The sequence below is a fragment of the Nyctibius grandis genome, chromosome 34, assembly GCF_013368605.1.
Source record: "Nyctibius grandis isolate bNycGra1 chromosome 34, bNycGra1.pri, whole genome shotgun sequence".
NCBI classification, from domain to species: domain Eukaryota; kingdom Metazoa; phylum Chordata; class Aves; order Nyctibiiformes; family Nyctibiidae; genus Nyctibius; species Nyctibius grandis.
The window spans coordinates 636565-701951 of NC_090691.1; the positions used below are offsets into that span (position 1 = coordinate 636565).

The 65387-nt window shown below is 49.6% G+C and overlaps 5 protein-coding genes and 1 pseudogene across 5 annotated transcripts; 2 read left to right on the forward strand and 4 right to left on the reverse strand.

The window, feature by feature from the left end:
* The first annotated feature begins 1184 nt into the window (after positions 1-1184).
* Positions 1185-2144, forward strand: LOC137675507 (olfactory receptor 14C36-like). The gene has a single exon (XM_068421636.1). The coding sequence runs from the start codon at positions 1185-1187 to the stop codon at positions 2142-2144; it is 960 nt and encodes a 319-aa protein (XP_068277737.1).
* Positions 2145-3283: 1139 nt separating this feature from the next.
* LOC137675508 (protein YIPF1 pseudogene) lies at positions 3284-4050 on the reverse strand (annotated as a pseudogene).
* Positions 4051-8415: 4365 nt separating this feature from the next.
* Positions 8416-9363, reverse strand: LOC137675509 (olfactory receptor 6E1-like). Its single transcript, XM_068421637.1, has one exon. The coding sequence runs from the start codon at positions 9361-9363 to the stop codon at positions 8416-8418; it is 948 nt and encodes a 315-aa protein (XP_068277738.1).
* Positions 9364-22049: 12686 nt separating this feature from the next.
* Positions 22050-22991, forward strand: LOC137675510 (olfactory receptor 14J1-like). Its single transcript, XM_068421639.1, has one exon. It carries the CDS (start codon positions 22050-22052, stop codon positions 22989-22991), a length of 942 nt encoding a protein of 313 aa, XP_068277740.1.
* Positions 22992-41092: 18101 nt separating this feature from the next.
* Positions 41093-42052, reverse strand: LOC137675532 (olfactory receptor 14C36-like). The gene has a single exon (XM_068421659.1). The coding sequence runs from the start codon at positions 42050-42052 to the stop codon at positions 41093-41095; it is 960 nt and encodes a 319-aa protein (XP_068277760.1).
* Positions 42053-57718: 15666 nt separating this feature from the next.
* On the reverse strand, positions 57719-58678 carry LOC137675511 (olfactory receptor 14A16-like). Its single transcript, XM_068421640.1, has one exon. The coding sequence runs from the start codon at positions 58676-58678 to the stop codon at positions 57719-57721; it is 960 nt and encodes a 319-aa protein (XP_068277741.1).
* Positions 58679-65387: the final 6709 nt, after the last annotated feature.

Consider the following 65387-nt stretch of genomic DNA (forward strand, 5'->3'; position numbering starts at 1 on the left):
GCAGCTTCATCCCTTCAAAGGAGTCATTACCAAATACCTGACTGTCTGCCTTCCTCCTGGTTCCATCTACAGCAGCACTGTGGCATTTCTGCCTTTTTCCTCTCCTGTCTTTGCTCACCTTGTTCTTCTCACTGGACCTTCTGGGATGAGGTTGGGGTTAAGCTGCAATTCAGAGAACAGTGGGTCATGTGGTTCCTGCCATGCAGATGTATCCATGGGAGTGAAGTGTCCAAGTCTTCACCTAATCTGTGGGTTCAGGGCAATGCAAATGAGCAGATTGTCCTTTCAGGACACCCCAAATTTAGGATATTTGACTCCTTCCGTGGGGGTTCCTGCTGGGGTGCAGGCTGCCCTCCACAAGCAAACACCTCTCCCGTGACACCTCTGTGTTATCTAGCAGTCCCATGAAGACACTTAGGTGCTAAGGCCATGGAAATGCTGCTCATCGTCTGTATGCAGGCAGCTGTGCTGAGCCCTGTGTGTCCCTGTCTGGGAGGGGAGAGGTGAGATCCTCCTCAGGTACGATGAGATGGGGTGAGAGGTTTGGAGACCAGTACTTGGTAACTGGATTCCTCTGCTCTCAGCAGTGTGCAGTTTCTGCTCAGGGGAACATCTGGGGGGAACGTCCTACAGCTCGAAGAGATGACACCACAGAGAAGCTGACACCAGAGCTGATGGACAGACTGACTGTCCTCAGTCTGCACTAACGGACAGTGCCTTTGCATCTCTGGATCCTCCAGATTTCTCTTGCAGTGCAGCAGAAATGCCAAGGATTTCTGCCTTAAAAACACTCCTCAGGTTTGGTGGGGCAAGTAAAGCAGAAGACAAAACAAAATCCCCTCAGCTCTGTTCTGCAGCTGGGTGAACTGGGAGCAGAAATGCTGAAAAGGTCTTTGATATCATGAGTGGATTTCATGTGAGATCACACTGTGCTTCTATTTACCTCTTGCTGTAGGGCAGGACAGAGTCCCGCAGAGCCCACAGCAGAACCTCCTGCTCCCAGAGACACCATCAGCCTGCACCAATCACAGCTCGTGAAAGGCACCTGCCAAAAGTCTTCCTGAAAGGGGAGAGGCATTTTGGGGATTTCTATGAGAAACAGAATGTATTTTGCTTAGAGAAATCTGACTAAAATTTTTATTCCTTTTACTCCTTGGGCAGGTCCCCATGCCCAGAGGCAGCAAATGTCCAACAGCAGCTCCATCACCCACTTCCTCCTCCTGGCATTTGCAGACACGCGGGAGCTGCAGCTCTTGCACTTCTGGCTCTTCCTGGGCATCTACCTGGTTGTCTTCCTGGGCAACGGCCTCATCATCACCGCTATAGCCTGCGACTACTGCCTCCACACACTCATGTACTTCTTCCTCTTTAATCTCTCAATTCTTGACCCTGGCTCCATCTCCACGACTGTCCCCATATCCATAGCCAATTCCCTCTGGGACACCAGGACCATTTCCTACTCAGGATGTTCTGCCCAGGTTTTTTTCTTTTTGTTTTTTTTGTCAGCAGAATTATATCTTCTCACCGTCATGGCCTACGACCGCTACGTTGCCATCTGCAAACCCCTGCACTATGGGACCCTCCTGGGAACCAGAGCTTGTGTCCACATGGCAGCGGCTGCCTGGGGCAGTGGGTTTCTCAATGCTCTACTGCACACGGCCAATACATTTTCACTACCCCTCTGTCGAGGCAATGCTGTGGAGCAGTTCTTCTGTGAAATCCCCCACATCCTCAAGCTCTCCTGCCCACAGTCCGACCTCAGGGAAGTTGGACTTGTCATGTTTAGTGCTTTTGTATTTTGCTGTTGTTTTGTTTTCATTGTGCTGTCCTATGTGCAGATCTTCAGGGCCGTGCTGAGGATCCCCTCTGAGCAGGGACGCCACAAAGCCTTTTCCACGTGCCTCCCACACCTCGCCGTGGTCTCCCTGTTTATCAGCACTGGTATGTTTACCTACTTGAAGCCTCCATCCATCTCATCCCCATCCCTGGATCTGGTGGTGGCAGTTCTGTATTCTGTGGTGCCTCCAGCAGTGAACCCCCTCATCTACAGCATGAGGAACCAGGAGCTCAAGGAGTCCATCAGGAAAGTTATTTCAAGGATAGTTCTCAATATTGGTAAATTTTTCATTGCTCTTCAGGAATGACTCCCATGGTGCCCCATTACAGGCCTGTTCTCTGTTTGCTGTTTTATCATTTGTTATCATTATCTATATTGTTATTAGTTTTTATTATTTTCCCACATAAATGACTGAATCCATCTTACTTCTCTTGGGGAATGAACCTGCTCTGTCTATCCTGGAGCTGATATAAAAGTGTGTCTTTCACAGGGACTGAGCTGTCACTCTCATCACATCTCTGAAATAAAATGGGATTTCTCCAGTGACTGACATTTGTGCTCTTCTTCCAAAGCTGATGTCAACAAAAGGCTCAAGGAATTTCACCCCAAAAGGGCTTAATTCTCCGTCCAGTTGGAAGAGAAAAGCTCAAGGTCCCATTGGTAGCACTTAGAGACTGAAGACTGGATTTTGGACTCACCCATTGGTGTGTGGTGACTGTGGAGATGGTGAATGGTCAGTGAGGTACATACCCAGGGCTTTTTAAGACATGCCAGCACAGAAGAAATTCTCCAGGAAGGTAATCTAGAGCTTCATGGAGATTCTTGGTGTTCTACGGGGACAGTGTGTGCCTGCGGTAAGCAGTGATTGGAGCCTCACTAAGTGAGGGATCACCCAAGGTGGAAACATCCAAATGGAAAGTGCTAAATAACGATGTTTGCAACGAAAAAAAGATGGAGAAACCCAACCATACATAAACCAACTCCAACAGGGAAAAGCACCTTTGCAGCCACCGCACCAACAACAGAACACACACAACCATGGACAACACAACTGTCCCCATCCTGTTGCTTTCTCAGGTTGATCTGGTGTGAAGGCCATGAGTGGTCTGGTCATCCTCTGCAGCACTTACTCATGGGCACACACACCCACGGTCACTCCAGTAAGAGCCTGAGTTTTGGGTCTGCCCAGGTGTCCTATGCATTCTTGGAGCCATTACTCACTTGGCAACTTCAGCGCTGGGTCTCTCCACATCCTGCTCTCCTCCTCTTCCAGCCAGCCCCACGTGGAAGAGGCCAGCAAAGCATGTACGTACATTCACACACACACAAACGCGCTCGCGCGAGCACACACTAATGAGCACACTCACCCAGCAAATAGCCAGGAGCAGAGGTTAAGAATAAGGCAGGACACACCATGGTGATTGGGCACAGGTTTTATACATTAAATTACTGTACAGATGGAGAAACAGGAATCATAATCTTATTGACTGACTCTTTGTTATTGTTCTTCCACTGTGAGCAATGATAATAGGTACAGGAAAATCCACTTCAGGGGCATCAAAAAAGTATGCCAGACAGCCAACAGCCAGCAGGGCATGAAGCAGAGCAATGGTCCCCATGGTCGCCAGAGTGATCCTCTGGTTGTAATCTCAGACAGCGGGCCTACATGTCATCATCAAATCAGACCCTGAAAGGCACAGGGAGAACATCACCAGCACCCAGCGCACCACTTTCTGCAGAACGTTACATAAAACTGCTGTGGGCATGTAAGTGAAGAGGGAGTAGCCATATACACACACTATCTCCAGGAATGAGTAGGAGACAATATTCATAACTCTACTGTTCCTCCACATCAGGAATCCCCAGAGAGCAAGCGGAACAAGCCAAGCGTAGACATAAATCATCATTGCTGCTATGGACACTTTTCTGAACTCTGGCACATAGTGGTACGTTGTCTTGCCCAGATGGATGAGGAGATTAGAGAGATTGCCCCTAACAGCAATGGTAAAGATGAGTGTGGCACATATCCAAAAGGGACCGTAAAGGTCAGGATTGCTGCAGATATACAGCCTTACAAAGTTCTTCACTGGTACTGGGAAAACAGAACCTTTGATTCTGTCCAGGACCTGGTATGTGTCCAAATCAAAGAATGTCTGGTAGTACTCAAATGTCCAGAAAGGGGAACTTTTCTTCTGTCCTGCAAGCAGCTCTGTTTGGACAGATCAGCACTGAGATCAGCTGCAACTGGTCCCTTGCATCCCTCCCCATGCACAGGTTTCATCCTCCCACTCCACCCGGATCCCTCCCTTTCTGTCCCCCAGGACCCTCCCCAATTAACAACTGCCACCCATTACTTTTTTCCACAAAGGTATCAGCTTTCTTCCATTCGTACCATCATTTGGTAGTTGGGATAACATTGCCTAAGTCATCTGGGCCTTAAACAGCATCACTGATGGGTTCCCCTGGCACCGATGGCCTTACAAGACTTGACTAACCAGAAGCTCCCTAATGCTCCCCTCCAGTTCCCTGTGCAGTTTGACCTCTGTTCATGTATCTGCTCTTCAGCCACTTGTGGGATCCAGCTGGGACATATGGTGCCGCCTGGACTTCTAGTCCCTTCTCACACGGATCTCTGTCACATGCCACAGTTCCTCATGCCATGTCCCATATGTTCCCATCTGATGTGCAAGAGTCTTCACCTCAGGGCAGGGCCTGACCAGGGGCTCACTCATCTGCCTGCAGCCTTCACATCTGGTGCTTCTGAGGACCTCATGATGCCATTGCTGTCATGAGGTGACCTCCAAGCAGCCACCCAACCACGTTGGTGTTACCCACGTCTACTCTCTCTGAGCAGTCATCTGTGTCATGTTGGGGTTTGTGATGTGCTTGATGATGTCATAGTACCTGCCTGCCTGCTGCAATTCAATCAGGTTGCAAAAGAGGTGACCTCAAAATCAACCTCCCAGCTATGTTGTCTCTCCTGGCATCTCTCTCTTCCTGCAGCAGAAGTCGCCTCCCAGCCAACCTCCCACGCACTTACACACCTCTCCTCTCCCCTCCTCTCCCCAGCAGTGTAATTTCTGCTGGGCAGGCAGAAGCACGCTCGCTCACAGGGACTGCAGAGCCCTGGTGGGACAGCTGGAGTGATGGGAGGGCAGCCATTGTTGGCCAGGGCTCCTGTCAGGAAATCAGGCAGGCAGATGAGGAAGTAGATGTCAGCTCTGTGAAAAGGGGAGGCTGGTGTGCACAGAGACTTCCCTTGGAGGAAGGACCCCACAATCTGCTGGAAGGGCAGCAGGGCTGGGCACAAGCAAACCAGGAGATTCCTGCAGGGCGTGGAAGACAGCATTTTGACAGAGACAGTCCATGAGCTGACTAGAGCTGGTCTCTTATTGACAAAGTGGATCTGGCTGGGGATGGGAAGGATGAGGGCAGCTGTGGCTGCAATGACCAATGAGTTGGTGGAGAAGTAGGACAACTAGCAGAATGACTGCAGGACTGCAGGAGAGCTGATTTCAGTTTGCTGAGGATCTGCTTGGACTGTCCTGGAGGACAAAGGGGCTGTGAGATCCTCTTGGATCTTCAGCGACAATGTCCTCAAAGCCCAGGAAGAAGCCAATCTGATGTGCAGTGAGTTGAGCAGGGCCTGGCAAGAGGTCAGCATGGATGAACAGGAACCCCCCTGACTAGAAGGTCAAACATCAGAAAAAACTTCAGGTAGGCTGGAGGGAGAACAGACTGCCCAGGAGACAGAGAGACACCTGGCCTGTGGGTGCAGGGATGGAGCCAGCAAAGCCAAAGCTCAGCGGTAGCTGGAAATGGCCATACTTGGGGAGGGCACTCAGAAGGGCTTCTCTGAATGTGTTGTCAGCATAAGGAAGGCAGCTGAGGGAATCCTTGTCCATTGGCCAGTGGGGCAGAGGATGGGGTGACAAAGATAGTATAAATACAGTAATTCCTCAGAACAGAGATTCTCACTTGAGATTCCTGGTAGGAAATGCATTTTGTTGAGTAACTGGACACACCTATACATTTACATCCACATATATCTACAGTTTTAGCTAAAACTATGGAAATAGATATATGAACATCATCTAGAAAGATGTGAATATACCCACAGAGAAAAACAGATCATAGGGATACGATGAAATCAGCACAAATCTATGGTAACTATGATCAGCACAAACCTTATTCCATGTACTAATGTGCACATTGGTCAGGTTTAAATGTACCTTCATTGTCATTAAGGCTGTCATCCACCTTGCAATTGCATTAAGTGAGGAGTACTGTTGCTAAGAGGTGGTTTGGGATGTGTTATAATTATGATACACAAACAGGAGCACGGGCTACCTTAGTTTTTGCCATGTACATACACTTACCCATTGTCTATTACTGGTGTTTACAGAGAAGTTACAGTCCATTATGATGTTCTCATTGGGTACCATTAGAGTTTAATTCTTGTGGGCCACTAATATGTGATTAGTTTCTTTGTATGTCTGTAGTAGTCATTTCACCTGGTTGTCGAAATCATGCGTGGCTTCTGATCCAGTGTTACTACAAATATTTACGTTTAGATAAATCTTAGACCTTAGGGTTAGTGTAACATTATTGCTTACTATCAGTTCTATTTTTTTTTTTTTTATTTTTATGTTTAAGCACAAATGTTTATTTAATTCACCTTAATGAGTACAATAAATACTCCCCAACAATTCTTTAATGGTAGCGGCCCCATCCGCAGCCCATCTTATCACTACCCTTCCCACTCAGACCAAGTCACTTCTATTAGGCTCCTATTTTTGAGCATAACCTTAAATCAGAAATCCTGGTGTTGCCAAATTGTTATCAATAAAATAGATAATATTCAACCTCAGGAATATCTGTCTGTGACACCAGTCAATGTCAGAGGCCAATATTTTCTGACAAGGTTCTCTTAGATGTTCATCACATGGAGAGTGCAATGTTCAATATCAAATTTACTTATTTGAGGATGGTTGATGTTACACGGGATTTCTGACTGAGCAGAGTGATACAAAATATACTGCATCACACCATACAAATGTAAGTTACACTTAGCAAAATATAGCAATTGCAATACACACTTCAATCCCAATACCAATTTGATTCCTATTACCGGTCTCTATAATGTCCTCACCATCACGATGCTACGCATCCCCAGTCACCAGGAAGGAATACATTGACTGAAGCCAGTTCAAGCCCCTTGCTGTCTTTGAAATCCTTTTGTGAGCTGTTTAGTTTTTACACTCTGTGTTGGGCTGAGCTATGAATTCACTCCCCTCATGCTGGTCTGGCTATGTCATGGGGAAACCTTTACACCACCAGTTGATCCACTCAACTGTAATCTAGTCAGTCGATCCACAGCAAAGGCCACCCTCCGGTCTGTTTCATGCTGAGATAACTCCACTTTAACAGTGGTGGTCCGTTGCACCCTATGTTATTCTCTGAGCTTCACAGGCACATTGCCCTTGCCCATCTCCTCTGAGCCTTAGGCTGGTGTAGGGGCTCATTGGTCAACCACAACAGGGGTTAGAGAAGAGGGGTTTTGGGGTCTGGCATTTTTTTGGAGAGAGCTTAAGGTCTACTCATAATCCTTGGGGCTTCAAAGGGTGGACCTCAAGGGTGTGTCCCTCACCTGTGCAAAGTATTACATGTTGCTTGGCATATAGTTCAGTGCACCTGGCCTTGCCTATTGAAAAGTTGAGCTTCCAAGTCTATGGGGAGTACAGTTTCTCTGAAGTGCTATAGAGCACTATAGTAGGAGACAGTATCATCCTCTAGAGTCCTGATTCCTCCCCATTGATTATTGAAGGAGGCTGGACAATAAACTCTGTTTTTTAGATTTTAAGTTACAAAAGTCTATGCTTGAAAGTGCTAATTCCACTGTGTGAATTTGTTCTATGAGCTGACAATATTGCCTCATAAGGACTAGACTTATTTCGGCAAGCTTGATGTAGACACAGTTGCGTTGTTACTCAAGAACTAAATTACTGCCATATATTCTGGATTTTGTAGCAGTTTAAAAGAGAGGTAATGTTAAATGGATAAAATAGACTTTATTTCAGTGATGTTCTTGTACTAACCAGGAGGTTAATGAGGAGGTGTTAGTGCCATTTGGTAGACAAATAAAGCAATTACAGTTCTCTCTGTTCTGCTAATAAAAAAAGAAGTTCAGCAAGGCTCTACTACCAATATAATCAGGAAACCAGATTTAGGAGCCAGCAAAAGCAGCACCGGAACTGGAGGAAGGTGCAGCTTGTTGAGAACTTGGTGTGCCATGAAAGGAGGAACTCCTTAGCTTGCTGCTTCTTGCTTTAGTTTTGGTACTTAGAGAATGCCATTAGTGGTAATTACCAAGTTTTTGTAAAGCACTTCCAGGCCACCTGAAAGGCATCCCGATGTAAGAATTAGGTCCTCTTATGATGTTATGTTGCAGCAGAGATCCTGTTGTTATATTAATTTCAGGAAACTGTTCTCAGAAAGAAGGCTGACATTTCATCAAAGCACCGTAATCGTGTGTCTGCCCTCCCTAAAACTTTCTCTATCACTTATAAAATCTCTTCTCAGAAAGGCAGCTGTCTACTGGAGGTTATCATGCTTCTCTTTAAGCTGGCCTTGAGGGCATCTTTCATCTGCTGGTTCCTCAGGCTGAAGATAAAGGGGCTCATCAGAGGAGTTACCACTGTGTTGAGAAGGGCCACTGCCTTGTTATAGGAAATGTGGTGATTTGAAGTCTGGACATACATGAAGATGCAACTACCATAGCCCAAGATGACAATGGTGAAATGAGAGGAGCAAGTAGAGAATGCCTTGTGCCGTGAGGAAGCTGAGGGCAACCTAAGTATGGTGTTAATGATGTATAGGTAGGACAGTGCTGTCATGCCCAGTGAGACGAGGAGGATGATGGACGAGGCCATGAAGGTGATCAGCTCCACAATCTGTGTTTCTGCACAGGACAACTTGATCAAAAGCACGCTGTCACAGAAGAAGTGGTCAATATGATTGGCATTGCAGAAGGGCAACCGGGCAACCAGGATGGTGGGGATAATGGTGACCAGGAAGCCTGCAGTCCATGAGCCCAACAGCAGCTGAAGGCAAAGTTGACTGTTCATGAGCATGGGGTACTGAAGAGGGTAACATATGGCCACGTAACGGTCATAGGAAATGACAGCCAGAAGGAGAAACTCGATGGAGCCCAAGAGGTAGTAGAAGTAGCACTGAGTTAAGCAAGCTGAGTAGGAGATGGCCTTGCTGCCTGTCAGCAAGCTCCCTACTGCTTTGGGTATGATGAATGTTGCAATGAAGATTTCCAACAAGGAGAAGTTACAGAGGAAAAAGTACATGGGTGTGTAGAGGTCTCTTTCAGAAAGAATGAGGAAAATTATCATCAGGTTTCCAGCTAAGATCACCAGGTATGAAGCCAGGAAAGCGATTGCTATTAGGCACTCCTGATAGTGGAGGGAGGGGAAGCCCAAGAGGAGGAACAGTGTAACCGTTGTACAGTTCAACATATCTGCACCCAAGTTTCAGTGAGCAAGGGAAGTTGGTCAATGGAGGAAACAATGTTAAAAGGAGACCCAGAGAAAGAACACAGAAGGATAAGAAAAGAGATGAATGGGGGCACTCCCCAAAATTCTGGAAGGCAAACAGAAAAGAGAAGAGAGTTAACCTGTAGCAAGAAGACACCCTTTTATAGAGCAATACCAAGCTTGGTGTGTGGGGGTTAGAGTAGGAATACATTATAACCTACATGAAAGGTATTGCAAATGAGCGACCTACCCAAGAATCCCTTTACAGTCAATGGAGAAAAAACAAGTGTTTCTCAACTGTTCTAACCTATTTTAAGCATACATTTCAGGAGGAGAAAAAACACACCCTAGAGAATGCTGAAACACCTCTGCAAAGTGGCTTTAACCTTCTGATGAGGACGGGGCGGGGAGAAGGCAGCATGAAGATGGTGATAAAGGAGGAGGCATACAGGAAATAAAGGTCAGCGGAAGAGTTAGATTAGAGGGGAGTTTTATACCCTGGGAATGGTTTTATTTTCAGGAAAAAATAAAGAGAAACAGAAACGAAAAGCTGCTGAGCGTTCAGCATTGTCTCTCCACCCAAATTTGAACTTTGCCATGTAGAGCAGTAAACTTTATTAAAAAGTTCTTCCTCAGTCACCACAAGCTTCTTGCTGAAAAACAGTTTTGATAAAACTGTTGGCAAGAATAATGGTGAACATGATTGCCAAAATGGCCATCAGAAGGAAAAATAAAACAAGAGTAAAAAACAGTACAGAAGAAAGGGGGAAAAAGAAAACAAGAAAAAAAACCCAAAGGGATAAAAAGAGAGGAAATGCATTCAATTGCAGGGGAAAAAAAAGTATTGTAAAATTAACAAATAAGTAAACTAATAGAAAATCAAGAGGGTTTTTTGTTTGTTTGTTTTTTTCCTGTGAACAGTGGAAAAATGAAGCTTGTTTTGGTATGGAGTTGGTCCTGAATTCAGTATCTGATAGCTTGAAAATATTGAATTCTCAGTGCATTCTGCCTTTCAAGATGGTCTACCCCTATGTGGACCATCTCCTTTCTGTCCTCCTGGGTTTTATTCACAATACCCATACAGTCCTAGTAAAACTGAGAACCATACTGCTCTCTGTGGCTTAGGTGAAACTGGCCAACTAGTTAAAACCAAAGGAAGTGGCAGAGTTCCCAGCACGTACACAGAATCTGATCATCAAGGTCTCGATTCCTTAGAAATACCACAGGCAAGGGAGGAAAAGCAAAAGAAGGAAGGAGGTAGGTAGGAAGGCTAGAAACTCAAAAATAACATCAAAATCCATGAAAATCGAGGTGAAATGCCACACAATAGTTACTTACGTTAATCTGTTATGTGCAGGGAATACCATGAAGGGGAAAGAGAAGGCCAGCAGACTTTCTGTGGACTATCATCTCCTTCCATCTCCTCCCTCAGCCCCTAACGAACAATCTATCGTGTCTCACCCCATGGCTATAGTAAAGCCTTTTCGAGTCAGCTGGCAATGCCATTTGCTCTGATGCAATATGTGCTCCATGCAAAAGTAACCTCCCATTTCTCCTCCCCTTTCATGTAAACCGTTCAAAGTCCTTCCATGTGCCCTGAGGAATCACGGCCTTGAGGGCTTAATCTAAGAGATTCCTTAGCACAGCATATCTTAGAGGGTGATGGGAGATCAATTAAAATGATAACTGGTGTCTAGGTGATCTAAACCCTGCAGAAATCTAAATCCGTTTTGTGAAGCATTCCAAGAGAGGGAAACCTAGATTTTTTTAAAAGGGCATCTCTAGAAATGTAAACAACACAATCAGTTTTTGTGGAATTACTTCCATTTCCCTGCCTTGTCTTTACAACATTGGACATCTACAGGGTAGATTTTTTAATGTTGAAGTAGTCTCCTTAGGTTGCCTTAAGTTGGTCAAAAGAGTTTAGGACATAATTCAACTTATTGCAAAAGGCAGATGAGAGGAACTGACTCCTCCTCTGTGCTTGCAGAGGGAGCCTTGAGTGACAAAGTGACATCTGGGCCTCTTCATTGCACACCTCTGGAGCCAGGTCAGACACTGGTGTCTCAGGGCCACCCAACTATCTCTTAGCACTGCAAAAGAAAGTGGATGTGCTGAGAGTTCAGTGTTAAAACTGTCAACATTGTACAGGCTTCTCTGACGAGCTGGCACACAGAGACATTTAGGCAGCCAGCCACACCTTGAGATCCTTTTTGTCCACAGCGCTTTGTTGGCAAAGGGTTTGCATTAGGGAGAAGTGAAGAACGTGGCGAGCGTGATGTGAGTAATTGTTCATATGGAGACACTCACCAGTACCAAAGGAGTGTGACCATGTACATCGGCGAGGGTGGCATTTTGCTCATGTGCAGCATCCTTCTCTGGCCATAAGGTCACACAGAGAGCAGACATTCCTGGTGGGGTCTCAGTGGGGATCAGTCTCTGACTACACCTGGAGCCTGGAGTGCACTTGGCACAACCACATTCCTCACCTGGGGTCTGGTGTAGGGCTGCAGGGCTGTGGGAAACAAATGCCCGCCTCAGCCTGGAGCTTGCAGCTCACAGCTCACAGCTCTGGATGCGCAGGGGTGCATATAGGCGACGATGGGACCCATCCTCCTGTGTGGGGCCAGACCGAGGAGACAAGGGGCCCAGCAGCAGCCATGTCTCAGCAGAGCCTACTACCCTGCAGGCACATTAGCTGAAGTGGGGGTTGGCAGTGAGTGGGACTAGATGATCTCCAGAGGTCCCTCCCAACCCCAACTATTCTGCCATTCCGCAAGTGATCTGTTTTCAGCCAGTCCACTTTAAACCATTTCTGCTCTTTGATTATATTCACAGTCACTCTTGTTGATAGTTAGAATCTGACCTATCTTTCCACTCCAGATGACCTTGCCTTTTATTTTTCCACCTATCAAAAATGAGAACATTTTTTCTTCCCCAGTTTGGGATCCCAGTACTGACTTCCTCCCAGACACCTTGGCCACTTTTTTTCCGCCACAATATGGCTTGCCTCCAGAGAGTGCTCCCTGGATGGAAGTGGGATCTGAAGGATCTTGCTGGTGCCCACTAAATGCTGGTGGCAGCTGCATCATTCATTTTCATGATCAAGAGCATCTGCACCTGAGCAGGTACAGTCTGGAGAGCCAGGCCCAGTGAGGAATTAGAGCCCATGTTGCCAAGTTGCACTGCACTGTTCCTCCACAGCTTCCTCAGCTCTCACATTGTGGTGGTGCTCTGGGCAGGCAGGAGGGAAGCCAGTGAGCCTCCTCCAGCCTGGCAGCCTCTCTAGAGGACACCCAGCTCCTGCATAGACATGCAGTCTGTCCAGTACGAGGAGCCAGAGCCCCATGGTGTCCCCATTACTAGCACCCAGATGCTGATGTCCTGGATGGTTGCAGCCTTGCTACAGTTGCTGGTACGCAGACCTCGTCTCCTACTCACCAGCTTGAAGTTCACTACTGTCCACATGTGCCCATTCAGCTCTGGGGCCCCCAACGTAAGAAGGACATGGAGCTGTTGGAGCGAGTCCAGAGGAGGGCCACGAAGATGATCAGAGGGCTGGAGCACCTCTGCTATGGAGACAGGCTGAGAAGGTTGGGGCTTTTCAGCCTGGAGAAGAGAAGGCTCCGGGGAGACCTCATAACAGTCTTCCAGTACCTGAAGGGGGCCTATAGGAAAGCTGGAGAGGGGCTTTTTACAAGGGCATGTAGTGACAGGACGAGGGGAATGTTTTTAAACTGAAAGAGGGGAGATTTAGCTGAGATATGAGGAAGAAATTCTTTACTGTGAGGGTGGTGAGACACTGGCCCAGGTTGCCCAGAGAAGTTGTGGCTGCCCCCTCCCTGGCAGTGTTCAAGGCCAGGTTGGATGAGGCTTTGAGCAACCTGATCTAGAGGAAAGGTGTCCCTGCCTATGGCAGGGGGGTTGGAACTAGATGATCTTTAAGGTCCCTTCCAACCCAAACCATTCTATGATTGTATGATTATGAAGGGACGAGTCAATACAGAGAAGCGTACTCAATTAGAGAAGTGTACTTAATAGAAACCTGTTTACACTCAAGCAGCCCCTTTGATACCCTTTTCCCTTTGTTTTCCCATTTTAATCTCCAACAACAGCTTAGTTGTCAATTGCATTTTCCTTTAGAATCAAAAGGAGTTTTCATAAGCACAATCACCAAGAGCTCGTCTGAGTGTCTTAATTTCCTTATTATGAAATTAATAAGTAATATGCAGATTGCATGCTGTAGGCATCCTAGTCAAGGGAAGGTTTAAAGGAAAGTTGAGAGAGGAGACCATTGCAGTGGCACTGTGGATCTATAGAAGAAGTGCTTCCAAACGGATGTGGAGAAGCTCCTGAGGAGGCATGTGGATGGAGATGTGCTCTAGAAGGAGGTACTCCATGGCCAGCGGCTGAACCTGTAAGGAGCTGTGGCCTGTGGGAGACCCAGACCAGGGCAGGGCCATCCCTGAAGGACTGCAGGCCCTGGACTGGGGCATGGGAGGGATTTCACGGTGGGGGCTGGAGTGGATCAGTGGCCTTGTCATGCCTGGGCTCAGCCACATCAGCTGATGCCAGTGCAGTCTAGTACCCTCTTCTGCACAGGCAGTGGTAGATCACAGAATCACAGAATCACAGAATGTTAGGGATTGGAAGGGACCTTGAAAGATCATCTAGTCCAATCCCCCTGCCGGGGCAGGATTGCCTAGACCATATCACACAGGAACGCGTCCAGGCGGGTTTTGAATGTCTTCAGAGAAGGAGACTCCACAACCTCTCTGGGCAGCCTGTTCCAGTGTTCTTGTAACATCCTTAAAGAGCAGCTGGTGAAATACAGGCTGGATGAGCAGACAGCGAGATGAATTGAAAATGGGCTGAATGGCCGGGCCCAACACATGGTGACAACTGGCACAAAGTCTACGGCGTGTACCCCAGGGATCAATACTGGGTCCAGTCCTGCTCATTAATGATCTGGATGAGGAAACAGAGTGTCCCCTCAGCCAGTTTGCAGATGACATCAAACTGGGAGGAGTGGCTTCTATGCCAGAGGGTTGTGCTGCCATTCAGAGTGATCTTGACAGGCTGGAGAACTGGGCTGACAGAAACCTCATGAAATTCAACAAGGGGAAGTACAAGGCCTGGAGAGGAATAACCCCAGGCACCACCACATGCTGGGGGTCAACAGGCTGAAAAGCAACTATTCAGAGAAGGAAGGGTTGGGTTCATGGTGGACATCAAGCTGACCATGAGCCAGCGAGGCATCCTCCATGACAAAGAAGACCAATAGCATCCTGGGGTGCATTAGGAAGAGCTTTTCCATCAGACAGGTGAGGTAAGCCTTCCTCTCTGCTCAGCACTGATGAAGTCATGTCCAGAGTGTTGTATCCAGTTCTGGACTCCCCAGTACAAGAGAAATATGGACTTTCTGAAACAAGTCCAGCACAGGGCCAAAAAGATGATGCAGGGACTGGAGCATGTCTCCTAGGAGAAAAGGCTGAGGGAGCTGGGACTCTTCAGTCTGGAGAAGAGAAGGCTCAGGGGGAAGGGAATGAAGAAGAGAGAGCCAGGGTCTTCTCAGCAGTGCCCAGTGACAGGACAAAAGGCAATAGTCATGAATTAAACCACAGGAAATTCCTCCTGAACACAAGAAAACCCTTCAGTCCAGAGGAGGCGGTCAAGCACTGGAGTAGGTTTGCCACAGAGGTCGTGGAGTCTCCATCTTTGGAGGTATTCGAAGCCGCACTGGACACAGTCCTAGGCAGCTGGCTCTAGCTGACCCTGCTTTGAGCTTGTGGGTTGGACTGGACGAGCTCCAGATATTTCTTCATACCTATATGATTCTGTGATTCTGAAAATCCCATCTCCATTAAAGATCATGCATAAACTGAAGGGACTCTTCCCACAGCTGCCCACCTTTAGCCATGGCATACTAAGCACCAGAAAGTCTGGGCCTCTGTAGAAGCCCTGCTGATTACTGCTGTGCCCTGGTGTGTGTCAGCTGGGGTCTGACACTTGGAAGAACAAGGCGTTGCGCTCATTACATAAAGATTTGGCCTGCTCTATCACCAGGGTACTTTGTGGGAAGTAGTAACAGCTGGAGGTGTTGGTCTATTGCAAAGAATTAATGACGACAGAGAAAGCAGTCTGCTAAACTCCATGCAAGAGGATAGCTATGGAGAAGTTGAAGCTTTTTACAACTAGATGTCAGATCAGAGCCTTTTCTGCAGACATGGTACCCAGCCAGGCAGTCTGCAGCCCCTGTCATTGCAGGGGCTTTGTCTACCCCAGGGTGTGACTTTGGATTTGTCCTTCTAAGCTCCTCAGCATGGCAGTGCTGCCCTCCAGCATAGCATCTGATTCCCTTAGTTCACAGAATCACAGAATCACAGAATGTTAGGGATTGAAAGGGACCTCGAAAGATCATCTAGTCCAATCCCCCTGCCGGGGCAGGATTGCCTAGATCATATCACACAGGAACGCGTCCAGGCGGGTTTTGAATGTCTCCAGAGAAGGAGACTCCACAACCTCTCTGGGCAGCCTGTTCCAGTGTTTGGTCACCCTCACCGTAAAGAAGTTTTTCCTCATATTTACGTGGAACCTCCTGTGTTCCAGCTTGCACCCATTGCCCCTTGTCCTGTCAAGGGATGTCACTGACAAGAGCCTGGCTCCATCCTCATGACACTTGCCCTTTACATATTTAGAAACATTAATGAGGTCACCCCTCAGTCTCCTCTTCTCTAAGCTAAAGAGACCCAGCTCCCTCAGCCTCTCCTCAGAAGGGAGATGTTCCACCCCCTTAATCATCTTCGTGGCTCTGCGCTGGACTCTCTCTAGCAGTTCCCTGTCCTTCTTGAACTGAGGGGCCCAGAACTGGACACAATATTCCAGATGCGGCCTCAGCAGGGCAGAGTAGAGGGGAGGAGAACCTCTCTCGACCTCCTAACCACACCCCTTCTAATACACCCCAGGATGCCATTAGCCTTCTTGGCCACAAGGGCACATTGCTGGCTCATGGTCATCCTGCTGTCCACTAGGACCCCCAGGTCCCTTTCCCCTACGTTGCTCTCCAACAGGTCTGTCCCCAGCTTGTACTGGTACATGGGGTTGTTCTTGCCCAGATGCAGGACTCTACACTTGCCCTTCTTATATTTCATTAAATTTCTCCCCGCCCAACTCTCCAGACTGTCCAGGTCTCTCTGAATGGCTGCGCAGCCTTCCGGTGTGTCAGCCACTCCTCCCAGTTTGGTGTCATCAGCGAACTTGCTGACAGTGCACTCTATTCCCTCATCCAAGTCATTAATGAATATATTGAATAGAACTGGTCCCAGTATCGACCCTTGAGGGACTCCGCTAGACACAGACCTCCAACTGGACTCAGTCCCATTGACCACCACTCTCTGGCTTCTTTCCTTCAGCCAGTTCACAATCCACCTCACTACCCGATCATCCAGAACACACTTCCTCAGTTTAGCTGCAAGGATGCTGTGGGAGACTGTGTCAAATGCTTTACTGAAATCGAGATAGACACATCCACAGCTTTACCATCATCTATCCACTGGGTTACGTCCTCATAAAAGGCTATCAAGTTGGTTGAGCATGACTTCCCGTTGGTGAAGCCATGCTGAGTGCCCCTAATGATCCCCCTATCCTTGATGTGCCTAGAGACAGCACCAAGAACAAGTTGTTCCATCACCTTTCCGGGGATGGAGGTGAGGCTGACCGGTCTAGAGTTACCCGGGTCCTCCTTCTTGCCCTTTTTGAAGACTGGAGTGACATTCGCTTTCCTCCAGTCCTCAGGCACCTGTCCCGTTGCCCACGACTTAGCAAAGATGATGGAGAGTGGCCTAGCAATGACTTCCGCCAGCTCCCTCAGCACCCGCGGGTGCATCCCATCAGGGCCCATGGATTTATGGACGTCCAGGTTGCTTAATTGGTCCCTGACCCAGCCCTCATCTACCAAGACAGATTCCTCCTCTATCCTGACTTCTTCTGGGGCCTCAGGGGTCTGGGGCTCCTCAGGACAGCCTCCAGCAGTATAGACAGAGGCAAAGAAGGCATTCAGTAACTCCGCCTTCTTTTTATCCTCTGTCTCCAGGGCCCCCACCTCATTCATCAGTGGGCCTACATTGCCTCTACTGTTGGCTTTACCTGCAATGTATTTGAAGAAGCCCTTTCTGTTGTCCTTGACCTCTCTTGCAAGGTTTAATTCCAAGGAGGCCTTAGCTTTCCTAGTTGCCTCCCTACATCCTCTGACAACAGACTTATATTCCTCCCAAGTGGCCAGCCCCTCCTTCCATGATCTGTACACCCTCTTCTTCCACTTGAGTTTGCCCACCAGTTCCCTGTTTAACCATGCAGGTCTCTCATGGTCGCTACAACCAAGGCTGCCCTCAACCTTCACCTCTTCAACCAGACCCTCCTTGTTAGTAAGGATAAGATCCAGCAGCGCTCCTCTCCTAGTTGGCTCATCCACCATTTGTATCAGAATGTTATCATCAATGCACTGGAGGAACCTCCTGGACTGAGGATGGCTGGCTGAGTAGGCCTCCCAGCAAATATCAGGGTAGTTGAAATCCCCCATGACAACCAGGCCCTGTAATTGCGAGACTGCTCTCAGCTGCCTGTAGAAGGCCTCATCACCGTCCTCATCCTGATCCGGTGGCCAGTAATAGACACCCACAACAGTATCACCCCTGCGAGCCTGCCCCTTAATTCGCACCCACAAACTCTCAACTCGCTCCTGATCCGCCCCTGGACAGAACTCAATACATTCTAGCTGCTCACTCACATAAAGAGCAACTCCACCACCTCTCCTTAGTGGCCTGTCTTTCCTGAACAGGACATAGCCATCCATGACCACATTCCAGTCATGCGAGGAATTTGATGCACATTATTGGTGAATGTCAGTCACGAGTAAGACCTGGGGTCATTGATCCATAGACATGCTTGGGGTTCTTAAGTAAGGCTCTGTCCACTTCCTCACCCTGGCTGCAGGTTCTTTATCTCCCACCATGATGTTTCCCTCACTGGCCTCTCCTCTGACCCTCACCCACAAGAGAACATCCAACATGTTGCCCATCCCATTGAGGAGCTCCATGCACTCGAGCAGCTCCTTCACACAGAGGGCTTACCCCTCGTGTTCTTCCTGAAAAGGTCCTTGGGTATAGACATCCTGAGATCCAAGAACAATGATAATCATTGGCCCGTTCCTTGATTGTACCATCAATGGGATGAGTACAGGACAGGGGAGAGAAGAGCCAGCAGAGTTTGGGAGCAGGGGCACACGAGTGCAGACCTCGGTGGGACAGGCTCCATATTCATGCTCTGCCTGTATCTATCGGGTGCAGATGGGAGAGGCCTTGCCTCAATGCAGTGGTGGCAACCAGTCACAGGCCCACAGAAACTGGGACTGTCTGAGATGCCCTGGGTGGTCTGTCACACACCTGCTCTGAGTGGTGATGGCTTTCCTGTGCTGTCCCTGCCAGCTAAATGCAGCTGTGCTGGAGAGCCCTGTCATCTCAGGTAGCGCTACAGGCCTGGATTTGGCCATGATGTTGAGCAGCTGCCCTGAATTAGATGAGGTAATGGAAGGCTGTACCAGAGCCAAATGCCGTTATTCTCACTGGAAGCCTAGAAAATACAGCTGATGGAGAAAAGGAGGAGAAAGACTGAGGTCTCCTGTGGCAATGACCACGTTTCGTCAGCTGACTATCTCTATAGGTTCTGGACAAGAACATAATGAGGAGGTACAGGTTTCGTTGTCCTAAAGGTGATCATCTGCTGTCATTTCATTTGGCCAGGCTCAAGAATGCTGCTGCCAGAAACTGCCTTATTTCAACATGGTTCCATTAGACCTTGTATCTACCCGCACGTATCTTGGACTGCCTCTGACACCTCAGAGGTCACCATGTGTTTGAGTCTGAAGAAGTCACTCCTGGCCTCCCTCTCCAGTAATTACTATGGGAGCTGAACAAAGCTGCTCCCAGGCAGCAGGTGCCTATTCTGTGCCCACCTGAACTGAGGCAAGAGGAATCCTACCTCCTGTGGGTTTGTGACAGTCATAGGTGAGAGATGAGTCCCCTTCCAGCCCCAGGACTACAAACCCAGGATGAGATGCCTCAGTTGACTCTGCTGCATCCCTTCCCTCATCAAGGATAAAGGAGACAACTCCCTGTCCCTGCCTGGGTGTCCTGTCTAATGATGGGACAAGGAAAAGTGATTCTTATGCCCAAGTCTTTTATTTTTTTTTTTTTTATTATAAATGGCTCTGCTGGAAAGAAGTATTTCCCCCTAGGTGAAGGAGGAAATATCAGTGATGACTTCACTCTGTTTCAGAGCAGGCTCCCCAGGAGCCCCAGGGACACCTAAAGGGAGCCTGAGAGGGGACAGAGAAACAACTGCCTTGGGCTGGTCCCTCTGCTGCTGAGCTGGGCTGGGCTCCTGGGACAGAGGGAGCTGATGGTAACAGAGCAGCACTGCAGAGAGAAGAGGCGGGGAGGTGTGTGAGGCTGAGAGAGCTTAAGGATGGTGAGAGCGCAATGGGGGAGACATCTTCACAGCCCTCTATGTGGTAAGTTTCCGGGTGCAGGGCAAAGAAGCTTCAGTTCCTGGAGGAATCTCCTAAAACTGGTACCTCTGACAGTTTATGGGATCTGTCAGGAGGACTCTCATCATTTCTCTAATATAGAGAAGGAGGACGTGCTTCAGAGCAGAGCTTCCCTGCTGCGCCATCAGAGGGACAGGACATGATGGCTTTCTTCTCTCGGGTACAGTTACAGGGGTGTGAAGGTGAGTGTGCAGTGAGGGGTGCCCAGGGCTATCCTTCAGAGCAGGGTCCCTGAACCCCAGGAAGCTGTGTGCTGGAGCAGAGACTCTGCCACCTGCCCAGGTCAGCACTCAGCCTGCCTGGGGAACTCCCCACGGTGCTGCAGAAAGAAGCTGTGGGTGGAAGAAATTATCCCTGGTAGGGCAAGTTAGGATCCTTCTGCTGTCAAAAGGGTGCTGCATGGGTCAGGTTTGATCAGAGCTCCAGCTTACCCCTGGGCATTACGAAGGGGACTTTCAAGAAGAATATCAAGGAAGTATTTTCCTGAAAGGTAAGGAGTCTTCACTTTGAGTTTTCCACTCCTGGTGGGCTGGATGGGCAGTGGGAGGTGGGAATTTATTTCTCTGCTTTGGAGAAGGCCCTGAAAACTCATTTCTCTTCAGGACTTGTCTGAGCTTCTCCTGACCCCTGCCCACACAGAGATGCCCCTGGGCAGTGACCTGCTGCCAGGAGGGGTCTGTAGAGCACAGCTGAGCACAGAGTGGGTGGGATGAGGTCTGTGAGCACTGACAGGGAGGTGACATGGGCACAGAGAAGCAACTTCAGGGACAGCTCCAGGCAGCAGAGGCATTTTCAGGGAGGTAGAAGGAGCTGCTCCCAGAAATGCCATGGGAGTGTGGATTTGGGTGCCTCCATGACATCCCTTGCAGTGCAGACACTTTCCCAGAGCAACCTTCTGGGTTCTCCCACCCAGCACAGCCTCTACCCGCAGGGTCGTGGGGTTTCAGGCTGAGTCTTCTTGGCAGCCTGATCCCCAGTGAGGAGAAACCCCTGAAAACCTTCTGTCTGTCCCTGTCCTTCCTCCTTTGTCTGGAGTATTGGGGCATTTCTCTGTATTTCCCTTCCTGCTCTTGCTGTTTTTGTCACAACCCCACCTGGGGCTCTGGGCATGTCAGTGTGTGGGGCTGGCAATGAGCTGACCCTCACTTCAGGACACCCCATCTTCAGGACTTTTGACTCTTTCCGTGGGAATCCTGCTGGGCTGCAGGCTGCCTCCCACAAGGGCCCAGCTCTCCTGTGGAGTCTCTGTGCCCCAGAGAGGAGCCCCATGGAGAAGACATCTTGGCATTAATGCCATGTAAATGCGGATCATCATGTCTATGTGGGCAGCTGCAATGAGCCCTGTTTGTCCCTGGCTGGGAGCAGGGAGCTGAGATCCTCCTTGGGTAGGATGAGACGGTGGGGAGGGGTTTGGAGATCTGCACTTGGAAACTGGATTCCTCTGCTCTCAGCAGTGTCCAGTTTCTTCAACAGGAAACATCGGGGTGTGATCATTCTCCAGCTCAAAGAGGTGCCAGCACAGGGCAGCTGAGACTAGGGCTGATGCACAGAGCAGCTCTCCCCACTCTGCACCAAGGGACAGTCCCTTTGCCTGTCAGCACCCACAAGGTTTCACTTGGAGTGCAACAGTAATGTCAAAAAAACACTCAAAACCCTGCCTCAAAAAACAGTCCTCAGTTGTGGTGAGGCAACGAGAACAAAATAAAGAAAACCAAAGCTCCACAGCTCTACTCCGCAGTCATGTGGAATGGGAGTGACAATGCTGAAAAGCTTTTTGATATCATGAGTGGATTTAATCTGAGATCACTGTGTTCTTATCTCCCTACTGATCTAAGGCAGGACTGTCACCTCAAGAGCCCATCTCAGAGCACCCTCCTCCCAATGGCACCATCAGCCAGCATCAAACAGACCTCCCAAAAGGGACTTGCCAAAGGTCTTCCTGAATAGGGAGAGGCAGTTTGTGGGTTTTCCATGAGAACTGGAACAGGTTTTGCTCGAAGAAGAGTGCCCTAACTTCTCACTGCCTTTTCCTCCTCGGACAGGTCCCCATGCACAGAAGGAGCAAATGTCCAACAGCAGCTCCATCACCCACTTCCTCCTCCTGACATTCGCAGACACAAGGGAGCTGCAGCTCTTGCACTTCTGTCTCTTCCTCAGCATCTACCTGGCTGCCCTCCTGGGAAATGGCCTCATCGTCACCGCTGTAGCCTGTGACCACCGCCTCCACACCCCCATGTACTTCTTCCTCCTCAACCTCTCCCTCCTTGACCTGGGCACCATCTCCACCACTGTCCCCAAATCCATGGCCAATTCCCTCTGGGGCACAAGGGCTATCTCCTACACAGGATGTGCTGCGCAGGTCTTTTTCTTTTTCTTTTTGATTGCAGCAGAATTTTTTCTTCTCACCATCATGGCCTATGACCGCTACGTGGCCATCTGCAAACCCCTGCACTACGGGACCCTCCTGGGAACCAGAGCTTGTGTCCACATGACAACAGCTGCCTGGGCCAGTGGGTTTCTCACTGCTGTGCTGCACACTGCCAATACATTTTCACTACCCCTCTGCCAAGGCAATGCTGTGGACCAGTTCTTCTGTGAAATCCCCCACATCCTCAAGCTCTCCTGCTCACGCTTCTGCCTCAAGGAAGTTGGGCTTCTCGGGGTTAGTGCCTGTTTAACTTTTGGGTGTTTTGTTTTCATTGTGCTGTCCTATGTGCAGATCTTCAGGGCTGTGCTGAGGATCCCCTCTGAGCAGGGGCGACACAAAGCCTTTTCCACATGCCTCCCTCACCTGGCCGTAGTCTCCCTGTTTATCAGCACTGGCATGTTTGCCTACTTGAAGTCGCCCTCTATGTCTTCCCCAGCCCTAGATTTTGTGGTGTCATTTCTGTACTCGGTGGTGCCTCCAGCAGTGAACCCCCTCATCTACAGCACGAGGAACAAGGAGCTTAAGGCTGCCCTGAGGAAACTGATGATTAGATGGTTTTCATTAGCCATATACTGCTAGCCTTCCTCTACAAATGATTCCCTCTGTGTGTCATGACAGCCCAAGCCTATCTTTCCTTCTTCATGTTTCTGTTTCTCTTTCTCACTTGAGATGATGTTGTCTTCAAAGAACTGTTATTTTGCATTGTCTCCTACTTCAGTGTCCACCGTTCTCATACAACCCAGGGACTTTGTGTAAATGAGGACCCAGGTTCACTGTATAGTTGATCAAAATAAATGAAACTGCAGCAACTTCTTTGTCCGAGATCCATCCTCAGTGGGGTAGGAATGACACAGGGAGGCTGGAGAAGAGAAAAGGGGACACAGGCTGCCATTGATGTGCTTTGCCTTGTGCCACAGATCCCCCCCATCTCTGGGGCTGATCTGTCTCTGTTCCCCAGAAGCTGCTGTGCCCTTCAGAGGGGCTGGTGCTGTGGGGCAAGTGCCCACGGCATTGCAGAACCCTGTGGCAGGCACTGCTGTGGGGCCATCCCAGACTGGTCTGTGCTGGGGAGAGGGCAAGGGAGGTGGAGAGAAGGCAGGGAAGGTGGGGAGAGTTGGAGGGAGCTGGGCTGGGCTGGGCTGGAACATGCCCAGGAGAGGAAAACATGAGTGTATAGCTTGTCCTGCGTGACCATGCAGGATGAGGACTCACAGAAAGGGGTTTGTGGCGCAGAGCCAGGGCTTGTGGAAGGAATCAAAGACATGCAGGTGCAGGAGAGAGGAGGCAGGTCTTTGTCCATAGTGGCAGGGACAGACTGCAAAGGTGACCCAGGGCCTTCATTTCCCCACAGCCTCTCTCAATGGCCATTTCCAGCACTGGCCCCTCACCTCAGGTTTGCAGTTGAGATTTCCTGTGAGACCACCTCCATCTTCCTGCTGGGCCAAGGGTCTGTTTGGGGGCAATGGCCAGCCCTGCCCGGCCTCTCTCCTTGCCCAGAACCAGGAGACTTTAGAGCAGGGCTGTCTGTGAAGCCCCTCGTGGGAAATGGCTGGGGCAGGGCAGGGTTTGGGTGCTGGGGGAGGCTGCAAATGTAGGAGGGTCATAGAGAACTGTGATCTGAAGGCTGCCTTTGGAGTCATGATGGGGGAAACTTTCCCCACCCTTGAGTGTACACTTTGCCATGCTGTGCCTGCACAGTGCGGCCGTGGGACCATGTATGGGCACTGGGGCTGGACCAGCACAAGGACAAATCACTGACAGGGGCCACGAAGCAGCTGCCAGGAGGTGTCAGCAAGGACTGGCTGCAAAGAAGGACTTTCTGAATTTTGCCTTTGTTATTGGGGCATATTTGAAGGAAAGGCAAAGCTCACCTGGAGATGCTGGTTGCAAGGGAAGTCAAGAGCAAAAAGAAGAGCTTTGATAGATTCAGAGAGACCAAGACTGAAAAAGGACAACGCAGGGCTGCTGCTGAGTGGGGAGTGTGATTTCATAACAGCAGACACAGGTGGGGCTGAGGGACTCAATGCCTTTTGTGCCTGAGTTTTACTGAAAAGGTCTGCAGGCCTCTGTGCTCAGGGAAGAGGTTCAAGGAAGAGGACAGCACATATTGGCTGGAACCTCAGGAAATACAGCAAGGGCATGCCCCCCTGCATGGTACTCACTGTGGTGATGGCACAGGCTGGGGGCTGCCTGGCTGGAAGCAGCCCTGTGGGAAAGGTCTTGGTGGGCAGGGAACTGGACAGGAGGCAGCCGTGTGCCCTGGCAGCAAGGGAAGCCAGCAGCACCTTGGGCTGTGCGACCAGGAGGTTGAGGGAAGGGATTATCCAGGTTACTGCATCCAGGTCTCAGATCCCAATACAGGAAAGATGTCCATAAGCTGGAGTGGGTTTAGAAAAGGGTCCCCAAGATGGTCAGAGGCTGAAGCACTCTGCCTTTGAGAAGAGGCTGAGAGAGCTGGGCTGGTTCATTCTGCAGAAAGGAAGATCTTGACAGGAACATGTAGCAGCATGGTGCCGTTCCCATGAAGACTGAGTTAGGCTTATGTGCATGATACAAGACACAAGGACAAGAGGCAATGGGATGAAACAAGAGAGGAGAAAGTTTTCCAGCATGACGATAGTCAAGTGCTGGAAGCTGTTTCCCAGAGAGTGTGCACCGGCTTTATCCCAGAAAGTGACCAGGTCTTATATGGATAAAGCCCTGAGTAATCTAGTCTGAACCTGCTTTGAGCAGGAGGCAGCTCAGGATACCTCCTGAGATCCCTTCTAGCCTGAATGATGATGCCCTTCCTTCCCCTTCATGTTTTCAAATTAGGGAAACCTCTCAGGTTCTTCCTGACCACAGAAATAATTCACAGCAGGCACCAGGATGCTTCACAAGTGGCTCCAAACAGCCCCAACCCACATCATTTGCTTCCCTTTTCATTTCCCCCTACCCATGATCTTCTCTTTTACAGTTGTAATACTCTCCAGAAAGAACATCCTACCCTGTTAGTCCTTGCATTTCTTGGTTTGTACCCTCTATTGGTATTTCTGAGTACTTGCTGTGGTATTTTCCACCTTGGTTAGCAATTCCATTAAGCACATCATTCTCTTTCATTACCTGTAGTGCCCTGCAATTCATCATATTCTTATGTTGTTTGAGGCACTGGCCCACAAACCTTCAATGCTGATGTGTTGGAGTTTCAGTCCAGAGGAACCTTGAGACACTTGTGGATTTGGCAAATAGAAACACTTTGATGTTTTACAAGGCAAAGGGGGCAAGGTCTGCAGTGGGGGCAGAATAACCTCATGCAAGCTGGGACCTGACTGGCTGAGGAGTGCCTTGAGGAGGAGGGCATGGGAGTTATGATGGATGACGTGTGAGCCAGAGGCTTTCCCATTTTGAAAGGAGGATGGAGAAACCGGAGACAGTCCAGAGGAATTCTGTCATGATGGGGTTAGGGGCCTAAAGCACGTGAGCTGTGTGGAGAGGCTGAGGCAACTGGGCCTCTTTAGTCTGCTGAAGGGGAGGCACAGGGCAGTCTAAAAGCAGGTGACACCTGCCTGGAGAGTTGATGGTGGAGCCAAACTCTTCTGCAGTGCAGATGGTATGGCAGTGGCAACAGCCACAAACTGCCTCCAGGGAGCTTCACACTGAGCATTGGGAAAAACTGACTAGAAGGGTGGTGCTGCCCTGCAGCAGGACACCCAGAGACTCTCTGGGATCTCCATGGTTGGATGTTTTCAGCTCCCCAAAATGTTAGTCAACCTGACCCCATGGTTGGTGAGACCCACCCTTTGGTGGGAGGCTGGACCAGAGACTCCCCTACCAATCCTTTCCCAAAAAAACTCAGTTCCATGAGCCTGTGCCTTGCAGTGTGCCCCAGGAGAAGAGATTCAGCTAGATGTGAGGGTCTCTACAGCAGAGGCTCCTGGCACAATTCGGGGTGGAATTGTCCTTTGCTCAGGAGTTCTCTAGTCCTACCTTTGATTCCTCTTTATGTTTCCTGGCCAGCCTCCCTATCCATGTGGTGCTTTAGGCTGTGAAGAGAATCCAAACTGAACTTTTGACTACATTAGTCTTATTTTACATGCTGAAATGCAGGGCAGACGAAGGGAGCTCAGAGCTTCCAGGCTCTCTGCTGCACACTTAGAACTTTGGAGACTGGAAATGCAGGGAACTGTTGTGTCAATGTACACCAGGGGTCAAGAACAGGGGGTACCAGTCACAGCAACACATGAAAATTTTGCCTTCCTTTGTTCCTTTTCATAAATCTGGGATCTTTACCTGGGCCTCCTTTGGCTAAAAAAAGAGACAACTACCCCATTCCACCCCTCCACCTCTTACTGAAACCAGGGAGAAAATATATGGTGCAGGTATGATTTAAGGGCAATTCTGTCTATGAGGTGTAACCTTTACATGATAACAAAGAGATCACAGTGAGAGGTAAAACACTGTTCTAAGAACTTCATGCCAGAGGTTAACTACTGACAAAAAATACCTACTTGGACAAGAACAAATAACTGTTGGGAAGGAAATGAAAGACCTTTATTTCAACTTCATGAAGAATAAGGAGTTCCCTTACAGCACTGTCCTCTTTCTGTTATCAGTTATAGTAACACTAATTCCAAAACACCCTTGAGAGCTTCTTTATTTTTCCTTGGCTCCAAAGACCAACCTGCTCTGGCCTGGGAAGGACTACTTCAAACCTCTGCAACCCAAATTTCTCCCACTGTCTCTTATCCTTTTACCCCAAGACACTTCTCCCCATCACTTCGACACACTGCCAAGACTCTTATTGATCTGGGTGAAGTCAAGGTAGTCCCTCGCACAGCCTTCCCTATAAAAATCTTCTCTACATGATCATCCCACTTGTATCGCCTCATGTTACACGGAGCCCCATTCTCCTTCTTCTTCTCCATTGGATGTGCAGGTTTCCTTTTAATTTCATGCTTATTCGCCTTTTTGTATGGTAGGCATACCAAATATTGTCTGAAGCAACACATTTATCTCCCACAGTTTCACCCATTTCCAATTGCAGGCAGAGATATTTCTCCTCTGGGAGCAGATATTGTGAAGATATTATGGAAATCCCCTTCAGTGCTGCATGTTCATTTGGGTTAAAAAAACAAAACCAAACAGACAAACAAACATACATGCTGGGTAGCTTTTTTTGAAGAGACTGCTTCAAAGTGTCAAAAGAGATTCAATACACAGATGTTGAGAGCCAAGTTCACACTTCCAGCAAGGGAAAATGCTCCAGTTCAGTAATGTCCTGGTTTGGTCTGGGATTGTGCTATGTTTTGGATTTAGTATGGGATTCGCTATGAGAAAAATGTTGATATACACTGATGTTTTTAGTTGTTGCTAAGAAATCAAGGAATTTTCAACCTCCCATGTTTTGCTAGTGTGCTTGTACACAAGAAACTAGGAGGGAGAACATCCAGAGCAACAGATCCAAATTGGCCAATGGAATATTCCATATCATGCAATGTCATGCCCAGTATATAGAGGAGAGTTGGCCAGGAAGTCAGGCTCTCGCTCTTCCAGGATTGTGGTTTCAGGATTTCTCTCCTCTGGCATCATTAGCCAGGGATGGGTTAGGCATTGATCAGCAGGTGGTGAGCAGTTCCACTGTGCATCCCTTGTTTGCGTATATATAATTATTATTATTTTCTTTCATTATTATTATTATTTTGTTATTTCAATTATTAAATTGTTTTTATCTCAACCCACAAGTCTCTTCATCTTTACCTTTTCTGACAGATGCACTCGACCCCCCTTAACAAAACCAGCAGCAGTTTGGTTCAGGCTCCAAAGGAGGTAGAGGCCTGAGCCGTAGCTGGGCCAAGAGCTCCTCTAGGAAACCCACAAAGAAGCAGAGCAACACAGTGAGCACCAATAAGTTGTGGGTACAAGGAGTCTTGTTCGTACTGGGTGATGGAGCTGCCGTTGGACATTTGCTGCCGCTGGGCATGGGGACCTGCCATAGGAGAAAAAGACAGTGACAAGACAGGGGAGACTTCTCTAAGCAAAATCAAAGCCATTTCCCACTGTCTCCCCCCCTGTAACACACAGACATCCTTTTGTTTCTCTAGGAGACCTTCCTTCAGCTCTGTGGCTGGAGTTGTGGTTGGTGCTGGCCGAGTGTGCAATGAAGAGCAGGGCATCTGCCCCTGGGCTCTTGATCACCAACCCTGCTCTGCAGAAGTGGGTAGAGGCAGGGACCGGTCCTGGTGGTCAGCTTTGTCCAATGAAACTGCTTTTAACGGCCTGTCAGCATCTGCACCCCAGTGCTAAGGAACAGGGATGGCAGAAGGCAGTTTAAGAGTTCTAGGTTCTTTTACATCTCCCCCTCCATCTTCCCTTGTGAGTATTCTTGGATGTCAGAAACATCTGCTGCACTCAGGGAGAACAGAGCGAGTCCTGCAAGGCAAGAGGGTTGCCTGTGTCTTAGTGCAGAGTGAGGGGAGCTGGTCTGTCCCTCCATCAAGTTCACAGTTTCGCTGGGCTTGCACCTTCCTGATGTGGAGGGTTATCACACTCCCACATTACCCTGAAAAATAACCAGACACTGCTGAGAGCAGAGGGGTCCACTGCAGACCACTAAATGTCTCACCCTTGCTCAAGGTCTCAGCACCCCACATCTAGCCCAGGACACTCATGCCTTATTTCACCAACCCAACAGCATTTCCTCAGTTGCAGAGGCTTTGCGTTCTCCATCGGGCTTTAAGATAAAACAGAGGTGCTATGGGACAGGTTTGCATCCTTGAGGGCAGATCACAGCTTGGAAGGACATCTCAAGGGGACAGCCAAGTGTCCTAACAAGGGCATCTCAGTAGGAGTCAGCTCATATCCCAGCCCCACAGACTGTATTGACCAGATCCCACAGATGGGAGGAAAGCTGGGACACTTGTTCCCATGGACACACCTGCATGAAAGGACCCCCAAGATCAGTGTGTGACTCTGCAGCTCAAACTCCACCTCCCCAGAGAGCCTGGCAGCAAGAATGAAATAACCACAGCAATGACAGAGACAAGTGGAGAAACAAGGGAAAATCCAGTGAGGGTGTGTCTGGGAGAGGCCAGGGCAGAGGCAGCCGGGCCCTCAGGACAGCGGTACCCTGACCCAGCTGTGCACGCCACCTCCCACACACCAGCATTGCCGGGCAGCTGCTCTCAGCCCCTGTGCTCTGCAGAGGGAACTGGGCACGTGGCTGGAGAGCTGCACCACGGCTCTGCTGGAGCTCTGGCTGCACAGGAGGGGGTTCATGTCCTGGACCCCATGGCCCTGAGGGCAGAGACTTTGGTGGGTGGGAGAGGAGGCAAGGGGGCTTGCTCAGAGGAAGGGGTCTGCATTGGAGGGAGTCACAGGGAGATTTCTGAATTCTCCCTCCCACAACATTTCTGGCTTTAGTTTCCTCTCATTCTCAGATCATTTCCCTGCTGCCTGGAGATTTTCCTCCTGGGAGGTATTTCCCTCTCAGTGCTCACAGACCCCATTGCAACCTCTGTGCACTCACCTACACAAACCTGCCTGTTTGCAGGGCACTGGCTGCGTGCATGGTCCTGATTGGAGGTTCAGAAGGACAGAACACCCTGATGGGTCCAGCAAAGCTGATGCTGATGGTGTCCATGGGCAGAGGAGTGGCTGGAGGCACTTTAGGAGGCTCCTAGCAGACCTACTGACCACTCAAAGATACAGCTCAGGAGTCCCAATGACTTATTCAAACTTCATGAGCCTTTTTCTATTTCTCTTTCTCTTTCCCCCCACTCCCCCTCCTGTCCCCTGCCCTCAAAGTAGGAAACTGAAAACACAGACTCAGGAAATCTCTTTATCTTTTTAGCAAACACTTCCTTGACCTTCCTCTTGAAACATCCCCTTGCAAGTTTCCTAGTGCTGATCTGGAGCTGTGAGCAGCCCTGGCCCACACAGCACCCTCTCGACAGCAGAAGGACCCTGCCCTGCCTGGGCTCACTCCTTCCACCCACAGCTTCTCCCTGCAGCACCAGAGGGAGCTCCCCGGGCAGGCTGAGTGCTGACCCTGGCAGGCAGCACAGTCCCTGCCCCGGCACAAAGACCCCTGGGGTGCAGGGACCCTGCTCTGAAGGACAGCCCTGGGCACCCCTGGCTGCACGCCCCTGCAGTTGTCCCCAGCAGAAGGCAGCCGTCATGCTCTGTCCCTCTGGCAGTGCAGCAAGGAAGCCCTGCTCTGGAGCGTGTTCTTCTCCTCTACCACAGAGATACTGTGAGAGACATCCTGACAGATCCTGTACACTGTGGGATGCACCAGCTTCAGGTAGTCCCACCAGGAACTGCCCCTGCATTGTCCTGCAGCCAGAGACTTACCGTGTCGAAGGCTGTGAAGATTTCTCCCCCAGTGAGCTCTCAGCACCCTCCCACCCCACACTGCCTTTAACCTCTCTCTGCCTGGCTCCTCTCCCCTCGCTGCCTGCAGGCAGTGCCCTCAGCCCTGCTGCGCTCTGCAGAGGAGCTGCTCCTGGGCAGAGCTGTCTCTTTGCAGTGCTGCCCACTTGCTATCGGCTCCCTCCATCCCAGGGGCCCAGCCCAGCTCAGCAGCAGAGGGACCAGCGCAAGGTGTCTCTTCCTCTGTCCCCTCTGGGCTCCCTCCAGGTGTCCCTGGGGCTCCAGGGGAACCTGCTGTGAATCAAACTGAAGCAATCACTGATGTTTCCTCCCTCAGTTGGGGAGAGACCCTTCCTCCCAGCAGCAGCATTTCTCCTCTCAGAGACCGAGTGAGGTCTAAGACTGATATTTCCTTGTCCCATCATTAGACAAGACAATCGGAACGTAACCGGGAGGGATCTCCTTTACCTCTGCTGAGGGAAGGGATGCAGATGAGTCAATAGAAGCATCTTATTTGTGGGTTTGTAGTCCTGGGGCTAGAAGAGGACTCAGCTCCCTCCCATGCACACCACAAACCCACAGGAGGTGGGATTCCTCTTGCCTCAGGTGTTCAGGTGGGCACAAAATAGGCACCTGCATGTGAGCTCCTTGTCTCAGCCCCCATGGTGATTAATGGAGCTGGAGGGCAGGATTGGGCTGTTCAGACACCAGCCTGGTGACTTTGAAGGTGTCAGGGGTGGTCAGAGATGTGCAGGTAACTGCAAGCTCTAAGGGAGCAGTTCATACAGATAGGCCAACATCCAGGACAAGCTGGAGAGCTGGGCAGAGAGGAACCTCATGAAGTTCAACAAAGGCAAGTGTAGGGTCCTGCACCTTGGGAGAAATAACCCCATGCACCAGTACAGGCTGAGGGTGACCTGCTGGAAGGCAGCTCTGTGGAGAAAGACCTGGGAGTTCTGGTGGACAACAAGTTCCCCATGAGCCAACAATGTGCCCTTGTGGCCAAGAAGGCCACTGGTATCCTGGGGTGCATGAGGAAGAGTGTGGCCAGCAGGTCGAGGGAGGTTCTCCTCTCCCTTCTACACTGGCCTGCTGAGGCCACACCTGGAGTAAGGTGTCCAGTTCTAGGCCCCCCAGTTCAAGACAGACAAGGAGCTACTGGAGAGAGTCCAGCAGAGGGGTACGGAGATGGTCAGAGGACTGGAGCATCTCTGCTACGAGGAGAGGCTGAGGGAGCTGGGGCTGTTCAGCATGGAGAAGAGCAGACTGAAGGGGGATCTTATCAATGCTCACAAATACCTCAGGGGCGGGTGTCAAGGGCATGGGGCCAGACTCTTCTCAGTGGTGCCCAGTGACAGGACAAGGGGCAATGGGCACACTTCTGTCACAGAAGTGCCCATTGCCTGTCGCTGCCTGTGGTCACAGGACTGACACACTTCAGGACTGTAACTGAGCTTGAGGAGCTCTCAGGCCTTACACCAACACAAGAGCTAAGAAGGAGAGCGCTGAATTGGAAAGCAAGCAGGTCTCGGAAGACCAAGTGCTGGCGCTCCCTGACAGTGCTGCTGTGCCGGGACTCTTTTCCCCTCCACCTCTGAACACAAGCACTGCCCTGCAGCTCCAGAAAAGGTCTCAGATGGAGGATCTAAGGAACCTGAAGGTGCACAAGTCCATGGGACCTGATGAGGTGCATCCATGGGTCCTGAGGGAACTGGCAGATTAAGTTGCTAAGCCACTATCCATCATTTTTGAGAAGTCGAGGCAGTCTGGTGATGTCCCCAATGACTGGAAAAGGGGAAATATAACCCCCATCTTCAAGAAGGGGAAAAAGGAAGACCTGGGGAACTACAGGCGAGTCAGTCTCACCTCTGTGCCTGGCAGGATCATGGAGCCAACATGGCTTCACTAAGGGCAAATCATGCCTGACAAATTTGATGACCTTCTGCAATGAGGTTGGTGGGTAAGGGAAGAGTGACTGACGTCTTCTGCCTGGACTGGTGCAAAGGATTGGACACTGTCCCTCACACCATCCTTGACTCCAAATTGGAGAGACGTGGGCTTGACAGATAGACCACTCAGTAAATAAGGAATTGGCTGGCTGGTCGCACTCAAAGAGTTGACCTTACCCTGACAGTAATCCAGTACTCTAAGCTCTAACCTCAAACTCTACCTCTGAGCCAAACCCCAAACCCATAACCACTTATTCTTACTCTTATCCTTTTGCTCACCCTAATCCCTACCCTTAATCTCTAGCATGAAAATACTTAACCTCAGTCCTCAACACAGCCCTAAAACAAACCCCAAACTCAGGAAGCCAGCTCATAGCCTTAACACTAACCACTCACCCTAAGCAGAACACCAAATTCTTCCCCTAAACTTCTGCCTAAGTCCTAACCCTGAAATGCAAGCTCTAATCCCTAATCCCTAAATTGAACACCTAACCCCCAAAGCCCTAGTTCCCATTCTCAAACCCCGTCACCTTCAAATCCTCTCCCTACCCTAACATAAGCAGTTTGTCCCCTTGGGGCAAAAGCAGAGTTATCCTAGAGCAGTCACAGGGCATCTGGAGAAGGATGTGAGGTTACATGTAGCTGATCAGCTGGCAGGCCACACGGAGGAGATGGGCAGGACTGCTGGTACCAGGTCAGGTGTGCCTCAGGATCTCATGGCTGTGAAGGTGGCTGTGAGCCCACTTCTACCTGAGTACCTGATAGGACAGCTTCAGGCACATGGCTGGTATATGTGTTGTATCATTTAAGCTATGTGTAAGGAACTGATAGGCCACCAACATGCACATAGCTTGGACGTTGTTTGCAAGGTCACTCCTGCCCCAGCACCGTACAGGACTGGCATGTAGCTGCTCCTCACAGTCAGAGAAGCCGAAAGGCCACCAGCAGGTGCATGGGCTTGGAGGGTGACAATCATTTTCCTTCCATCTGCAGCAGGCACATGTCTTTAGACACGTTCGAGAAGCTGAAAGGCCAGCAGCAGGCACGTGGCTTGGAACATCATGGTGAGGTTACTTCTTTCTGGTCAGCTGATAGGCCACAAGCATGTTGGTGGGCTGGGTCACATACTTTAAGTGTGGTTTCTGAGATGGTGGAGCTTTCCTTGGTAGTGGGGAAACAGCAGCAGAGAGAAAAACTGCTGGAAAGTGCTGCTTGGAATGTGGAGACAGCATGAAGAGATAAAAATATCACTTGAAGGGTTACACTGTGGAGTCAGAGGTCACCCAGAGGGAGTCTGGATCAGCCCATGGCTTTGTGTTTCAAAGAACAGCCTGCGAGGGTAGAGAGACCTCAGTGAAGGTACAGAAATGCCAGGGTGAGAACAAGGTGGTAAAGCAAGCTGTGTGTCTACGGCCTGCAGGGAGGACAGGGGCACATGTGGGACAGTGTCAGACAGACAGTGATGGAGATGGCAAAGGGTGCTGGCAAGGCTGGAAGGCACCAAGAGAACCCAGGTCTTTGTCCCCTTGGCTATGGCAGTTTTCTCTGCCACTGAGACAGATGAGGAGACATGTTGTCCTACGGCACTGTGGCGTCATGGCCTCATTGCGACCCTTCAGGGAAGCTGGGAGGTGTCCTGTTGTTGTCCTTCACTCAGCATTGCTCACCCTCACATCACACTGTCCCAGCAAGAGCCAAGTGTAAGGGGCAGGATGTGTCTTCCCAGGGGCTGCAGTGAGGGCTTGGCCTTTCTGCTTCAGAAAACAAATCAAAGGTTTTCTTAGCATCAAGGTTGCTTGTGTGTTCCCTTTGCCTACCTGCAATCACAGCCTTCAAGTATTTGCTCTAATGAGTCCTTGAGGAGACTTGGTCAGTAATTGCCCTCAGCTGGGCCAATTAACAGTCCAAGACACTTTGGCATTTGCTTCTGACTTTAAATCCTTGAGAGGTTTCTTCAGTCTGCTCTCTGTATGTGAGGTTCATGGGCTCAGCACCAAATACCCCATGGGGCTCAGAAAAGTGCTGAAAGCCCTAACAAGCCATGTCTCTACTATAATTTCAAGAACTATAAGTTCAAGAAGGACAGGGAACTGCTAGAGAGAGTCCAGCGCAGAGCCACGAAGATGATTAAGGGAGTGGAACATCTCCCTTCTGAGGAGAGGCTGAGGGAGCTGGGTCTCTTTAGCTTGGAGAAGAGGAGACTGAGGGGGGACCTCATTAATGTTTATAAATATGTAAAGGGCAAGTGTCATGAGGATGGAGCCAGACTCTTCTCAGTGACATCCCTTGACAGGACAAGGGGCAATGGATGCAAGCTGGAACACAGGAGGTTCCACATAAATATGAGAAAAAACTTCTTTACAGTGAGGGTAACTGACCACTGGAACAGGCTGCCCAGAGAGGTTGTGGAGTCTCCGTCTCTGGAGACATTCAAAACCCGCCTGGACGTGTTCCTGTGTGATATGATCTAGGTAATCCTGCTCCGGCAGGGGGATTGGACTAGATGATCTTTCGAGGTCCCTTCCAATCCCTAATATTCTGTGATAATTTTCTTCAGCTCTTCAAGAATTGTACAGTTATTTAGAGGGGTTTTAGGAGTCTATTTAGAGAAGAAGATTTCTATGAGCATTTAATAATTTTTTTTTCATTTTTAAGGATTTTTTCCGCTATTTTTCAGTCTATGGAAGATGCGATAGCAGCATTTTCTAATTGATTTTGATCCAGGATGTTCTCCTAAGGAGGTCTGGACAGGTCAGAAAAGCAGTCCCTTGAGGTCTAACACGGTATGGACAACCTCAATCCTCACCTCCCAACCCCACCGTTTCTGTCATTGGCCACCTGGGACTTTCATATCACTTTTCTTTACATCATTTTTCCTTCTATCAGACTTCTCCACTGAAGCCTGCAACTGGATGTTAAAACCCCTTTCCCCTAATTCCCACCTGCTCTCCTTAGAGAACATGCCGCAAACACACACAGAATGTTTCTCTTATTTTTGAACACACAGAAGTAAAACATAATCAGATTGAGCAAAAAGATAAAACACGCTCCTCAGCTCTATGCCAAGTCCAAGCTGGCTCCAGTGAGGTTCACCTTCCAGTAGGGAGAACTGTACAAGAAATAATTTTGGCAGATAGACAGGAAATTACAATTATAAACACAATTATAAGAGATGGTGAATTTCATCAGGCCAGGGGGAAATAACTGGAACATGAGCGAGATCAAATGCACAGAGTAAGAGACAGATTACTGTCAGTGCAAGGACAGGAGAAGAGCAATATTCCTTCTCCTACTATTAATACACACTCTGAAAAATTCTTATTTTGAAATAACAGGGAAAAACTCAGAAATTTTGTTGAAAGTATTCAATTATTTTTGTTGATTTAAAGGTGCTCATAATTTTTGAAATGTGTAAAAACTTCTCAGGATTGTGGGCAGACCTCTGCTCTCTGACCATAAGCACAGGACCTGCAGGAGACCAGAGCCCTTGGGAGCTGCAGGTGGAGCCTGGGCAGAAGGGGCCAGGGCATCTGCACCAGCCCCGGGTGCTGATGTCCTTGTAACTGCATCCCTGCCCGGTTTGGAAATCATTTTCATTTGCAGATAAACACAGCACACAACCCCCCCCCCCAGACCAGTATACTAAAACAAACAAGCAAACCCCCCCAATAAAGAAAAACTAAACAAGAAGGATAACAACAAAATGTTTGAAGCTTAAAGTCATACAGGACATTTATTTAACTCTACATCTTTCTCTCCATTTCTTTGTGACTTCATTTTTTTGAAAAGTTCTCAACATTTCCATCATACTGAGGCCTACAGCAGTAAAAAAAGATAACTTTCTGCCTTGCATGGCGCCAAATGCCCCAAAACACTCCCTGCCCTGGACTGTCCATGCCACCTCTAACTCTTGGCTCGGAGGTGTTGACCACTCTTGCCTGATGGAGCAAAGCAGGGTAAAAAGCTTCAGTGAAACGCTCTCCGTTTGGATGGGCAAATTTGCACTAATCTGATCATGTCTGTGTTATCTGTCTTCCTATGAGAGTATATGGAAAAATCTGTATTTATGTATAAGTAAATGTACAGAAAAATGTCCAGGTGTGTCCAATTACTCAACAAAATACATCTCCTACTAACCCTCTCAAAGGAAGAATCTTTGTTCTCAGGAAACTCTGTGTTCTCCCACTGTAAGAGAAGATCAGGTTCGTGACAACCTGAGCAACCTGAATCTACGTAAGTCTAGGGGACCTGACGAGATGCACCCCAGAATCCAGAGGGAACTGGCTGATGTAGCTGCCAAGCTGCTCTCCATGATGTTTGAAAAGTCATGGCAGTCAGGTGAAGCGCCTGGTGACTGGAAAAGGGAAACACTGCACTCGTCTTTAAAAGGGTAGAAAGGAGGACCCTGGGAACTGCCGACCTGTCAGCCTCACCTCTGTGCCTGGGAAGATCATGGAACAGAACCTCCTAGAAGATGTGCTAACGCACATGGAGGACTGGGAGGTGCTTTGAGACAGCCGGCATGACTTCACCTGGGGCAAGTCTTGTGTTTCATCAACCTAGTGGCCTTCTCAGATGGAGTGACTACATCAGTGGACAAGGGAGGAGCTACGGATGTCATCTGTCTGGACTTCCATAAGGCCTTTGACATGGTCCCCCAGAACACCTTTCTCTCTGAATTGGAGAGATATGGATTTGATGGGAGGACTGTTTGCTGGATGAGAAATTCATTGGACGGTCACATCCAGGGTGACAAGTGGTGTCCCTCAGGGATCCGGGTTGGGACCAGTCCTGTTTAATATCTTCATCAATGACATAGACAGTGGGATGGAGTGCACCCTCAGCAAGTTTACAGATGACACCAAGCTGAGTGATGTGGTTGACATGCCTGAGGGATGAGATGCCATACAGAGGGACCTGAACAAGCTGGAGAAGTGGGCCCACGTGAACCTCATGAGGTTCAACAAGGCCAAGTGCAAGGTCCTACACCTGGGCTGGGGCAATCCCTGCTATTAATACAGGCTGGGGGTTGAAGGGATTGAGAGCAGCCCTGTGGAGGAAGACTTGGGGCTACTACTGGATGAAAAGCTGGACATTGGCTGGCATCATGCTCCCGCAGCCCAGAAGGCTAACTGTATCCTGGGCTGCATCAAAAGAAGTGTGTCGAGCAGGTCAAGGGAGGTGATTCTGCCCCTCTCTTCTGCTCTGGTGAGACCCACCTGGAGTACTGTGTCCCGCTCTGTATTCCTCAGCACAAGAAAGGCATGATGTTATTGGAGCGGGTCCAGAAGAGACCACAAAAATGATCAGAGGGCTGGAACACCTCTCCTGCCCTGAGCAACCTGATCGAGTTGAAGATGTCCCTGCTCACTGCAGGGGAGTTGGATTAGATGATCTTTGATGGTCCTGGCCAACCCAAACTATTCCATGATTCTCTGAATTACTCTATTTATACTTATCTTTGTCACTCCGTCCCCGATCCCACTGGCCACTGGGACCAGGGTTCCCTCAGCTGCCTTCCTTGTGCTGACAACACTTTCAGAGAAGCCCTTCTGGGTGCCCTCCCCATGCATGGTCATTCCCAGCCACTGCTGAGCTTTGGCTTTGCTGGCTCCATCCCTGCACCCACAGACCAGGTGTCTATCTGCCTCCTGGGCAGCCTGTTCCCCCTCCAGCCTCCCTGCACTTCCTTGTGGTGTTTGACCTCTTAAGTCAGGGGGGTTCCTGTTCATCCACGCTGACCTCTTGCCAGGCCCTGCTCGACTCCCTGTGCACATCAGATTGGCTTCTTCCTGGGCTTTGAGGACATTGTCCCTGAAGACTCACAGCTGCTTTGTCCTCCAGGACAGTCCAAGCAGATCCTCAGCAAACAGAAATCATCTCTTCTGTAGTCCTGCTCTGTCATTCTGCTAGTTGTCCTATTTCTCCACCATCTCATTGGTCATTGCAGCCACAGCTGCCCTCATCCTTCCCATCTCCAGCCAGATCCACTTTGTCTGTCAGGAAGAGACCAGCCCTAGTCAGATCATGGACTGTCTGTGTCAAAATGCCGTGTTACACACCCTGCAGGAATCTCCTGGGTTGCTTGTGCCCAGCCCTGCTGCCCTTCCAGCAGATTGTGGGGTGGTTCACCTTGCTGTGTTCTTCAGGACCTGTGACCGTGAGGCTTCCTCCAAGGCAAGGCTCTGTGCACATCAGTCCCCCCTTTATACAGAGCAGTACCTGCCTGCCTGCCTTCCTGACCAACCATGGCTGCCCTCCCACCACTCCAGCTGTCCCACCAGGGCTCTGCAGTCCCTATGGGCAAGCATGTTTCTGCCTGCCCAGCAGAAATTACATAGCTGGGGAGAGGAGAGGCTGGGAAAGTGGAAGTGTGTGGAAGGCTGGCTGGGAGGTTACTTCTGCTGAAGGAAGAGAGAGATGCCCAGAGAGGCATCGTAGCTGGGAGGTTGATTTTGAGGTCACCTCTTTTGCAACCTGAATGAATTGTAGCAGGCAGGCAGGTACTATGACATCATCAAGCACATCACAAACCCCAACATGACACAGATGACTGCTCAGGGAGGGTAGAGGTGGGTAAAACCAACGTGGCTGGGCTGTTGCTGGGAGGTCACCTCATGACAGCAGTGAAAACATGAGGTCCTCAGAAGCACCGGATGTGAAAGCTGCAGGTAGATGAGTGAGCCCCTGGTCAGGCCCTGCCCTGGGAGGAAGACACATGCACATCAGATGGGAACATAGGAGACATGGCCTGAGAAACTGTGGGATGTGATAGAGACCCATGTGAGAAGGGACTAGACGTCCAGGCAGCACCATGTGTCCCAGCTGGGTCCCACAAATGATTGAAGAGCAGAGGCCGAACTGCAGAGGGAACTGGAGAGGAGCATTGGGGAGCTTCTGGTTAGTCAAGTCTTGCAAGGCCAGCGGTGCCAGGAAACCCATCAGTGATACTATTCAAGGCCCAGGTGACCTAGGCAATGGTATCCCAGCTACCAAATGATGGTACAAATGGAACAAACCTGAGACCTTTGGGGAAAAATTAATTGGTGACAGTTGGTAACTGGGGAGGGGCCTGGGGCAGAGAAAGGGAGGGATCCAGTAGAACTGGGAGGAAGAAGCCTGTAGAAGAAGAGAGGAGGTCAGCTGCAGTTTGGAAAGGACTCCTCAGTATTGATCTGTCCAAACCCTGTGCCTGATCACCATGGTGTGTCCTGCCTTCTTCTTAACCTCTGCTCCTGGCTATTTGCTGTGTGACCGTGCTCATTAGTGCGTGCGTGCATGTGTGTGTGTGTACGTACTCATTAGCGAGTGAGAGTGCTCATTAGTGTGTGTGTGTCTGTCTGTCTGTCTGTGTGTCTGTGTGTCTGTGTGTGAATGTACGTACATGCTTTGCTGGCCACCTCCAAGTGGGGCTGGCTGGAAGAGGAGGAGAGCAGGATGTGGAGAGACCCAAGGCTGAAGTTGCCAAGTGAGTAATGGCTCCAAGAATGCATAGGACACCTGGGCAGACCCAAAACTCAGGCCCTTACTGGAGTGACCATGGGTGTGTGTGCCCATGGGTAAGTGCTGCACAGGGTGAACAGACCACTCATGACCTTCACACCAGATCAGCCTGAGAAGGCAACAGGATGGGGACAGTTGTGCTGTCCATGGTTGCGTGTGTTCTGTTGTTGGTGCGGTGTCTGCAAAGGTGCTGTTCCCTGTTGAAGTTGGTTTGCGTATGATTTGGTTTGTCCATCTTTTTTTCTTTGCAAATACTGGTATTTAGCACTTTCCATTTGGGTGACACCACCTTGGGTGATCCCTCACTTAGTGGGGCTCCAGTCACTGCTTACCCAAGGCACACACTGTCCCCGTAGAACACCAAGAATCTCCATGAAGCTCTAGATTACCTTCCTGGAGAATTTCTTCTGTGCTGGCATGTCTTAAAAAGCTCTGGGTATGTACCTCACTGACCATTCACCGTCTCCACAGTCACCACACACCAATGGGTGAGTCCAAAATCCAGTCCTCAGTCTCTAAGTGCTACCAATGGGACCTTGAGCTTTTCTCTTCCAACTGGACGGAGAATTAAGCCCTTTTGGGGTGAAATTCCTTGAGCCTTTTGTTGACATCAGCTTTGGAAGAAGAGCACAAATGTCAGTCACTGGAGAAATCCCATTTTATTTCAGAGATGTGATGAGAGTGTCAGCTCAGTCCCTGTGAAAGACACACTTTTATATCAGCTCCAGGATAGACAGAGCAGGTTCATTCCCCAAGAGAAGTAAGATGGATTCAGTCATTTATGTGGGAAAATAATAAAAACTAATAACAATATAGATAATGATAACAAATGATAAAAGAGCAAACAAAGAACAGGCCTGTAATGGGGCACCATGGGAGTCATTCCTGAAGAGCAATGAAAAATTTACCACTATTAAGAACTATCCTTGAAATAACTTTCCTGATGGACTCCTTGAGCTCCTGGTTCCTCATGCTGTAGATGAGGGGGTTCACTGCTGGAGGCACCACAGAATACAGAACTGCCACCACCAGATCCAGGGATGGGGACGAGATGGATGGAGGCTTCAAGTAGGTAAACATACCAGTGCTGATAAACAGGGAGACCACGGCCAGGTGAGGGAGGCACGTGGAAAAGGCTTTGTGGCGTCCCTGCTCAGAGGGGATCCTCATCACAGCCCTGAAGATCTGCACATAGGACAGCACAATGAAAACAAAACAACAGGAAAATACAAAAGCACTAAACATGACAAGTCCAACTTCCCTGAGGTCGGACTGTGAGCAGGAGAGCTTGAGGATGTGGGGGATTTCACAGAAGAACTGGTCCACAGCATTGCCTCGGCAGAGGGGTAGTGAAAATGTATTGGCCGTGTGCAGCAGAGCAGTGAGAAACCCACTGCCCCAGGCAGCCGCTGCCATGTGGACACAAGCTCTGGTTCCCAGGAGGGTCCCATAGTGCAGGGGTTTGCAGATGGCAACGTAGCGGTCATAGGCCATGACGGTGAGAAGATATAATTCTGCTGACAAAAAAAACGAAAAGAAAAAGACCTGCGCAGAACATCCTGAGTAGGAAATGGTCCTGGTGTCCCAGAGGGAATTGGCTATGGATATGGGGACAGTCGTGGAGATGGAGCCAGGGTCAAGAATTGAGAGATTAAAGAGGAAGAAGTACATGGGTGTGTGGAGGCAGTAGTCGCAGGCTATAGCGGTGATGATGAGGCCGTTGCCCAGGAAGACAATCAGGTAGATGCCCAGGAAGAGCCAGAAGTGCAAGAGCTGCAGCTCCCGCGTGTCTGCAAATGCCAGGAGGAGGAAGTGGGTGATGGAGCTGCTGTTGGACATTTGCTGCCTCTGGGCATGGGGACCTGCCCAAGGAGTAAAAGGAATAAAAATTTTAGTCAGATTTCTCTAAGCAAAATACATTCAGTTTCTCATAGAAATCCCCAAAATGCCTCTCCCCTTTCAGGAAGACTTTTGGCAGGTGCCTTTCACGAGCTGTGATTGGTGCAGGCTGATAGTGTCTCTGGGAGCAGGAGGTTCTGCTGTGGGCTCTGCGGGACTCTGTCCTGCCCTACAGCAAGAGGTAAATAGAAGCACAGTGTGATCTCACATGAAATCCACTCATGATATCAAAGACCTTTTCAGCATTTCTGCTCCCAGTTCACCCAGCTGCAGAACAGAGCTGAGGGGATTTTGTTTTGTCTTCTGCTTTACTTGCCCCACCAAACCTGAGGAGTGTTTTTAAGGCAGAAATCCTTGGCATTTCTGCTGCACTGCAAGAGAAATCTGGAGGATCCAGAGATGCAAAGGCACTGTCCGTTAGTGCAGACTGAGGACAGTCAGTCTGTCCATCAGCTCTGGTGTCAGCTTCTCTGTGGTGTCATCTCTTCGAGCTGTAGGACGATCCCCCCAGATGTTCCCCTGAGCAGAAACTGCACACTGCTGAGAGCAGAGGAATCCAGTTGCCAAGTACTGGTCTCCAAACCTCTCACCCCATCTCATCGTACCTGAGGAGGATCTCAGCTCTCCCCTCCCAGCTATGGACTCACAGGGCTCAGCACAGCTGCCTGCATACAGACGATGAGCAGCATTTCCATGGCCTTAGCACCTCAGTGTCTTCATGGGACTGCTAGATAACACAGAGGTGTCATGGGAGAGGTGTTTGCTTGTGGAGGGCAGCCTGCACCCCAGCAGGAACCCCCACGGAAGGAGTCAAATATCCTAAATTTGGGGTGTCCTGAAAGGACAATCTGCTCATTTGCATTGCCCTGAACCCACAGATTAGGTGAAGACTTGGACACTTCGCTCCCATGGATACATCTGCATGGCAGGAACCACATGACCCACTGTTCTCTGAATTGCAGCTTAACCCCAACCTCATCCCAGAAGGTCCAGTGAGAAGAACAAGGTGAGCAAAGACAGGAGAGGAAAAAGGCAGAAATGCCACAGTGCTGCTGTAGATGGAACCAGGAGGAAGGCAGACAGTCAGGTATTTGGTAATTACTCCTTTGAAGGGATGAGGCTGCTGAGAAAGTGACTGACCAGCCATGGCCTTATGAAGAGACATGTGAGAAGAGACCAAAGGTTTGCTCTTTGGTAGGCGTCTGCACTGCAGGGGATAGCAAGGAGGTGTCCAAATCCCCCTTCCCATGGCGTTTCTGGGAGCAGAACCTGCTCCATGCCTGCCCATTTCTCTGCTGCCTGGAGCTTGTCCCTGCCGAGAGCTGCTCCTCTGTCCCTGGGTCTCCTCCCTGTCTGTACTCACAGAGCCCATCCCAACCACTGTGTGCTCAGCTCTGCCCTGCAGACATCTCCTGGCAGTGAGGCACTGCCCAGGGACATCTCTGTGTGTGCAGGGGCTGAGGAGAAGCTCAGACAAGTGCTAATGAGAACTGGGGTCTCAGTGCTTTTCAAGAACAGAGAACTAAATTCCCACCTCCCACTGCCCAACCAGCCAACCAAGAGTGGAAAGCTGAAAGCACAGACTCTTTCAGCTAAATGCTGCCTTGATGTCATTCTTCAAAGGGACCCTCGGCAATTGCTGTGGGGGTGATCTGGAGCTCTGAGCAGCCCTGTAACACACAGCACGCTCTCACTAGCATAAGCACCCTGCCTGTCCTGAAGGGGGTCGATCTTTCCACCCACAGCTTCTCCCTGCAGCACCATAGGGAGCTCCCCAGGCAGGCTGAGTGCTGACCCTGGCAGGCAGCAGAGTCCCTGCCCTAGCACACAGCCTCCTTGGATGCAGGGACTCTACTCTGAAGGACAGCCCTGGGCACCCCTCGCTGCACACCCGGTATCACATCCCTGAAGCCATCCCTCAGAGAAGGCAGCCATCACACCCAGTCCTTTGGTGGTACAGTGGGGAATCCCTGCTCTGGAGCATGTCCTTCCCCTCTACACTAAAGAAACTCCGAGGGTCTTCCTGACAGATTCCATAACTGTGGCATGTACCAGCTTTAGGACATCCTTCAAGGAACTGCAGCTGTGCTGCTTTACACCCAGAGACTTACTGTATTTAGAGCTGTGAAGATTCCTCCCCTAGTGAACACTCGGTGCTCTTCCCACTCCAGACTGCCATCTCTCTCTGCCTCCCTTGTCTCTCCTCGCTGCCTGCAGGCAGTGCCCTCAGCCCTGCTGCGCTCTGCAGAGGAGCTGCTCCTGGGCAGAGCTGTCTCTCTGCAGCGCTGCCCATTGTCCATGAACTCCCTCCTTCCCAGGAACCCAGCCCAGCTCAGCAGCAGAGGACCAGACCAAGGCAGCACTTTCTCTGTCCCCTCTGGGCTCCCTCCAGGTGTCCCTGGGGCTCCAGGGGAACCTGCTATGAAACAGGCTGAGGTAATCACTGGTGTTCCCTCTCTCACCGCTGCAGAGACATTTCTTTCCAGCAGTGACATTTCACCTATTAGAAAATGATATGAGCATGAGAGTCACTTTTTCTTGTCCCATGAGTAGACAGGACACCAAGAAGGTTACAGCGAAGGATCTAATTTCACCAGGCTGGGGCAGACATCTTCAGTTGTGTGAATTTAGACATTTTATTCTGGGTTTGTAGTCCTAGGGCTAGGAAGACATTCAGCAATCTTTTGACCATGTCTCTGCTCTGAAGCAAAGCCTTTGCACACACGGACACTTGGTACCAGGGTTCCTTATGGCAAGTCAGAGCTCGCCTGGTGCCACAGCTGGGGCTGCTTCAGCCCAAACGTGAGGCAATGCCCTCAGCCAGGGTCACATACGGGGTGAGCTGGAGCCGTTAGTGCTGGAGACAGAGCTGTGCCACTGATGGAATAAACTGCCAAGGCACAGTGGCAGAGGATAGCTCATCTGGTCTTCAAGGACAGCATCCTCCAAACACAGCAACTGTCCAGATGGAAACTCAGTCTAAACCTGTAAGGCAATTCAAGGGCACCGTAACGAGCTGTTACTACTTCAGGAACAGTTAAAGAAGAAACAAAGATAATGTGTGGCCACTCCTGAATTTAATAAGGTCTAGGGGTGAGATTCTCTATGTGTTCTTGTTCTCCATCTTCACAAGCAAGGCCTCCCAGGCCTCTGTGACTCAAGGCAGGAATCTGGAGGAGAACAACCAGCAGTGGATGGGGATCAAGTCAGGGGTCACTTGAACTAACGCAGTCCTTATCAGTCTATGGGAGAGGAGAGGAGGCATCCCAGGGAGCTGAGACAGCAGGCCACAGTGCTCAGGTCACAGTGAAGCCACTCTCCGTCATCTTTGAGAGGTCATGGAGACTGTGGGACATCCCTGATGACTGGCAGCACCCACACATTGCATGCACTTTTCAAAACCTGCCAATGGATGAGCAGGGGAACTAAAGGCTGGGCCCCAGAGCACATCCACTCGGACCCCAATTTTGGGTGTCTGAAAGAGAAGGAGACTGGGTTTACCCAGGGTAGATTGTGCCTGGCCATTCTCTTTGCTTTCTGTGATGAAAGGACAGGATTGCTGGACATGGGGAGAGCAGTGGTGGTCTCTTACCTGGAAGTCAGCAAGGCATCCAGCATCATCCCCCACAATACCCTTGTGCCCAAGTTAGGATATTATGGTCTACATCGGTGTTTAAGTTGATGTGTAAAAAACAAGCTGGATGGTTGGGCTTGGAAGGATGCTAGATAAAGGGAGAAACTTTTCAATTGTGAGCATACTCAAGCACTGGAAGCTCTTTCCCAGGGAGCGTGCACCCTTTCTATCCCGGAAAGTGACCAAGATGTGTTTGGACAAAGCCCTGAGTAATCTGGTCTGACTCTACTTAGAGCAGGACGTTGGTTGGGACACCTCCCAAGGTCCCTTTGAGCCTGAATGATGCTGTCCTTCCTTCCCTTTCATGTTTTCGAATTAGGGAAAGCTCTCAGGTTCTCCCTGACCGCCAAAATAATTCACATTAGGTGCAGGGCTGCTTCACAAGTACCCTAACCTAAACCAGACCTGACTGCATCTTCTGCATCCCTTTGCATTTGGCCCAACCCAAGTTCTTCTTTTTTGCTATCCGAATACCCTTCCAAAAAGAACAGCCTACCTTGTTAATCCTTCCAGAGCAGGTTGCTCAATAGGTTTCAGCATCCATGTACAGAGTCTGCACATCAGCCAGGCATCAAAGCCACCATTAAAGAAATGGAGACAAGGTACAGGACCAGCTCCTTGAACCCAGGGATCGGCATGCCGTGCCGCCTGAAATTCCCGGGAACACCTAAACTTTAAGTGCAGAGAAGTTTGAGTCCTTGTTAGATATCCTGGCCTGTCTCCTGACCCATGTGGTGCTTCAGGCTGTGAAGAGAATCAAACCCAACTTTTTGGCTAGGTTTGTTTCATTATACGTACTGTCACGTAGGGCAGAGGAAGGGAGCTCAGAACTCCAGGCTCTCTGCTGCACAGTTGGGACTTCAGAGACTGGAAACAGTGGTTGTGTCAATGTACACAAATTCTGGCTTCCTTTGTGCCTTCGCACTACCCTGGGGTCTGTCCCTTGGCCAACTTTGGCTAAAAGAGAAACAACTCCCCTATGCCACGTATCCTTAAAAACAGAAAAAAAAAAAAAGAGACATATTATGGAAGAGAGATGATTTTGGGGCAGTTTTGTATAAGAGGTGTAATCTTTAAATGATAAAAAAGAAGTAGAAGTGAGAGAAAAAGCACTAGTTAATGGAAGAGGCTAACTACTGAGATGTAGTAGCTGCTTTGAGAAGGAAGAATGACTGTTGGGAATGAAATTAAAGAGCTTTAGTTCATCATCATTGAGAATAAGCAGTTCCCTGTTACCATTATTAGTGTTGTACCACTAATTCCAAAACATCCGTGAGAGCTTCTCTATTTTCCCTTGGCTCCAAAGCTCAGCCTGCTCAGATTTTGAGAGGACTGCTTCAAACCTCTGCAACCCAAATCTCTACAACCTTCTCTCATCTCAGGAAGGGGACAACTTCCAATGAGGTCATCAAACCATTACCCAGCTTGTCTGGAGAGCCAGGGCAGTTATGCCACACAACAGCCAACCTCAGAGGGAAGTTGCAGGTAGTGTGAACTGGGAAGGCTTTGACTCAAGTCATAGAGTCATAGAATCATTTAGGTTGCAAAAGACACTTATGATCATCGAGTCCAACTGTACATCTAACACTGCCAAGTCCACCACTAAACCATATCCCTAAGCGCCATGTCTACACATCTTTTAAGTACCTCCAGGGATGGACGCTCAAGTCCTGAGCTGTCAGGACAACATTGACTGCAGTTAGACATAAGATACTTGTCACGTCTGTGATTTCACACCTCGCTGGCAGAGTTTCTCATACCCCTCACTAAGGATGGCAAGGTACTGGGGAGATGGGAGCATGCTTCAGTTCCCAGATCCCATGACAGTGCCTAAACCATCCTTCCTTTGGCCTCTGGCATCCCATTTCTTGAGATACAAAGCTGGTGGCTCTTCTGTGGATAATCATGTTAAAATGCATATAATGCAACAGTCTTTGAGGTGTTTGTGTGATTTTTCTAAGAGTATCAGTAGTTATAAAAATAAAAAAAAAAAAAAGAAAAGAAAAGGTTAATCTGCCTAAATATAAACGTCTGCAACACAGCAGTCTGCATCTGTGGTAGCCGTTCTGGGCAGTGCAAATTACAAAGGTGTTTGCAATACAAGGCATGATACCCCTTCCACAAGTACACAACTAAGCCGTTCAGATGGAGGATGGTCTTGCAAAAGTCACCCTTTTTCTCCCCAGGTGGCATGGACACTGCTGATTTGCCTCTCCAGAGAATGACAGAGGCTGGATGCCCTTCTCAGGACAGACTCCTTGCAAGAAAGACAGAGCTGCAGGGGTAACTCATCAGGTCTTTATGGCACTTCACTCGGCATCTGTTTGGATGTATTTAGTGCTTTTCTGTGACTACACTTTTTGCACAGATGATCATAAAAAGACAACCATTTCATAAGAGAGGGTCATGAAGGCCCTGTTACAGATAAGAAAGCTCACCATGAGCTCTGGAGTGAGTGAGGAAGTTTAGAATAAGCACATGGAAGAACCAAGAAGCTCAAGGCCTCTCCTGAAGAGCGAGAGGCCCTGAGCAGGAGGGATTGGCCATGTGCAGGTGTGGGAGAGAGGGTCAGGGGATGTCAGGGAGAAACAAGGTGGTGGCGGATGGCTTTAGCAAATCCTTACAACCGTGTCAGAGCCCAGCAATGGAAAGCAGTTGATGTCTTCAGGTGGAGGAATAGGAGGAAGCTTTTCCTGGAAATGTGGAAGGAAGGAAGGCCCCTCTTTGGCTAATCATACATGGTAGTGACAGTTCTATCTTGTAAGCATGGCTGCAGCTGGGAGATGGGGAATGCCTGCTGCTGGGGATGGCTGTACTCAGTATGTCCCATGAGCTGACCTTGGTCTCCTCTTTCACTTTTTCACTCCCCACACTTGGATGGACTTCAGGAAACATCCACGAGCCTTGATGATGCACGACCTCCTGGAATGATGGCCCAATCCTTCAGGAGAACAGTGAAGGGTTTGTGAGAGACACAGGAGTGCAGGGAGAGAGTGGTGCCTGCATAGCAAGAAGTGTGTTAAAGGCAGGAAGAAAACCTGAAAGAGCATGGTCTGGTCATGCTAATGTGGAATAGATTGATTTTTTTTTTATTATTTTAGGGCAGCAGCAGAAGGAGCACGTGCATTTCAGTGCTGGGGTATGGATACAAATTGAGGATTCGAGCAAGTTTGGGACTGGGACATCTTAGATGATTGAGGACCATTATCAGGGCTATGAAAGAATCTGGATGGGTTGTGGGGAGCTCACAGGCATTGCCAAATCCTCAGAAAACCACAGCCTTGTGATTAAAGCAGCAGCACTTGGTATCAAGCACACCCCCTGAGACATGAACACACTCACACTGACCACAGGCAGAGCCTTGAGAAACATTTGAGAGAAAGGATCTCCTTTACCAGGCCCTCGTAAAGGAGGAGGCGGGGCCAGGGCTCGGCCATTCTGGTGATAAACAAACATCAAGGGCTTACATGGCATCAGAGCCACCTCCACATTGCCTTGGCCACCTGTAACCAGTGCCTCCAAGTTTTCGCTTCACCAGGCTTCAGGGGCAGGCACCTCGACTGGTTGTTGCCTTCACAGCCTTGTCAGTAATGGCCCTTCGTGGGGTCCCAAACACCCTCAGAAACTTGGGGTTGCTTCTGCCTTTCACTTCATGAGAGGTTTGCCAATCTTTCAGTATCTGCAGTTCAGGAACTTGGCACCAGAGGGCTCATTAACATGCAAAATGCCCTCACAAGCCAAGCCTCTGTGCATCAGTTTGCTGAAGGCTTCAAGTCTGGTGTGGGTGATTAGAGAGATTTCAGGAGTGCAGCCAAACAGAGAACATTCCAGTAATAAATAGCAATAAAGCTGTATTTCTTCTCTATCTTCCCCCTGGCCCTGCTTACAGAACAGGTGGTATCAGCAATCTCCAATTGAGATTGATCTGGAGCATCTCCTGATGAAGCCTGAAAATGTCAGAAAAGCAGGTGCCTAACGCACCACCTGAGTGATGAGATGGGCCAGGACACCTCAAGAGGAGTCACACTGCTCTGCACCAAAAGGTGGGTGTTAGTGGGACTCTCAGGTGCCATGGCAGACCGATACTTGTGTTCAGGGAGCTGGTCAAACGACCCATCTCCGTGTGTGTCTGAGTTTGCTCAGGTAACCCCTGAGGAGCCCCATCTACTCCTGGTTGTCCTCCAGACTCCTGCCTTCAGGAACAAAGACCCAGGAGGTCTTGCTGATGAAGACGGAGGCAAAGAAGCCATGAAGTACTGCAAAAGCTGTTTATGTACTTAACCATTTAACTTTAGCGGGAGATAAGGAGCGACCCCCGATAGTAATACATTGGGAGGCAGTTCGACAGGGAGCAAGCTATGTGCAAAACAAAGGCAAAGTGTGGTATAGGGAACCAGGTACTAATGAGTGGTTGGGACCAGGGGAACTATTACTAATGGGTCGAGGTTATGCTTCTGTCTCTACAGGCACAGGTGTACGATGGTTTCCGATCAAATGTATTAAACCATATGTGGAGGTGGAACCCAGATCCGGAGATCCGACAGAGAGAGCAGCACCGAGCACTGAGGGTATTGACTCCGTACCTAAAGAGATTGGGGATTGCGACGTTATCGCTGAGCAACCTTGAGGATATCTTCACGTCACTACCACCTTTACGTGTAGCAGCTAAAGAGGAAGCAAAATTGGCATGGGGCTGTGATGGACATAGGCATGGTTGCCGACCATGTGTTCTAAAAAAGTGTAGTGTATGTGGGGAAAGTAAGTGGCGGGTTATTCGACCATCTGAGCCGTGGTGGAGACATTTTTGGTGTATAGTATGTGTTAGATGGGCTAGAGCAGAAAGTTCGCTAGAAAGTCAGGCAATTCAATTGTTAGGGATAGAGGCTAATTCACTTGGGAGATTTGATACTCCAGCACTTCATGTGGCACATACAATTGGTGATTGTCAGCAAATTCACACAGCTGAAATAGCTAGTACATTACACAGACGCCTGCTGGAGCAGCAAATTATATTGGCAGGTAGTGTGGTGAAGGTACAGTGTGGAGAACAAATTAACATACCACGATCATGGGAAGTTTCTCCCAAGGATTGGAAGCGACAGCAGTTGCGATGGTCTTGTGTATCACAACCATTGGGCAGGCAGTGATAGATATCAGACAAAATATCTGGGTTACCATTGCAAATGCGACTTGACAGCAATCATTTTTCTTGTCCATGGCAACCCCTGGAGATCCTTTTCGTACTTGCCTGATAGGAGTTCCTGTTTTTAATCCAATTAGTTTTCAAGGCTACATACAAAACCCTACCCTTGCCACAATGAGTGCAACAACAGCTAGTCAATGTGCAAACTCCATGAATCCAGGTGTCAACTATACTGCATGGTGGCAGGGACAGATAATCATGTCACTTAACCACACTATGATAGAAACATAGGAGCTAGATTTGTTAGGTGCCTTAGGACCTACCTATGGGGCAGTCATGTTTAAAAGTGACAAAGCAACTGATCACGTTCTCATTAACGACAATACACTACTATATGCTGTACAAGATGTACCTCCAAAAAATGAGTTGTATACAGGAACACGGGAAAATGACTATTGTCCATTGGAGTGTCGATATTCTGACACGAGGGGAAACAACATGCTAGGCCGGAAGTTACCAGGAGGCTTGTTTTTAATTTGTGGCGATCGAGCCTGGCCAGGGATTCCTAGTAGGCCAGTCGGGGGTCCATGTTACCTAGGGAAACTTACCTTGTTTCGACCTTCAGTGGGAAAATTGGTAAACAAAACATTATGGAACTACATGGCCTCTCGGAAAAAGCGTGCGGTATTGCCGCTGGGACCAAGATTCGATGATAATGTACGATACTGGGACAGACCTACTAATTTCATTGCTGCTTTGTTTGCGCCAATAGGAACTGCGAAAGCGTTACAACTAACAAAAACACTAGGGTGCTGGACAGCTAAGCAATTAAATGTAACCTCTGAGATACTTTCAACTTTAGCTACTGATGTGGATAGCATTAGACACGTGGTATTACAAAATAGGGCTGCAATTGATTTTTTGCTTTTAGCTCAAGGGCATGGATGTGAGGATGTGGAAGGAATGTGTTGCATGAATCTTTCAGATCATTCTGTTTCTATTCACCAACATCTTCGGCAACTGAAGGACAACATGAACAAACTTACTGTACAACATCACCCTTACTGGACTGGTTACAATCTATGGGCATTACAGGATGGGTAAGGGAATTGTTAGTACGGGGAATGACTGTGTTGGTTGTTGTAATAATTGTCTTGCTAATAATGGGATGTGCAATGAGTTGTATCAAGCAAGCATTGCTGAAAATGTTCCACCAGACCTGGCTCGTTCAAAAACAAAAAGGGGGATTTGTGGGGTTTCTACGAGACAATGGTCACGTACTGAACAAGCCATGTCCAAGGGGGTGGTAGGAGGTGGTGATGAACTGACCAGTCATAACAATGAGCAAGGACCTTGGCTATTGAGACAAAAAAGATATGAAGAAATTGAAACAAGATTGAAACAAGAAGAATGTTATGACAGCACGGTATAGTGTATTAGCATAAACCAATCAGAACTAATATAGAGGCGCGTGGACACAGCATGCTCACCAATCATATTAGTACATGTAAGGTATGTTAACCAATTAGGATTAAGACGGCACGCACACGGAGCGTGCACGATAGTGGAATAGTATAAATGTACCCTCAGATATGCGAATAAACGAGATCTGCTTATCGACCAAATTGGTCTGCGTGCATTTACTCCGAGCCCTCTCATGAACCGCGTCGTAGACTGCGACACTTAACCTGTAGTTTTCTTTTTCCTTCTTTTCCCACCCGAGTTCTTCTCTTTCACCATCCTCACACACATTCCTCTACAAACAGTCCAACCCTGCTCCTTCCCCACTGCCCCTGACTTTGCTTGCTTTGTGCCCTCGTATAGTGTTTCGAAGAGGATTGTCCTGCAGATTCCTGCATTGGTCAGTACAAAATTAGCAACTCCTTTTATTAGCTGTAGTGACCTGCAATTTCTTATGCTGTGATCTTGTGTTGATGGCTCACCACAACCCCAGTGAGCCATCTGCACACAAATATTAACAGCTTGTAAAATGGAGCTTCAGTTCAGGGGGACATTGAGAAACTCTGTAGGGGCCTGGACCGTGGGAAAGTTATAGAGAGAACATACCAGTACACTGTTATGTAACAGCATGAGATAGCAAGAAAGCATAAGGATGTGGCTTGCTTAAGTTTATAGTAAGTATCCAATTAGAACAGTAGAGGTGGCACGCAGCCAGATTGTGTACAATACTTGTAGCCAATAGCTTAGTGTGTAACCGTTACATAAGAGAGTATGTAGGTTATAAAAGAGTGTGTTAACCAAAAATAAGGTGGAGTATTAGAGCATCATATTGGTGTGTTGTAGTTCCTTCCTCGCGCGGACCCCAACATTATGGTGACCCTGACGTGATCGTTGCATCGGAGAAGAAGGGGGACCAGACGAAAGACGCGAGGGTGACTGCTGTGCCGGCGGAGGTAAGCCGGGCCATGCGAGGGAGACGGGGAAGCCGTCCGAGGGAGACGGGGAATTGTAGGTCTACGTGATTAACGGCAGGATGGAGGGTGCAGTATCTGCACTGGAAAAGGCGGAGGTGGAATGTATTCTGCAGATAGCCGCGCAAACTGAGATTAAGATAAAAAGAAAAGAAGTAGAAACTTTGCTGGAATGGGGCCAGAGAAGAGGTTTCCTAAAAATCACCGATCAGTTGTTTTCTGCAGCTTACTGGGATGATCTAGGGCAAGAACTTTTGAAATTAGTCACAGTGGGAAATAAAAAGGCTAGAAAGCTAGTTAAATCTTGGAAGAAAGTGAGGGATATGCTGGAGGCTATGTCCTCTGAGGCGAAAGTGCGATCCGCTCTCAAAAAAGCACTAACAATACCAGAAGAAAAAGAGCAGTTACCGGCGTACCCTGTAGAGGCAGCCCCTCCCTACGAGAACTTTCCGATACTTCCCCCCCTCTCCCCCCGCGGGTTTGACGCCCTCCACCGCCCCCCCCCCCCCCCCCCCCGCGCTGGCTCGGTGCCCGCTGTTTATCCTGCGATTGAGGTAGAGTTTTGGGGTGGAGAATCAACAGTCCCGTTAGCCCCGTTAATGCCTTATGAAGTGGGACCGGAGGTGACATCTGGGGTCTCGGTACCCCCTCTGGAGACTGCCGGAGGCAAACAGCCAACGGTGAATCCTGAAACTGTACCCCTCCCCATGGAAGTAGAAACAAATGTCAGACGCCTCTCCCGAAGCGGACAGTCACGCGCCTTTGCGAGAGTTGCTGCAGCAACAAGAACAGCAAATGCAGGAAATATTAAAAAAAATGGAGAAGCCAGATGGAGGAGCTAGTAAGACATTGCAGCAACTCGCTTACAATAAAGCCTCGCAGGCGATATCTGGCGGGTTAGAGGCTCTCGGACAGGCTATCGAGAAGCAGACAGCTCCGCCAGCAGAAGCGGAACTTACTCCAGCAGAGCTAAAGCACAAAGAGGAAAGAATCCGGAAGTGGGCGCGAATTTGTGTGGAGAACGGAGACTGGGAGGAGGCAGAAGCTGACGCGTACCTACGCGGCAGATTTGGGAGTGGCCTGGACGGGCCGTCGCCTCCCCGGGGTGAAACATCGACTTCTCGTTCGCGCATGCGGCCACTGACCGACCCGCCGCGGCAAGAGCACAGCACTCACAGACCAGCAGGGGGAGCTCGAGCTCCATCTCCGCCAATGCCAGACTCCAGATTCCGATGATCCTGGTGACGAACAGAACACACGGCCTGCGGCATTACCCGGTTATGATCCAGGGCAACGATGGCGGGGAGTCTTTCGGAAGGCCACCATCGAAGGGGTAATGTTACCGCCTAGTATCACCGCAATGCCAGTTTTCACACAAGAAGATCGTCGTCAATGGGCACCGTTTGATTGGAAAACTGTGAAGCAGTAATGCAGTACGGAATGGACAATAAACATGTGATGCAGTTGCTAACATCATTCTTTAAAAACCAAACATTAACACAAGTGGACATCTGCTGGATTGTGAATACCTCCTACTTCAGTATCTACAAGACCTGGGAGAAGAAAATGATGCACGGGTCTTGGACAAAGAATTCAGAGCCTCTGCTAAATCGCTCTGGTGGATGCTTTGATAACAAAGACACCTTCCTTCAGAATCCCCAGTACGTCTTTGATGTTAACAAGACTGAGGACAAAGTGTTGGTCTCCTTACAACAGAAGGATCCGTTCAGGTTTTAGAATTACAAGCTGTGCTCCTGGCCTTACAAAAGTGGCGTGAAGCACCCTTAAATTTGGTAGTAGATTCCCTATACGTGGTAGGGGTTGTGAAATGCATACACCGATCGTGGCTTCGCCATATCACCAATGAACTGCTGTTCAAAGCCTTTCTCGACCTATGGCATGAAATGCAACACCGTCTACACCCAGTATTTGTCACCCACTTTAGAAGCCGTACCAGTTTACCCGGAGGTTTGGTGGAAGGAAATTCCCAAGCCTATCAGTTGGTATCCACGTTTCCAGTGGACAGATCCCCACAGGCAAAATTAACAGAGGCTCGACAATCTCATCAATTTTTTCACCAATCTGCAGCAGCATTGCGATCGCAATTCCAACTGACAAAGACTGATGCAAGGGCGATTATAGCTTCTTGCCCTGATTGTGCTAGAATACCCGTGTTACAGGTTGCGGGAGCAAATCCCAGGGGAATCCAACCCAGACAGATCTGGCAAACAGACATCACCGAATATGCTGCCTTTGACCGACTCAAATATATCCATGTATCAATTGACACCTGCTCCGGTCACATGTGGGCTACAGCCCTGACCTCCATGACGGCCAAGGCCGTTAAAAAACATTTGTTGCAAGCTATTGCAGTAATGGGCCAGCCAGAACAAATTAAGACTGATAATGGCCCTGCCTATCGATCTGAATCGCTTGCAGAATTTATGCAGAAATGGGGTATTACACATGTACGCGGTATTCCATATAACTCTACAGGGCAGGCAATTGTGGAACATGCGCATCGCACATTAAAAGAGCATTTAGAAATTATTCGAAAACAGGGGGAGATGGGACCACAGGATGCGCTACATAAAACATTGTTGGTATTAAATTGGCTAAACCCTAAGCAGGACTCGCAAACACCACGTGCCATAGCTCACGGGCAGGGAAATCAAAAAGACCTCAGTAATACAAATGTATTGGTAAGGGTATTCATCCCAGAATCAGGCACTTGGGAAGGACCAAAGCAATTAATAACCTGGGGCAGAGGGTATGCTTGTGTCTCCAAAGGAAATAACTGCCAATGGGTTCCGGCCAAATGGGTGAAGCCGTGGCTAGATGAACCAGCCGATGCTACAGGACCAGACAACTCTAACACCAGAGGCCTTGAGGAGGTGTGATCACCGCCTTGCACGTATCATCTGGGCGTGACTCCAGGATCTGAATCCAGAACAGAAAATGCGGGAACATCATGGGTGTTTTGGATGAACTGGTTGGGTGGTCTGGGAATTGGAAGTATTGCTATTCATTTTGTATTTGTATTCTGTACTATAAAAGGTTTGCACGGAATGATATCAAGAACTATTGTAATTTATATTAAGAAAGAAAGGGGGAGATGCAGGGGCCTGGACCGTGGGAAAGTTATAGAGAGAACATACCAGTACACTGTTATGTAACAGCATGAGATAGCAAGAAGCATAAGGATGTGGCTTGCTTAAGTTTATAGTAAGTATCCAATTAGAACAGTAGAGGTGGCACGCAGCCAGATTGTGTACAATACTTGTAGCCAATAGCTTAGTGTGTAACCGTTACATAAGAGAGTATGTAGGTTATAAAAGAGTGTGTTAACCAAAATAAAGAGACTGCTAGAGCACCATATTGGTGTGCTGTATTTCCTTCCTCGTGCGGACCCCAACAAAACTCCAGGATTCGGCCAACAGAAACTTGTAGAGTTTTACAAGGAGAAGTGGCCAGTGCTGCAACAGGCAGGAATAATAACCCCATCTATCAGAGCAGGCTGGGTCCTGACTGGCTGAGTTGTGACCGTGAGGAGAAGGGTCTGGGTGCTACAAGGGATGCCATGTGAGCCAGTGGTGCAAGCTCACCATGAACAAGGTCAACTGCATACAGGGCTGTGTTAGGAGGAACGTGGACACCCCAGACATCTTGAGTTTTCATCTCCATCCAGTGAGCCGTGATGTGATCACACCTGGACTAGTGTGTCCCTCTGCAATAATTCCTGCTCTAGACAGGTGGGGAGGTACTGACGGGTGCCCAGAGGAGGTCTGCACATGACCTGTACTTAGGGCCCCAAACCCCATCTTTGCTGACCTCGTCCATCCCAACACAACCCGAGAAACACACTGACCCTGGAGAACCACCGTGCCTTCCAGGCAGCTCCAGTTTCCCCTCCCAGAAAGCAGATCTCCAGTGTCACCTGTCTGAAAGCCCTGGGTATATCCCTCAGTTGCACTCGCCATCTTCACTTTCACCAGACACCAAATGGTGACTCCTAAACCCAGTCCTATGTCTCTAAAATGGTCTGAGCTTTTTATTCCTGAACAGAGGGAGGAAGAGGAATTTCAGGGGTGCAGTTCTCAGGCCTCTTTGGAAGAAGAGCCCGGCATGAAAGCACTGCACTGGGGAGATGCCATTTTATTGCACAGATGCTATGAGAGAGCCCCCACTGAGCCAGTGTTGACACACCAAGGCACTGGGGTACCAGGTGACACACATTAGGTAGAAGACTCAGATGCAGTGACGTAAATGCAAATATTTTCTAGGACCATAATAACCATGAATTACAATAACAGCAGCAATAATGACAATTATAGTGATACATATATAAAATACCCTCCCCCCCCAAAAAAAAAGGTTGGAATCAGATAATCTGAGAGTCATTTGTGGAGAGAGGTGGTATCTTTATGGCTGTTGAAAAACATCTGTCGAATCACTTTCATAAAGGCCTCCTTGAGCTCCTGGTTTCTCAAGCTGTAGATGAGGGGGTTCAATGCTGGAGGCACCACTGAGTAGAGAACTGCCACCATCAGGTCCAGGGATGGGGAGGAGATGGAGGGGGGCTTCAGGTAGGAAAACGTGCCAGTGCTGATAAACAGGGAGACCACGGCCAGGTGAGGGAGGCACATGGAAAAGGCTTTGTGCTGTCCCTGCTGAGAGGGGATCCTCAGCACGGCCCTGAAGATCTGCACATAGGACAGCACAATGAAAAAAAAACACCCAAAACCTACACAGAGACTAACCACAAGAAGTCCAATCTCTCTGACGTAGGCATCTGAGCAGGAGAGCTTGAGGATGTGGGGGATTTCACAGAAGAACTGGTCCACAGCATTGCCTTGGCAGAGGGGTAGTGAAAATGTATTGGCCGTGTGCAGCAGAGCATTGAGAAACCCAGTGCCCCAGGCAGCTGCTGCCATGTGGACACAAGCTCTGCGGCTCAGGAGGGTCCCATAGTGCAGAGGTTGACAGATGGCAATGTAGCGGTCGTAGGCCATGATTGTGAGGAGATAAAATTCTGCTGTGATGAAGAAGAGAAGAAAAAGACCTGGGCAAGCACATCCAGCATAGGACATGTCCCTGGTGTCCCAGAGGGAGTTTGCTATGGCTTTGGGGAGAGTGGTAGAGATGGAGCCCACGTCAAGGAGGGAGAGGTTGAGGAGGAAGAAGTACATGGGGGTGTGGAGGCGGTGGTCATAGGCTACAGCAGTGATGGCAAGTCCATTTCCCAGGAGGGCAGCCAGGTAGATGCTGAGGAAGAGCCAGAAGTGCAAGAGCTGCAGTTCCCGTGTCTCTGCAAATGCAAGGAGGAGGAAGTGGGTGATGGAGCTGCTGTTGGACATTTGCTGCTTCTGGGCATGGGGCACTGTTCAAGAAGGAAAAGAGGGAAAATTGAGGTGAGAGAAAAAACACTTTGAGAAAAAACACTCCATCTTTCATAGACATCACCCCCAGCTGAAAGGCATTTCCTTTCTGTGGTTTGTGCTGGCTGAGTGAGCTGTGAGGAGCAGGACCTCTGACCCTGTGCTACCAAGGAGTCAACTTTGCACTGCTGCAGTGGGTACCTGGGAGCTGGCTTGTGACAGCTCTGATGTTCCCAAAGGATGTCAGATGTAATCCACCTTTAATGGAAAAAAAAATCACTATCTGCACTCACAACTCTGAAAAAAATGGGCTGCAGAAGAGAGGCTCAGCATGTCCTGATAATAACTTTGTTGTTTTTCTTTTGCACCACCACACCTGGTGAGTGTTCTTTTGAGGGGTAGAAATCCTCATGTTTTATGACTGAAAGTGTGAGGAGTCTTAAGACAGGACAGACAAAAGGGCCCAGCTCTCTGTGGCTCAGTGCAGAGTCAGGAGAGCCGCAGTGTCCATCAGTCTTGTTCCCAGCTGCCCAGGGCTTTCACTTCTCCTATCTTGAGGGTGACTGCACACACAAATTACACTTTATAGAAAAAGCAGCTGGACTGTGATGATAGCAGGGGAGTCTTGTTTCAAAGGGCAGATCTGAGAACTCTTCTTTTTCCAGCACAGACAAGTAGTTGTGATGGAGAGGGCAGGACTCCTCCTGAGGACTGGAGGAAAGCAAATGTCACTCCAGTCTTCAAAAAGGGCAAGAAGGAGGACCCGGGTAACTCTAGACCGGTCAGCCTCACCTCCATCCCCGGAAAGGTGATGGAACAACTTGTTCTTGGTGCTGTCTCTAGGCACATCAAGGATAGGGGGATCATTAGGGGCACTCAGCATGGCTTCACCAAGGGGAAGTCATGCTTAACCAACTTGATAGCCTTTTATGAGGACATAACCTGGTGGATAGATGATGGTAAAGCTGTGGATGTGGTCTATCTTGATTTCAGTAAAGTGTTTGACACTGTCTCCCACAGCATCCTCGCAGTTAAACTGAGGAAGTGTGGTCTGGATGATGGGGTAGTGAGGTGGATTGTGAACTGGCTGAAGGAAAGAAGCCAGAGAGTGGTGGTCAATGGGACAGAGTCCAGTTGGAGGCCTGTGTCTAGCGGAGTCCCTCAAGGGTCGGTACTGGGACCAGTTCTATTCAATATATTCATTAATGACTTGGATGAGGGAATAGAGTGCACTGTCAGCAAGTTCGCTGATGACACCAAACTGGAGGAGTGGCTGACACACCGGAAGGCTGCGCAGCCATTCAGAGAGACCTGGACAGGCTGGAGAGTTGGGCGGGGAGAAACTTAATGAGATATAACAAGGGCAAGTGTAGAGTCCTGCATCTGGGCAAGAACAACCCCATGTACCAGTACAAGTTGGGGGCAGACCTGTTGGAGAGCAGCGTAGGGGAAAGGGACCTGGGGGTCCTAGTGGACAGCAGGATGGACCATGAGCCGCAATGTGCCCTTGTGGCCAAGAAGGCCAAATGGCATCCTGGGGTGTATTAGAAGGGGTGTGGTTAGCAGGTCGAGAGAAGGTTCTCCTCCCCCTCTACTCTGCCCTGGTGAGGCCGCATCTGGAATATTGTGTCCAGTTCTGGGCCCCTCAGTTCAAGAAGGACAGGGAACTGCTAGAGAGAGTCCAGCACAGAGACACGAAGATGATTAAGGGAGTGGAACATCTCCCTTCTGAGGAGAGGCTGAGGGAGCTGGGTCTGTTTTAGCTTGGAGAAGAGGAGACTGAGGGGTGACCTCATTAATGTTTATAAATATGTAAGGGCAAGTGTCATGAGGGTGGAGCCAGGCTCTTCTCAGTGACATCCCTTGACAGGACAAGGGGCAATGGGTGCAAGCTGGAACACAGGAGGTTCCGCATAAATATGAGGAAAACTTCATAAATATGAGGACACAGCCTCTCTCAGAGAGAAGTAAAGGCCTCTGAGAGGAGAGTGCTCACCCCCAAGGAAAGGCTCAGCACTCCCTAGGATCCTACAGGAGAGCTGTGCCTTTCTGGAGGGCAGCTGGCAAGCCCAGCAGGACACGCAAAGCAGACAGTCAGGGGTCCTGGAGATGGGATGTCTTCAATGGAGAGTCAGCTCATTGCCCAGCAGACAACGCCCAGCAGAAGGGCAATTGGACAGTGCACTCTATTCCTTCATCCAATAGGGAAGGACCACAAGGGAGCTTCTCGAACACAGCTTCCCCCAGTGCTTGTTGGTCTTTTCTTCCCACTCCCTGCTCATCACTCTGCTGCCTGAAGCTGTCCCTGCTGGGAGCTCTTTCTCTGTCCCCACATCTCCTCCCCGTCCTTGCTCACAGACCCCATCTTACCACTGTGTGCTCAGCTCTGCCCTGCAGGCACCTCCTGCAGCTGGGCACTGCCCAGGGCACCTGTGTGCTGGCCAGAGCAACCCTGAAGAAAACACAAAGGGGTTGTTAATGTTTTCTGTAGGCTGAGGTGGGTGAAGTGATTTTATCAGGTTCCTTGGAAACCTGTTCATCACTCACTGTAACGGTGCAGGAGTCTCCCTCTCTTCTGCAAACCTGACATCTCCATTACCATTTCCACCTACCATCACAGCTGGAAACAGAAAGCACCGACCCTTGCAAGCACCTTTGCTCCCAGGTAGGCCCCTGCTGATGTGCTTCTTGAAAAGTGCCCTGTGAAATATCCCAGGGCTGATCTGGAGCTGTGAACAGCACTGGCCCATGCAGCACCCTCTCAAAAGTAGAACAGCCCTGCCTCGCGCTAACAGTGGTTGTTCCGTCCACCCACAGCTTCTCCCCACAGCGACATGCATTGCTCCATGTGCAGGCTGAGTGCTGACCCTGGCAGGTGGCAGGTCCCTGCCCCAGCACACAGACCCCTGGGGTGCAGGGACCTTGCTCTGAAGGACAGTTCTGGGCACACTTGGCTGCACACCTGGCTTCACAGCTATTCAAAATTGCCTAACAAGAGGTCCCCCCCCCCGACTTGCAGATCCCATAAGCTGTGGCTGTGCCAGCTTTAGGAGATGCCTCCAGCAATTACAGCTGCGTTGCCCTGCACCCGAGACTTACCATGTCAAGCGCTGCAAAGATTTCTCCTCCAGTGAGCTCTCAGTCGTCCTCCCAATCCTGACCACCTTTAAGCTCTCTCTGACTCAGTCTTCTCCCGTCGGTGCCTGCAGGCAGTGCCCTCAGCCCCTGCTGCGCTCTGCAGAGGGAGCTGCTCCTGGGCAGAGCTGTCTCTCTGCAGCGCTGCCCACTTGCCATGAGCTCCCTCCATCCCAGGAGCCCAGCCCAGCTCAGCAGCAGAGGGACCAGCTCAAGCATTCTAATGACCCCTTGGGTGGGTTTTGTGGTGAGTCCCTGAAGTTTAGACACCGAGAGGAAGTTGAAGAAACCTATCAAGAAGCCCAAGTCAGGTGCAAACTCCAAAGTTTCAAGGAGCGTTAATGGTCCCAGTGAGGGACATCACTGACAAAGCCTCTCTGGAGGCCGGTCAGAGCAGAAAACTGGAGGCAGTGATGACAGGTAGGCAAAGGCAAGGGAAATGTGACTCTGATGCTGAGTGTACCTGGCTGTGCTACATGAAGCCAAACGGCCAAGTCCTGACCCCCAGCCCCTACGAAGGGAGATCCTGTCCCTCACACGTTGCTCAGGGTTCTTCCTGGGGCAGGGTGATGTGGGGATGTGCAATGCCTAGAGCAGGACCATGGTGTGATGCCTCCCAGGCTCACGGGAGGGGACGAGGAGGCAATGAGGTCCTGGTGCTCTAATGGTAAGATATCTCCTCACAGGCATGAGGTGCAGAGAGAACAGCCATAGCCAAGAGACACAGACCTGGGCTGTGCTGAGACCTTTCAGCCTTGCCAGAGCCCCAAGCTGTCTCCAGCACAGGATGTCCTATGGTTTCCCACGCCTGTGCCTGTTTCCCTGGAGGCTGTTGACACCCACCCTGCTTACCAAGCTTGCTCTCTCCTGAGCAGATCACTACCCTTACTGATATCTCTCCATCCTCACAGGCTGTTTGTTTCAATACAAAGCTTTGCCCAAAACAGACTCTTTCTGTATGTCCTATGGTATCACAGCACTGCACTTGCAGTGACATTTCTTTCTCCTCACGACCACTGTCAACATCCCAGGCTGCACTTTGTGGATTTTTTTTTTCTTTCTCATGCTGGTTCCCAATTTTGAGAAAAGCTCCACCATCTCAGAAAACCACCCCTCAAGCACTCTCAGGCTAATCCTGTACTGCCTTGAGCCTCTGCACCACTGGGCAAAAGGGCCCAAAGAAGACCTGGTGTCTCAGCCTCTCCACACAGGGCATGTGCTTGAGGCTCCAAACCCTACCTTGGCAGACCTCCTCTGGTCACTCTGCCTCAGTCCGCCAAAATGGGGAGGTGGTCACTGGGACAAACCCTTGTGTAGGGATCCCTAGCTGTGCTGTGTTGAGGGGGATAGTAATTCCCCTGCTCCGAGGGGCCATGCTCACCCTAATGCAGCCCTGTCTGCAGCTGGCCTGGTTCATGGTGAGCACGCACTGCTGGCTCGTGTGGCGTCCAACCTAGTACTCAGCTCCTTCTCCTCAGGGTCACTCCTCAGCACTTCAGGTCCCAGCCTGCCCTGATGCACAGGGTTATTCTTTCCCCTGATGCGGGACTGGCCACTTCTCCTTGTAAAAGTTCAAGAGGTTTCTGTTGGTCAAATCCCGGAGTTTCTCAAGGTCCCCTAGACTGAAGCTCCATTTGGTCAGCTGGCAATGCCTGTGTGCAGATGGCTCACCCTGATTGTGGTGTCTCTCAGGACATAACAGCATGAGGAGTTGCAGGGCACTGCAGACCCAGGTAGGAATTGCCATGAATACAATCTCCAAAACACCAAAGGAGGGGACAAAGCAAGCAACACCAGGGTCAGCGGAGAAAGGGTAAATGAGAGTTGGACTGTTTGCATGCAAGGCTGTATTAGTGAAAAATGTAGACAACTTGCTCTCTCTAGCACAGCCGCACAGAATCATTGAGGCTGGAAGGCAGCCAGCTTCCACCTTCTCTCTGCTTCCTTCTCATGCTTGTTTTTTGTCAAGACCTCCTTTCTCATCCATGCCAGCCTCCTGTCAACTTTTCTGGACTTTCTGCATGTCAGCGTGGACCATTCTGGAGCTTGAAGAGGGGATCCTTAGCCATCAGCTCTCTGCACCCCTCTTCTCTGCAGGGCCATATCCCATGGGATTCTTCCAAACAAGTTGGGTAGTAGGCTAAAGCCTTCTCTCCTGAAGTCCTGCTCTTGGCCTTGTTCCCTCTTCCCAGGGTCCTACACTCCACTCCTCTGAGTGTTACATCCCTGACCATTCCTTGTTTGTAAGTATGAAGTCCCGCAGGACACCTCACCTCACTGGCTCTTCTTTTTTCACTCTAATCCTGCCAGCGAGTAGGCTTGGGGGCAGCGAGGGAACTTGCTAACACTCCCATGTGAATTGTGGTCAAATGGATGATGACTTGTGGATACATTCACAGTGGAGGTAATCAGCTGAGGGGGGAGTTACCTTTCAATAAGTCCATGCCAGAACATGTACACCGCTGTAGTGACTGCGACGAGTCACCCACACCAGAGCAGGTACACCTCTGAAGGACTGTGGCCTGTGGATACACCTACACTGGAGTAGATACAGACACAAAGTGTCTTTTCTTCCCCAGGTAGAACCGTCCCAGTTCTCTCAAGCTATCCTCATATGAGAGATGCCCTTTGTGGCCCTTTGCTGGACTATCTCCAGTTGCTTCCTCTCTCTCTTGCACTGGGGAGCCTAGAACTGGACACAGTCATTCATCATAGGCAGCATGGTTTCACGAGGGGAAAGTCCTGCTTAAGCAACTTAATTTCCTTTTATGACAAGGTCACCCTTTCAGTAGAGCAAGGGAAGCCCATAGATGTGGTGTTTGGGGATTTTAGCAAAGCTTTTGATACTGTCTCTCACAGTATCCTTCTGGATAAAATGTCCAGCCCACAGCTAGACAAGTCCATCATACGCTGGGGGAGCAATTGGCTGACAGGTTGGGCTCAAAGGGTTGTTGTAACTGGGGTTATATCAGGCTGGCTGCCAGTCACCACACCTGGGTTTCCCAGGGCTCAGTTTTAGGGCATGTCTCTTTACAGTTTTATAAATTATCTGGACGCAGGAATAGAATGTACATTAAGTAAGTTTGCTGACAATGCTAAACTAGGAGGAGCTGTGGACTCCCTAGAGTGTAGAGAGGCCATACAGAGAGGTGTGGATAGATTAAAGAGATGGGCAAACACCAACCGTAATGGAATGTAATGAGAGCAAGTGCCAGATTCTCCACCTGGAACAGTGTAATTTTGGATATACGTACAAACTGTGGGACAAGAGGCTGGAGAGCAGCCCCGCAGAAGGAGATCTGGAGGTTTGGGTTGATGGCAAGTTGAATACAAGCTAAGAGTTTGCCCTCTCAGCCAAAAGGGCCAACCATGTCCTAGAGTGCATCAAGCACAGCACAGCTATCCAGTCGTGGGAGGCGATTGTCCAACTCCACGCTACACTGGTGCAGCCCCACCTCAAGTACTGTGTGCAGTTTTGGAGACCTCAATAGAAGGACATCAAACTATGAGAGTGTGTCCAGAGGAGGGTGACCAAGATGGTGAAAGGCCTCAA

What these genes read in the sequence shown, in the direction of transcription:
- LOC137675511 (XM_068421640.1), bottom strand. Translation starts at nt 58,678, where the DNA reads ATGTCCAACAGCAGCTCCATCACCCACTTCCTCCTCCTTGCATTTGCA.
- LOC137675532 (XM_068421659.1), bottom strand. Translation starts at nt 42,052, where the DNA reads ATGTCCAACAGCAGCTCCATCACCCACTTCCTCCTCCTGGCATTTGCA.
- LOC137675509 (XM_068421637.1), bottom strand. Translation starts at nt 9,363, where the DNA reads ATGTTGAACTGTACAACGGTTACACTGTTCCTCCTCTTGGGCTTCCCC.
- LOC137675507 (XM_068421636.1), top strand. Translation starts at nt 1,185, where the DNA reads ATGTCCAACAGCAGCTCCATCACCCACTTCCTCCTCCTGGCATTTGCA.
- LOC137675510 (XM_068421639.1), top strand. Translation starts at nt 22,050, where the DNA reads ATGTCCAACAGCAGCTCCATCACCCACTTCCTCCTCCTGACATTCGCA.